This window comes from Culex quinquefasciatus, chromosome 1 (genome assembly GCF_015732765.1).
Source record: "Culex quinquefasciatus strain JHB chromosome 1, VPISU_Cqui_1.0_pri_paternal, whole genome shotgun sequence".
In the NCBI taxonomy this organism is placed as follows: domain Eukaryota; kingdom Metazoa; phylum Arthropoda; class Insecta; order Diptera; family Culicidae; genus Culex; species Culex quinquefasciatus.
Window position 1 is genome coordinate 33724013 of NC_051861.1, and position 70830 is coordinate 33794842.

General features: G+C 41.2%; 6 protein-coding genes and 1 long non-coding RNA gene across 9 annotated transcripts; 3 read left to right on the plus strand and 4 right to left on the minus strand.

The window, feature by feature from the left end:
• The first annotated feature begins 9204 nt into the window (after positions 1-9204).
• LOC6039606 (kelch-like ECH-associated protein 1B) lies at positions 9205-33930 on the plus strand. The gene is given in 6 exon segments (XM_038256076.1): positions 9205-9275; positions 30766-31390; positions 31459-31911; positions 31913-32142; positions 32204-32607; positions 32610-33930. Coding segments are annotated over 6 exon segments (2586 nt in total). The 5' UTR covers positions 9205-9219; the 3' UTR covers positions 33428-33930.
• LOC119767464 lies at positions 13622-19791 on the minus strand. Of its 3 annotated transcripts, none has more exons than XR_005277536.1 (4): positions 19533-19791; positions 19031-19450; positions 14466-14644; positions 13622-14411 (listed from the first exon to the last, which is right to left on the minus strand). It is a non-coding gene; the product is annotated as an uncharacterized LOC119767464 (long non-coding RNA). The 3 variants fall into 3 exon arrangements; XR_005277530.1 differs by having other exon boundaries at positions 19485-19549; XR_005277533.1 differs by lacking the exon at positions 13622-14411 and having other exon boundaries at positions 14463-14644; positions 19485-19549.
• A 47-nt stretch (positions 33931-33977) lies between the features above and the next one.
• On the minus strand, positions 33978-35556 carry LOC6039608 (28S ribosomal protein S11, mitochondrial). Its single transcript, XM_001849130.2, has 3 exons — positions 35226-35556; positions 34933-35164; positions 33978-34202 (listed from the first exon to the last, which is right to left on the minus strand). Exons 1-3 carry the CDS (start codon positions 35423-35425, stop codon positions 34029-34031), a joined length of 606 nt encoding a protein of 201 aa, XP_001849182.1. The 5' UTR covers positions 35426-35556; the 3' UTR covers positions 33978-34028.
• A 353-nt stretch (positions 35557-35909) lies between these two features.
• LOC6039609 (DNA-directed RNA polymerase II subunit RPB2) lies at positions 35910-39989 on the plus strand. Its single transcript, XM_001849131.2, has 4 exons — positions 35910-36073; positions 36231-36457; positions 36525-39719; positions 39782-39989. The coding sequence occupies exons 1-4, from the start codon at positions 36055-36057 to the stop codon at positions 39869-39871; spliced, it is 3531 nt and encodes a 1176-aa protein (XP_001849183.1). The 5' UTR covers positions 35910-36054; the 3' UTR covers positions 39872-39989.
• A 1360-nt stretch (positions 39990-41349) lies between these two features.
• LOC6039610 (BTB/POZ domain-containing protein KCTD3) lies at positions 41350-50276 on the minus strand. Its single transcript, XM_038266940.1, has 7 exons — positions 49982-50276; positions 47537-47626; positions 47233-47468; positions 46181-47164; positions 45990-46109; positions 42337-42605; positions 41350-42274 (listed from the first exon to the last, which is right to left on the minus strand). Exons 1-7 carry the CDS (start codon positions 50035-50037, stop codon positions 41681-41683), a joined length of 2349 nt encoding a protein of 782 aa, XP_038122868.1. The 5' UTR covers positions 50038-50276; the 3' UTR covers positions 41350-41680.
• A 229-nt stretch (positions 50277-50505) lies between these two features.
• Positions 50506-52226, plus strand: LOC6039611. The gene is made up of 4 exons (XM_001849133.2): positions 50506-50746; positions 50811-51417; positions 51480-51944; positions 52009-52226. The coding sequence occupies exons 1-4, from the start codon at positions 50594-50596 to the stop codon at positions 52077-52079; spliced, it is 1296 nt and encodes a 431-aa protein (XP_001849185.1). The 5' UTR covers positions 50506-50593; the 3' UTR covers positions 52080-52226.
• Positions 52227-61381: 9155 nt separating this feature from the next.
• On the minus strand, positions 61382-68516 carry LOC6039612 (Werner syndrome ATP-dependent helicase). Its single transcript, XM_001849134.2, is given in 4 exon segments — positions 61382-62216; positions 62218-62867; positions 66741-68382; positions 68442-68516. Coding segments are annotated over 3 exon segments (3006 nt in total). The 5' UTR covers position 68382; positions 68442-68516; the 3' UTR covers positions 61382-61501.
• Positions 68517-70830: the final 2314 nt, after the last annotated feature.

The following is a 70830-nucleotide window of genomic DNA, read 5'->3' on the forward strand; positions in this document are numbered from 1 at the left end:
TCATATTTGGGATTCGGGCTCAGTGCACCTAGGAGATCATGCCCTGAAATGCCCGCAAAATTGATCCGTTTTGTTACATCCGAATGGCAATGGGTTTTTCTCATAGCTTTCCGTTTTTTCTAAAACAAACTTTTTTCATAAAATTCGGAATCCTTGGCAAATTCCACGAAATTTTGGAGTTGTAAACCACAATTTCATAACTGGCATTTCCAGGCCAATTTTCATAACTAATATAAAAAAAAAACATGAATATTATTACGCACATAATGCCCAGCAGGGTTGTTAAAATATCAAAATATCAGCACTAAGCAACTACAATTATCCCGCCTGAATAATCATGCCTCAAAAACAACTCTGGAGTTTTTTTGAAAAGGTCCTATAAACCAAATTTTCATTTTTTGCTTTTTGGGTGTTTTTGAATACCCTTGACTCAAGGCGGTTCTAAAAACACCCAAAAAGCAAAAATTGAAAATTTGGTTTATAGGACCTTTTAAAAAAAACTCCAGAACTGCTCTTCTCTCCTCATTGAAACTCTCAGCGCCGAACATAGCCGAACGCGTTTTCGTGTTTACCCACTCGCGATTGAAATTTTCCTTTTCTCTCTCTTTCTCACTTCCACGATCATCCTACCGCAACAGCGTTTAACCACCAAAGCCGCCACAAAACCAATTTTGCAAACGCAGTTTAACGGGACGTCATGCGTGGTCGGCTCCTAATCGCCATCTCGCGTTCTTTCATTGCAGGTTTCGGAGAGATTGAGAGACTCCGACTTCAACCCATATAACCATTTTTATGGTTGTAGTAGGGGAAATATGCCCATTTTAATCACTCTAAGTCGTTCGACCAATTCTCATCACTTTTGCCATTTCCGCCATAAAATCAACATTTTCAGATGTATCAACAATGGAGAGTTGCTTGCTCACTTTTGTTTAAGCTATTTATAGCTTTGGAACAGTCAAAAACACTTTATGAAAGCTGTAATTCATGATCAAAGTGCTGATAGGCCGATAATAGAAATAGGCTGAGAAAGGGTCCCATACCTGAACTCAAAAAATCGTATGAAAAGTGGGATTTGGAACACAAAAAATCATGATTTTTGGTAAGGGTGTACATCGCTGGGAATCACGAGACACAAGAAGAGATCTCACAAGCTATAAGGCTTTCTAGTCAGAAATTTACCAACACATTCAAAGTATGTTTACTAGAGTGTAACAAAAATGACTTTTTGGCGGGCATTCAGGGGTTTGTTCAGGTGATTGGACGTAAAAGGAGCTGGCGCTCCGCCCTTCAATTTTAAATGGGATTTAACCCGTAAAAAAAGATTTTTTCGAAAATGTCACTTTTTGAGGCATATTGGCCACCAATGTGTAGGCCAGATCCTTGCGCATCTTTTGGTATATCGAGAAATTAAAAGTGAGAGTGTGTGCAACATGGAGTTAAACTTTCTGTGAAGTTGCTGTGAAGGATACCATGGCACTTTGAAAAGTTTAACTCCATGTTGCACGCCCACACTCTCACATTTAATTGCTCGATATAACATTGAAGTTTGGAGCATCCTGGAGCTCGGTACAGACCTTCAAAGTTTGGCATTTTTTCGAAAAATCGGCCCCGACAAAAAAGATACACTGAAAGAAAGACACATAGCAATATCACATGTTTCACACGTGATTCTGCCCCATACGACTTTACATGGGAATGTCATGTGCAAATCACTTGAACAAAATTCATCGCGCGACGTGGTAGATTCACAGGCAAATCACGTTAACCTCACGTGTCATTGCACATGATTATCACATGAAATGTTTATGGGAATGAAATGGATTGCACATTAATATCAAATGATTTTCTGTTCAGTTTCAAGTGAATATTTTATGTAGCATATTATTAAAATACGTTTCATATGTCTTTGAGTTTTGCCTTTTATTTTTAAAATATAAATAACACTTAACAAACTTTTAAACGTATACACAAACTTAACTTTTTCGAGAAATTTAACTTTAACAATTCACACTTAAAAATAAGATGTACGCACATTCTGGACGATCAGCGATCCGTGACTCCTTGGCCAAACACCGGAGCTCTCACCTCACGGAGGTCCTGGAAAAATCTCTTCCATGGAAATCCCTAAGTTTCGCTGGAAATTAGCCTATCCGTGATTTCCTGGAAAATGGCATAAAATTGTCTACTTAGTATTCAACTTTGCAAAAAAAATATAAGAAAATACTTACCACATAATCCTAAAATACTTAAAATATAAAAACCTCTTTTTCCGGGAGCAAATTAAAATTAAAAGTGCGAGCTCCAACTCGTACCCATTGAAAATTGCCATCTTGCTTTAGGATTAATTTTCATCATCGATAGCATTTGAAACTAACGTGAATTTCACTTGGAAATCAATGGACAAGTCGATTAGGGCAAATCAGAATGAAATTCATTTGAATCTCACGTGACTTCCACTTCAAAACCAAAGGACAAGCCGATTGGGGCAAATCAAAGTGAAATTCATTTGAATCCCGCGTGAACATCATGCAACAGATGAGTGAATGTTTTTTTCCTAATGATCAGCTGGAGCTGAATGATTTTCACATTCATTTGAAATGAAAAGCATGTCAGAGTCAAAGGAAAATCACGTGAAGTTATCGTGTTGGTTTTTGGAGTAGCTCACGTGAAAAAACATTTGATTTTGCTATGTTGGGTTTTTTCAGTGTATGCGTCGCACCTCGCGACGCCCGAGACGCCATTTGATTTTGCTGGGACCGATTTTTCGAAAATATGCCAAACTTTGAAGGTCTGTACCGAGCACCAGGATGCTCAACTTCAATGTTATACATACCAGAAGATGTGCATGGATCTGGCCTATACGCCAGTGATGTTTTTGGTAAACGCATTGGTGGCCAAAATGCCTCAAAAAGTGACTTTTTTGAAAAAATCTTTTTTTACGGGTTAAATCCCATTTAAAATTGAAGGGCGGAGCGCCAGCTCCTGTTACGTCCAATCAAGCTCATATTTGGGATTTAGGCTCAGTATGCCCACCGGAACAAACCCCTGAATGCCCGCCAAAAAGTCATTTTTAGGTCTATTCCCGTACTTGCAGAATTGCAGAATTTCTGCAGCTTCTGCAGAATTCTGCAGCCAGAATAAGTCACTTTTTTGCAGCACGTTCCCGTACTTTTCAGTTCGCTCTCTTCATCTCTCTCTTTTGCAGAAGTTCTGCAAGGAGAGAAACCGCAAAACTTTTGCCTGGGTAGCGCGTTCCAGTACTTTTTCTGCAATATTGTACACAGTTGAGTGGATTTACTCAAATTGGGTATTAAAGTTTTTTAATTACTTCAAAGTATTGAAAAAAATGGTTCTAATCTAATCTAATCTAATCTAATCTAACACAAACGCAGCCAGTCCGATGAAAGCATGCTGGAAAGTCTTGTGATTAGATTACGCCCCAAGCACTTTTCTTGTCATTATTAATAATTGCAGTACATCCGAGAACACCCGAAAATGCATTGCAAAAATTAAAGCGGCCAGCCCTACTACGTTGTGTTTACCGCAGAGAGGATTCTGAGAACGGATCACATTTCACAGAATCTACAGGGGAGGAAGGATGCGTGGACATACCGTACCAAACGCTCCTGTTTACAGTTTCATATGTGTTTTGTATAATGTGTTAAGTGTAAAATATAGTGTGGTTATATAATTGATTAAATATAATAATGCAATATAATGATCATTTAATAAAATCCCATCACCTATATATAATAACATAAACCCAAGCACACAAAAAGCGACACAAAAGAAATGAAAATGGGCATGCAAAAACAAGACAACGCGTCCCCGTGGTCAGAGCACTAATCCAAAGTATTGAAAAAAATGGTTCACAAAAAAAGTAATTGAAAGAAGTTTACCTCTATAACGGGGATATTATTTTTTATGCAGTAAAACGTTTTCTTTTAAAAATCAAGGATGTATTATTTATTAAGTAACTAGAAATTAACTATGCTTAGGTAGAAATTAATATTAGAAACAACTCAAATTTTGTACATTAGGTAATCAAAATACAAATTAGAGTGGCAGGTACGTTTAATAAACATGATTTGAAAAAAAGACAAACATAAGTTTTATATAGAAGGGACCAAAAACACATGCTTTAATTGCAGAATGTTTGAAAGATTATTCATAATAACATAAATAAATTATGACTGGATGTCACATGAAAGAACAACGGTGACGCAGCAATATTGACAAATTTGAAAAAAAAAAAACTAATCAAAAACTCAAAATTTTTGAAATACTTAAATTAAAATATCTGGAAATTAAGAAATCCATAGTTAAAAATATGAAAACGAAACTATTGGCACTACGCCCCCCGGGGCATGGCCTTCCTCTAACGTGGGATTTCTGCTCCAGCGCCTCTGACGAGACAGGAGAAACCGGGACCGACGTTTTACTTCACCATCCGATAGAAGCTCAGTGGATAAGGCGGGAATCGAACCCGCGTCTCATAGCATCATAACTAATATTTTCAAATTGAGAAACTTTCAAAAAACATAAATCAGATATTTGAGAAATTTAAAAATGCAAATAATTATATCAGAAAAATATAAAAAGAGCAATAAATCACAAATTCAAAGCATAAAAATTCAAATAATTGTAAACTAAATATTTCAAAATGTTTAAAATTTCAAAAGAATCTTAATTTTGAAAAAAAATAAAGGTTGAAAAAAAAATCGAAATAAAAAACTAAAGTTTGAATATTTATGAGTTTAGAACACCAAACATTCAACAGCAACAGTGAAAAATAATAAGAATGAAAATTAAAAAAAAAAATATTTCAAAAATAAGTAAAACTAAAAAATTCTGTAAACTAAAAATTATAAAACTCAAACATAAATAAAATAGATACAGTCCAAATTTCCAATCTCTAGATCCTCTAAATTTAAGTTTCTAACCTAAAATATGACTCCAAAATATGTGTGTTTTTTATGATTCAAGATTGCGAAGAATTTGAGAATTTAGGAATCTAAGAATTTAAGAATTCAAGAATTTCAGAGTTTCAGAGTTTTAGTTTTGACAAAATTACATCATTTTTTTTTCATATAAGAATACAAATTGGTAGCACCGTTAAAGGTACAATTTATTATTTGCCAATTAAATTTACCTATATTATTTTAACACTACTAAATATATGGGTAATTCTCTACCAACTCACACGAAATCGGGAAAAGTTGCCCCGACCCCTCTTAGATTTGCGTGAAACTTTGTCCTAAGGGGTAACTTTTGTCCCTGATCACGAATCCGAGGTCCGTTTTTTGATATCTCGTGACGGAGGGGCGGTACGACCCCTTCCATTTTTGAACATGTGAAAAAAGAGGTGTTTTTCAACAATTTGCAGCCTGAAACGGTGATGAGATAGAAATTTGGTGTCAAAGGGACATTTATGTAAAATTAGACGCCCGATTTGATGGCGTACTCAGAATTCCGAAAAAACGTATTTTCATCGAAAAAACACTAAAAAGTTTTAAAAATTCTCCCATTTTCCGTTACTCGACTGTAAAAATTTTGGAACATGTCATTTTATGGGAAATTTAATGTACTTTTGAATCTACATTGTCCCAGAAGGGTCATTTTTCATTTAGAACAAAATTTTTCATTTTAAAATTTCGTGTTTTTCTAACTTTGCAGGGTTATTTTTTAGAGTGTAACAATGTTCTACAAAGTTGTAGAGCAGACAATTACAAAAATTTTGATATTTAGACATAAGGGGTTTGCTTGTAAACATCACGAGTTATCGCGATTTTACGAAAAAAAGTTTTGAAAAAGTTACTTTTTGCGTTTCTCTTTGTTTCGTCGTCCGTGTCTGTCGCGGGTGACCATGAATGGCCATGATCGATGACGACCAACTTTTTCAAAACTTTTTTTCGTAAAATCGCGATAACTCGTGATGTTCATAAGCAAACCCCTTATTTCTATATATCAAAATTTTTGTAATTGTCTGCTCTACAACTTTGTAGAACATTGTTACACTCTAAAAAATAACCCTGCAAAGTTAGAAAAAACACGAAATTTTAAAATGAAAAATGTTGTTCTAAATGAAAAAATGACCCTTCTGGGACAATGTAGATTCGAAAAGTACATTAAATTTCCCATAAAATGACATGTTCCAAAATTTTTTACAGTCGAGTAACGGGAAATGGGAGAATTTTTAAAACTTTTTTAGTGTTTTTTTTGATGAAAAATACGTTTATTCGGAATTCTGAGTACGCCATCAAATCGGGCGTCTAATTTTACATAAAAGTCCCTTTGACACCAAATTTCTATCTCATCACCGTTTCAGGCTGCAAATTGTTGAAAAACACCTCTTTTTCACATGTTCAAAATGGAAGGGTCGTACCGCCCTCCGTCACGAGATATCAAAAAATGGACCTCGGATTCGTGATCAGGGACAAAAGTTACCCCTTAGGACAAAGTTTCACGCAAATCGAAGAGGGGTCGGGGCAACTGCTGTGTGAGTTGGCGGAGAATTACCCATATACTAAATTCAAAATCAATTTAAGATCAATAGTTATTCCTAAACAAATATTTATTTGAAATTATTAAACTCTAAAAAAATGTTTCTTTTAAAAGTTTTTAAAATAATTTATTTTTATAGTACATTTTGTTTTGTTGAAGTACTAGCCGTTTTTATCAGGTAAAAAAACATAAAAAATCGCTTTATCATTAACATGAATGAACTAAGCCTGAAATCGTAAACATAAAAAAATCGTTTTCAATAAAAACAGACGTAAAAAAACTACCCCTAAATTATTTATTATAACAACTAATAATAAAATGCTCGATTTCACCCAACTTGCAAATTTTATGTAAGCGTGTACTCAAAATCCATCACACCAAATTGCAGTGACTTTTCAACAAGAAAGAGAAGAGAGAGCTTGCAGAAAAGTACGGGAACGGTTTCGCTGCAACTTCTACCTCTCTCACTGCAGAAGTTCTGCCTGAGAGAAAAGTTACTTTTGTTGCAGAAAAGTACGGGAACGCTCTGCTGCCGTTTTTGTGCAGAATTGCAGAATTCTGCAGTACGGGAATAGACCTTTTGTTACATCCTAATGTTTACATGACAGCTGGACGTTTGTTTGCATCAAGTTTCCTATCTCTTTCTAGCAAAACATTTTTGTCAGGCGACTTCTAGCTGGGTTTTTTGACTGACTGCACGATATGTCAGCCAACATACTTCGCAGGGCTGTGACAGCTACAGCTCGATCTTTTGGTACGTTCGTTTGAGGGCTAGTTCCACACTGAGTGCCGCACTCAGAGCTGTCAAAGTGTTTGTTTGAAGAAACTCGCGCTAGTTCCGCACGAGTTTCGCCGCCATCTTGGAACTGAAACTCTAGTGCCGCACTCGATGTTTTTTCAGTTTCATGCGAGTTCCATGCACACTGAAAAAGAATGTTCGTTTGAACCAAAACTGGCACCGACGAGTGTGGCACTCAGTGCCGCACTGGCTGTTCAAACGAACGTACCATTTGTTTGCATCAGGACACTGTGACGAGGAGTTCGTCATTTTTGAGTAAAATTATATTTTTTTCACTGGGCCTAGAAAGCCTTATACACTGTAACTGAAAATCTCAACTTGCTGAGTTCGTTTTCGCACTTTTTCATACGTTTTTTTCAGTTCGACTGCGATTACACAAAAAAGTGTAATCGCAGTCGAACTGAAAAAATCGTATGAAAAAGTGCGAAAACGAACTCAGCAAAGTGCGATTTTCAGTTACAGTGTAGAGTTATCTACGTGCGCATGTATTGCGTGTACGTACACGAAACAGATTGAGGTTAAATTTTGTACCGCTCAGCAAAACAAATGGTGTGCTAGTGTGCGTGAGCTCGGTCTTAGATAACTCTATAGAGCTATCTAAGCCTCATCTCACGCACACTAGCTTACCATTTGTTTTTGCTGTCGGGTACAAATTTTAACCTAAAAACCCTTCGTGTACAAACACGCAATACATGCGCACGTAGATAACTCTATAGTGACGACCGCTATACTCTCGGATATTTTTGGTGCAGAGATAATCTATTGATAGCTTTTCTTTCAGTCATTTGCAACACTGATGCCCAGTGTAAAGAGTGATAAACTAAAAGTGACCCCGTTCGTTTGACATCAATTGGTGTCAAACCATCGGGGTTGCAGTGTACTCATAATGCCAAAACTCGCATGGTTCGGAAAAATGTCCTCCAAACGGATCATCTCTGAGGGCACCGACCACTCCAGGTTGTGGCCAATTTCTGTGGTCGTAGTCGAGGCTCCCAGTAATCCCGGCTGGCCTGTCTCGGCTTGAGCTGCTTCTTGCTCCAGGCTATCTGCTGGTCGGCCATGCAACAGTCAAATACGGAAAGGAAACTTCAAGTATCAAAATGGGAGTCGTCACTTAACGCGCAACCTCGCGCGCAACACTTTTCGTTTTTCTGGATTGACACCGCATCAGAAATAGAGCTCATCTGGAGTTTTTTTTGAAAAGGTCCAATAAACCAAATTTTCAGTTTTTGCATTTTGGGTGTTTTTCAATACCCCTGACTCAAGGCGTTTCCAAAAACACCCAAAAAGCAAAAACTGGAAATTTGGTTTATTGGACCTTTTCAAAAAAACTCCAGATATGATAGAGGTCTTTGTCAAAATTCCTTTTTCTGCAATTTGTTGAATAAACCTCTATTTCGATCACCCTAAACCCATCTAGCGCGCTACCCAGCACTGACAGCTGTCACCGCCAGCTAGCTGTCAACCGTTCGGGATTCTTCGCCGTCGTTGTCTTCGCTGTGCTCTTGCTCTTCTTTCGCGACGACGCCGTCGACCGACGAAGGCATCGATGAGAAAGATGCGTGGCTATCTCGCTCAGTTCGATACTTACGGTGTTGCGAAAAAGTTGTAAACAGAAAAGCGCGCCGCGTCGATTTTCGTGTGTTTTTGTTGTTGTTGTTGGTGCTGTAGCTGTGGCTGGGCAGGATAGCTGAGCTGAGCTGAGCCGTCCAACAAACCATCATTCTTCTCGCTGCTTGATCCGAGTCAGTAAGTAGCTCCACGGGTTGCGGCATGAGGATTTTGTTTTTTTTTTGTTTGCTGTAGCGAAAAATCGGCAGTCTGGACTGGGTCTGCGGATATTTTCCCCGAGTTGGACTTTGGAATGGTGTCAAACATTTGTGTTTTTAGTCAGTCAGTCTACGCTCGAGACCAAGATGGACGGAAGAGTTAGAAAGAGTCGTCGCGAGTTAGATCCGTTCACCAGCTTGAGTTATGTAAAAATAGCGAGAAGGGGCCTTGAGGACTAGGGAACTTTGATTATGTTCGTCGGGGTTGGAATTGTGCCCCGTGGCCAGCAGTGACGACGTCGGTGCAGGGTGCCCCGTGGCACCAGCAGCTATTCTTCACGTACATTCGCACATGACTCGGCAACTTCTACGGAATAAGTCGTGCACCGTGTGTGAACGGTGGAGAGTTGCGGGCAAAGTTCGTTCTACGCTGCGCGAGTTTGGCAAATTATTTCATCATCCGAATTTGAATTTTGCATGGAATGTGAAACCTTAAAAAGTTGTCATGTTAAAGTCAAGAAGTGGTCCAAGCTGAGCCGCGAGTGACGCACTTACAAGCACTTCCTGATTCATTCAACATGCAGGGTGGGCGGAGGGTGTTGCAACACACCATGCAGCTGACGATGACGACGAGGGTGATGGTAGCACAGCGCAATGTTTACATTTTACTGTAATTAATCTGCATTCGGGTTTGTCTTTCAGACCTGACTGAAGCCATACAATTGGTTGAAAGTTACCATCTCATGCTCATTCAGGGAATTTTGTTCGTATTGACATTTCTTTTTACCTTGTTTTTTTTTTACAACCCGTACAATGTATCGTACGCGATTGTATTCTCAAGGTAGCACCGTCGATGGGGGTGAAGTAGAGAATCTCTGATCTGATCATCTAGGGAACTCTAATATATTAGGTTTTACGCCGACTCGATTTGGAAATTAGAAAAGAGTGCACTGTTTACATGGACATGGACAAGACCATGTAAACAGTGCACACGAGCTGTCAAATGACGTCACGGTGTAAAACCTAATAGCCGTTTCAGAGATAAATGGCATTGTATAAAGCACATTAGCGCGGTAAATTCATGTCGTATGACAGGAGTCGGTTTTGACAGCTGAACGAAAGCGGTTGTTTTTTCTGCTGTTTTCGTTGCGCGGCATTAGATTTTACAGCGTGACGTCACGAGCGCACACGCACACACATTTTTACTGAGACACACGGGCAAAAAATGTAAACAGTGCAGCCAAGCTGTCAAATTTCTAACCTAGAAACCGAGTCGGCGTAAAACCTAATACACTGAAAGAAAGGCGCATAGCAAAATCACATGTTTTACACGTGAATCTGCCCCATACGGCTTTGCTTGTGATTGCCACGTGCAAATCACTTCGAAAATTCTGAACGCGTGACGCGGTAAATTCAACAGCAAAACACGTTAACCTCATGTGACGATGCACATGAATACGCAATGCTTGTCTCATTAATGTTGAATGGTTTTGTAGTGTAAATCGAATAGTTTTCCATTGGTTTTCAAATGAGTAAAATAATGAGAGGGGTTTTCTTATCATGTATTTATTTTTTGTTACGGTTTCAATTATAAATAGCTTTTTTGCAATTCCGCTGTGAAACTGTCAACTTTTCCTGTCCTTCTGAAGAAATGAAACGGCCTACTTTTTCATACCAAAAATAACAGAATCGAATAGCAACACTTTTCAAAATAAATGCTGAAAAGTTCTACTTTTCAGCACTGAAAAGAGTGCTGAAAAGTTGAACTTTTCAGCACTTGTTTCGAAAAGTAAAACTTTTCAACATTTTTTTTATTGAAACGATTTATTGGAAAAATACATGAAAATCTTACTTAAAATTTCACTCAATGGGTGTTTTTCGGAATTGCAAAAAATATTGTATGGAACTCGTTGCAAAACTTGATTTTTTCAACACTCGTCGTATTTATCTAACTCGGTGAACCTCGTTGGATAAATGTACGACTCGTGCTGAAAAAAATCTCTTTTTGCAACTTGTTGCATAAACTACTATTATTTAATTTTTTTATGTAAATTACATAAGTCACACATTTCACTTCACTGACTGGCGTTGTGTTGATCTATCGGGAAGTTCGTGCACCGAGGCACTCAAGAAGTACGTCCTGCCGAACCGGAGAATCACCAAGATCAGGTCGTTCGGAATCGGGTTAAAGCTGGCCGAGCAAAATGGCACCAAGACAATCATTTTGTTCTTCTCGATCCAATAGCTCGCAGATCCGTAGCCGCCCCTGTTGTTCATGATAAATCTAAAGAAACACCGGCACCTATTGCAATCTGTAGTCCGGGCTAACAGATTCGGATCAGGAGCTGATTCCGAAGAGGACCTCTAGCCGGATCTTCTGGAAAAATAATAAGCATTAATTTCAAACAGCTCTATTGTTTCTTTTGCTTTTACCTGTAAGAAATGCACAATTATTCAAAAATAATCTCAGGAAACTTAATTTTTGGCCATCTTAATAATGGAAAGTTTTTCGCCACATTTCAATTTGACGTGTTTTTCACTATAAAATCAAAGGAAATGTCGAATGGGGCAAATCGATATGAAATTCATTTGAATCTAAAGTGAAATGCAGGTGAAACAAGAATGAATGAATACGCTTATGATCAGCTGGTTTCAAATGGTTTTCAAGTCCATTTGACATGTAAAACATGTGCGGTTCAAAGGAAAAGCACATGATTTTATTGTGTAGATTTTTGGAGACTCTCACGTGGAAAATCACTTGAGATTGCTATGTTGGTTTCTTTCAGTGTAGTGCTTACACATGGAGGCGGAAGAGTCCTCCGATGGGGACGAGTTTCGTTCCTTAAATGAAACGAGGAAGCGGGAGAAGACCAGCGGCGGAGTCGTTGTCTTCTCAGCAACAACAAGTTAAGCCCGCTGGTGGAGAACAACAATGGTAACCCAGCCGGGAAAGAAGGCGTCCCACCTGTTCCAGTGGCCAAGAAACCAACGCCTCTGGTAGTAAAGGATACGAGCTACGCCAAGCTTAAGATTGAAATGTTGTCGTACACAACCAGACCAAGTTACAAGCTGACTTGCGTTTGGGATCAAAATGCTTTGTATCTCCGAGGACCGTTTTGAAACCGCGCGGGCCCACTTGATTGCGAACAAAGTGGAGTTCTGTACCGAAGAGAAACGAGGCGAGCGGCAGCTCCGCGTGGTTGTCAGAGGACTTCCATCGGCTTAACCTGAATACGTCAAGAAGTACCTCAAGGAATCGCACAACCTGGATACTGCAACCCCGTACGGGCCACAGCTGCCCCAAAGCGTGCGGATTTCATCCGGCGGCGGCATCAGGTTAAGGCAGCTTGTTTTATGCATTCTTGGTGCTTGGCCTTTTTTATTTTTTTTTGTAGCTTTAATTGTTGCGATATTCAAACTATTTTTTCCAATGCATAGAGCGTTTAAAATTTTACATGCATTTCTGGAGCAACATTTGAAAGGGGCGGTACGACATTGCTCTTGCGGCCTTTCATTACACGCGTTTGACTTCGACTACTACAAAACCTACAGTTAGTCGATAAACTAAAGAAATAAACTGAATTGAATTTTCTGCCACTTCCGGAACCCCTACGACCCTAATGGAATCCTGTTGTAATAACCATTTGCATGTGTCTGATTTTTCATACAATCAAAAATTAAATCTATGATCAGTGATAGGGGATTTGGAAGACGGGAAATGTTGATGCTCATCTTTTTTTCTAGGGATAAGGAAAATTCTTCACTGTTTTTTTCATGTTTCTAGTTTTGCTTGGAGTTGGATGATTTTTGGGAGGGCGAACGGTAACGACAAGCAGCTAAAAATTAACAATATCGGTAACGGGCAAATTTGCTACCCATAGCGGGTCGTAATTTGTGGATGACGCCTGTTATGATCTCAACCTAGGTAAATTTCGCATTAAAGAGGCACTAAAATTAACACCCCTTGCAGAACAAGAAAAAAAAATCCGCAGATTGTAGCCATAAATGATGACAACATTCGCGTCCATCTTGAACGTCCATGCTTTAAAACAAGCATTTTAACGTAGGTCTAAATAAGTCTGAACGCGTATGAGATAAGTAGTATATGCAAGCCCGAGCTAAGCTTAGTACAACACTGCTCCTCACGCACACGTGTTTACGTCCGCCGGTACTTGAAACACATCTAGCCGTTTTGCTCTGTGAATGTAATTGTGTTAAAACCAACTCCACCGCGCGATTAGTCTGGACATAAGTCGCAGTTGCGTCCAGCTGTTGGTCAATGTTTTGTTTGCTTCCATTTGAACGTTTGTATGGGTGTCCAATAGCCGGACGGGCTGAACGCGATACGCGAACGTCATCAACTTGTTAGTCTGAGGCCCCTCCGCAGCCTGAACGAAACGGAATTGTTTTCAAACTTGCTGATTCATTCATTAAACCCTCCGCTGCCCAAATACGAACGAGTTTCGAACTGTTGGTTGGTGCTAATCGTCTCCAAACAGGTTTAGCATTTCTCCCATGGCCCTTTATTGTTGTCTAACGTGGGCGACCACATCGCATGGTGATTAGAACAAAATATAGGCGTTTTAGATTTAGTAAACTTGAACTGTATTTTTCATGTTTTAATAATAATTTTCCATTTCAATTCAATTTTTATTGGTGAGATAAGATCTTTGTAGCACATTACTGAGTTTAAGAGTCCCTTTCAGCTGCGTGTTACATATTAAACCATTTTGGAACAATAGGGTCTTAAAGCCATATGTTAATTTTTATCATTTTTTTTTATTGTATCGAAAAATTATATTGAATAAAAATATATTGAAAAATGACAAGACAACATTTATCAATGGTCCCTTTGGAACGAGCTGTCAATTATCTTGCTTTATGTCAAGAAGGGCCGCGAAGTTATTTTGTTTAAATTGAACATAATCTTGTGGTTAATAATATCACCAATTAAGGCTTAATTTTAGTATCAAATTGGTTTTAATTAAGGAAGTATCGAAATTAAGAGAAAACTTACTTAAATTACAAGGGAAAGGAGATAGCAATAGATAAAGCTCATAATTAGATCACAGTAGTCTATCCTCTGTAGATGTGTTTAATCATCAGCTCCCCGAGGGCCAGGAATTGATCTGCCTTGTTACGACAGGTCCGAAACCGTGTCATCATCTTCCCTGGTGACTTTTTGCTGGACCGCATTGCCGCTACACGCTGATCGCCCCGTGCACTGCACCCACGATAGTTGCTGGTATGGCTAGCTTCACAGTTGGCGCACTTGATGCGCGCTTTGGTTTGCTCTGCATTGTCTCCCAAGTCCGCTTTTTGGGGCAATGCACACGCCTCTGAGTGATGCGTTTATTAATATTTTTGTGAAGAAAGATATTGCTTGCTTTTACTTGAAACAATGACACTCCTTTATATTTCATTCATTTGTAACATTAATTCGCTGCATACGTTTCTTTTTACGCCTGAGAACTAAAGGTAAAACGGTTATTTTTTTAAATAAACTAGTTTACACGTAATGTTTACTTACCATGTATGTTATACTTTTATACTTCTTTTGGACCCTGGCCGTCTGAAACCATTTGTTTTAAATAATGTTTTATTTTAATGCAGATGTTTTCAGTTTAGATATCTTAAGGTTGTTGAATTTGAAAAATTATTCTTGAGCATATTAAACCTCTATTCTATCTCCAGGGTTGTTGCGGACGGCGCGGATCGCGCGGATGGCGCGGATCTGGCGCGGATTTACTGGCTAATTTTGCTCAGGCGCGGATTTCGCGTGGATAGCAATTTTGATAAACAAAATAATTGAGAACGATAGAATTTCTTTCAAATCACAAAGGAAAATATTATTAGGAATTAAATGAATTCATTCTTTTTCGTTGAGTGCAAAAACATCAATTTCTAAGAAGTTGTAAATGAAGAAAATTTTCTTCTAATAATTATTGATTTTTGTTATACAAATTTAACATAACATTAAAACTCATTATTTTTAAAACATCTACTGAACAATTCATATAAATGACAATTTTATTAAAATCAAAATAACAAAATTCGAAAAATTACAGAATTTCAAAAATTTGAAGCTATGAAGTTTTTTCAATATAAAAATTGAAATTTTTAAATTTTTGATTTATTGAAAAATGAAAAATTCTGTTGCCACTCTGATTCAGGTAGAATTGATTCTACTCCCAATTATCACAACATGACGAAATCCACTTATCAATCTGCTAAAATCTCCGTCTAAAAGCGAAATGTAATGTTAAAATTAAAAAAAAAACTGGAATTCAACAATTTGAAATTTCAGAATTAGCATATTCAAATAATAAAAAAGAATAGAATTCATAATTTGAAATCGCCAAAACTAACAGAATCAAAAAACGTAAAAAAGTACGAATTATTAAATTGAAAAATTACAAAAATATTACAATAGATTTTTGTTATTTTTGATTTTTTAAGAATGTTTTTAAGTTAACAAATTATATTATTATTAAATTATTAAATTACAAAATTACTTAATTATTAATCTATATATATAAAAAATTTCAACGGTTTTGTTCGAACGCAAATCAGTTCAATACGTCAATCGAGGTGCTCTTTGTTGCATTTGGTTACGTCGGATCGAGGTGCTCTTTGTTGCATTTGGTTCGTATAAGCCCAAGGAAGTTTCTTACGCCAAAAGTGGCAACTTTGGCCACTCTGGAACCGATTCCGGAAAATCTGCAGATTGTATGGAAAAAGTTGCGTAAAATCAAATTTTGATCATAGGAGGCTGAACAAGGAAAAAGCTAAAAACGTCAACAAGCGAAAACAGGAAAAGACGAATTTTTTCGGGCAAGGCTTGTTTCAATATAAAAATTGAAATTTTTAAATTTTTGACTTAGGCCGATGCAAATATTTAAAAAAGTTTTTGTCCCTCGGCCCTGGCCGAGGTCAAGGGGGGGGCAAAAAAATAAAAAAAATATAAAAATTTAAATAACAAGCCATAGTCTTCACATTTAAATGAAAAAAGTGTTTTAAAATACATTTTACACTAGTTCAGTTGTTTTGCAATCTCTAGTTTTCAAAAAATCTAAGATCTGACAAAAATAAAAATTGTATCGAAAAAAAAGATTTTGCATCGAAAATTTTCAAAAAAATTTAAGATTTTTTAATAAACCCAAACATGCTAAAAATGATTTTAAACGCAGAAGAATGTATTTTAATTTGATTTCAGCTGGTTGCACTTGAGTTTTCATTGAAATTTTGAAGTTTATTGTAAAAATATTTTTTTTGCCCCCTGATTTTTCGGGCCAATTTTGAAGGGGGGGGGGGGGGGGGTGACAAAAACTTTTGAAAATATTTGTACCAGCCTTATTGAAAAAATGAAAAATTCTGTTGCCACTCTGATTCAGGTAGAATTGATTCTACTCCCAATTATCACAACATGACGAAATCCACTTATCAATCTGTTAAAATCTCCGTCTAAAAGCAAAATGTAATGTTAAAATTAAAAAAACTGGAATTCAACAATTTTTAATTTCTGAATTTGCATATTCAAATATTCAAATAATAAAAAAATAGAATTCATAATTTGAAATTGCCAAAACTAACAGATTCAAAAAACGTAAAAAAGTACGAAGTATTAAATTGAAAAATTACGAAAATATTACTATTGATTTGATTTTTTTATTTTTTAAGAATGTTCTTAAGTTAACAAATTTCATAATTATTAAATTACTTAATTATAAAATTATTAAATCATCAAATTATTAAACTATTAAATTATTAAATTATTCAGTCATTAAATTATCAAATTATTAAATTATTACATTATTAAATTATTAAAATATTAAGCTATTAAATTATGAAATTACTAAATTATTAAATTATTAAATTATTAATAATTATTAAATTATTAAATTATTTAATTATTTAATTATTTAATTATTAAATTATTAAATTATTAAACTACTAAATTATTAAATTATTAATTTATTAAATTATTAAATTATCACTAGATTTTATAATTTGGTGATTTATTTTATATTTAAATTATTTTTAAATTTTTGAATTTAATTTTTTTTCCTGAGTTTGTTTTCAAAGCAACGATATTCAAAGTGTTACAAAAAATGCTAATTTTGTTTCAGAAATGGTAAAAAAGGTTGGGTTATGAATCAACAACTGATCAACGGTACTAATCCAAATGCTTTCTGTATTATTCTTTTTTCGTTTGAAATTCTGCCCAAAAAAATCCCGACAAGTTTGCAACTTATTAAAATGTATCTGAAATTTTTATATTCAATTTTATTAACACATTCTGCTATCACCTTTCTTGACAATCCTTTTTTTCAGTTTTTTAGATGTCTGTATCCACTTTTAATAATTCATTTCATCATTGGAAAAACATTGAGGCTTCCGACAATTATTGTCAGAGTTATTGCCATTTTAGAGTGTGACGTCTTATTTTTACCTTATTTTCTCTTATCAAATAGGGGATATTCTCGTTTTTTTGGCAGATAAGACACTCGCTCCTCACCCCATCCAATAAGCCGATTTTTACTATTTGAACAACATATTTTGTAAAAGTGATGGTAGAAAATTGCTTGCTTACTTCCTGTTGAGCTAAATATGTATCACTCGATTACAGTTGAAAACGCTTTTATGAGCTGCAATCGAACGTCAAAGTGCTGATATGGCAACATAAGAGACACTACCATGGATATAGATGCTGTTCCCCTACTGAACATCAAATTCAAAGTCCCGGCTCGTGCTCGCTTGGTAGATCGACAAGTCGTCAAGTCGAACATCAAACACCAGTGCATTTACGCTTGCGCGTGAAAGTTTGTGAAGCATTTTACATATTCTGATATTTTTTTTTCATTTCAATTTACTTGTTCTGGACACTGAATGCTATACCATCATTAGTCATTGCCTAAAATGTGAAGGACACTATCTACGACCTTAACGGTACACATCAACCAGAGCTTTTGCACCAAGATTTTTGGCCCAGTGCATTCTTGTCAGATTAGAAAGGAGCGGCCGGAGATTAGAAAGGAGCGGCGGAAAGTATAGGAAATATAAATCTTGAAACTCTGAACATGAACGAAAAATCAAAGTCAGGGTTCGATCCCCCGTCCTTTGGATTGGTAAGCAAAAATGCTAAACACTATGCCTTCGCGACTTGGTGAGCTATGACTGTAATTAGGAATACTGTTACTATCAACTATATACGCGCTGGGTCCTTGTCCATAGGGGGATGGCGTCGCTATTTTTAGACCACGTTTTCCACTTTTTCTCCATCGAAACCGACTACTTTATCGACTTCATTTTGCTGGGCGAGATAGGACGCCGTCTATTTTAGACGATGACTCAGCATTTTTCCACTCTTGCACTTACAAAAACCAGATGGCAGCACGATGTAACGCCACGTCCCTATTTGACAAGGGTTCGGAAGTTCTAAATAACGTTTGAATCCGATTGGTCCAAACGTTCTTCAGGGCGGTGCTTGTCGATAAAGCTGAAGTACCTCGCGCTCGGCTAGCCAGCGTAGAAATGGGTTACCGAAGCCACTACAAGTGTTGCCTAGCTTTTGTGGTTCTATAGCTGTCAGAATAGAATACCAGGTTCGAGTGGTAGAAATGACAGTTCTTCCATAGTAAATACATTGTAGCAAAATCTGCTAGAATGGAAGTTTTCCAGTTTCGGGTTTTGATCTCCAGCTGACCTTTCTTAAACATGCATGCACACTTCACATGATCTTCCAGATTGTCAAAGACGTGCCAATTTCGTCGTAATCGTAATGTTATATTGCCAAAATACAACGTTTTTTTTAATTAACTTTGTGTGCCCAGAACGAGTTGGTAACTTTTTTTTCCGTCGCAGTCGCAAATTCCTTTCACGATATCGGCGTTTGGCCGGCCCCGGCCTTAAGCCGTATCGCAACCGTGAGCATGACTTGCAAAACCTTCCCACACACCTCTATCCCCGCCGCACGCTTCTCCTCCTCTACACCTCGAGCGCGTTGGCAGTTTCTCTGCGCGTCTTTCTTCCGTCTGTTTAGCTACACCTTCATCGGCTGTTGTTGTTGTTTTTGGTGGATGATCATGGTGGCGTTGATGACTACGCTGTGACGAAGCCATTCCCCGTAATCCACTTCTGCACTACAACGATCGATCATCGTGCTAATCTTTCTCTCCCTTTCTGATCTCATGCTCTCTACCTCGTGGTCAATCAACGGTACGTAGTCAACGGCACATGGTCTTTTCTCTGGTGTACGTGACCGCATCAGGGTCGTTTCAGCCAAATCTCGATCATTCGCCAGCGGTTTGCAACTCTGGATGACTTTGGGGTTCTTCTGCTCTTCTACCTTCACTGGAACCCGCCGGAGAAACTGAAACTGAGGACAGAGAGAGAGAGGGTGGGGCAGTAACCACCGGAACGATTCGGCCCAAAAATCTGTACGCGCGCTGCCAACCTACCGGTACAAAGTACACAACCAAACTGTAACAACATCGTTGTTGTCAGCATGAGTCGATACTTTTCGGTTCCTTCCAAACACCTTCCCAACCTGCTGCTGGGGTATCCATCCAAGGAGGCGGCGGTGGCGACGCCGACGACGTCATCGATTAGAGCGTTTCTTCGCTTGTGACCTGAGGTGCTAGCGAGCGCCGCTTGCTTGGATCTACCCAACAACTACATTCTGCAGTCTTGGAGCTTGGAGCTCTATGAACTAGGGGCGTCACATCGCGTGACTAGTGTGCGTGCCAGTCGGCGCGCGATCTCCCATTGCAGACGCGCGTCCGAAACGCAAAAAGTCTTATGACGTCAGTCAAAGTCACAAAGCCGGCGCAGCAGCAGCGTCTTGATACACAGATAAGCGGATGTGTTGGTATCAAACTGCTGTGGAAATGAAAAATTTGTCTGTATGATTAGTTAAAAAATACAGATCGCAAAACAATTTCAAATTTAAAACACCAATCAACAATCGCGCCCTTATTAGTTATTCATATGTGCGTACAGTGAGTCAAATATTTGTCCGTACCCCCCCGTACGGGAAATGTTTGTGATATAAAAGTACATAAAATTCGACTAAAGTGCCATGTTTTATACATCAATCGACGCGGCAGAATGTCCTCTTTAAGACACTGTCATTGGATTTGCAAAAAACTTTTTCTTGAAAAATACAAAAATTGTTTACTGAAAAAGTCAAAAAGAGGTCAAATAATTGTCCCCCTAGTAAAAGTACAAAATCTGATCGATTTAAGTGAATTCATTTATGAAATGTTGTTTCAGTGTCAAATACTAGTACCTTTAGCCAGTTTGTGACAACTTTGAACTTCTGATAAGTTTGTTTAGTTAATTTATATTAAAATTGATTAAATTTAGTTTTTAAAGTAAAACTTATCAAAACATTAGTTTATAAACAACTATTTTTATAAAATTGCTATTTTGTGTTGTAAGAGTCTCTATTGAACAAGTTTCAACAATATTTGTTCGAAATATACATTGTTTTCATCTTTTATTGACATTTTCGACCAAAATACTGTTTCGGAACAATACCGTTAAACAATCCGGATTGTCCCGGAACCGGTTTTCGGTTTTGTGGTGAGGAGGACAAACCCACCTCTTGCAATTTAAAGCATCCAATTTCGTCCACTACAGATTACGAGTCCCTAGTCTGAAATTTGAAATTTTCAAATTCCCCAAGCAAAACATTCTGACCCAGAACGGTACAGAAATTCTCAGCACGGAAAGTGAAAATTTCAAATATTCAGACTAGGGACTCGTAATCGGGCTGTAGTGGACGAAATTGATGCTTCAAATTGCAAGAGGTGGGTTTTTGTCCTCTATCTGATCACCACAAAATTTCCTCCGAGGGTTGAACCGGTTCCGGGACAATCCGGATTGTTTAACGGTATTGTTCCGAAACAGTATTTTTGGTCGAAAAATGTCAATAAAAAGATGAAAACAATGTATATTTTGAACAAATATTGTTGAAACTTGTTCAATAGAGACTCTTACAACACAAAATAGCAATTTTATAAAAATAGTTGTTTATAAACTAATGTTTTGATAAGTTTTACTTTAAAAACTAAATTTAATCCAATTTTAATATAAATTAACTAAACAAACTTATCAGAAGTTCAAAGTTGTCACAAACTGGCTAAAGGTACTAGTATTTGACACTGAAACAACATTTCATAAATGAATTCACTTAAATCGATCAGATTTTGTACTTTTACTAGGGGTACGGACAATTATTTGACCTCTTTTTTTTACTTTTTTCAGTAAACAATTTTTGTATTTTTCAAGAAAAAGTTTTTTGCAAATCCAATGACAATGTCTTAAAGAGGACATTTTGCCGCGTCGATTGATGTATAAAACATGGCACTTTAGTCGAATTTTATGTACTTTTATATCACAAACATTTCCCGTACGGGGGGGTACGGACAAATATTTGACTCACTGTATGTGGTCCAATCCAATTCCCGATGGCCGGCAGTGAAATGATGGGGAAGTATAGTTTGTATCAGACTTTGATTATGTTGATGCAGCTTATCTCAGTCGCCCTGCTTTCAGTTACACGTTTCAGAATGGCAGACAATCTGGCGTTGTCCGGCCCCGCCTAAAAAATATACTGGGACCGGATATGTCCTCGATCTATTTTAAAACTAGTGGTAAATAATGACATTTTTGTTTTTTTTGTTTTTAGCTTGATCTCACTGAGAGATACGATGTTCTTATGAAGACCAGCTTGAGAGTCACCAGACAGAACACTCGCAGAACTAGCATTTAATTCCTATTGTTTAGGAATTTTGCAACAAATGTTTTCAAACGTTACTTAATCCACCTTTAGGTGGTTGGTGCCTTCCGCTCATTTATAGAGTTATCCAACCCCTTCCCTAACGTGATCGCAGCACCCAAGAGGTCCTAATAAAAATAAGTTATGACTATAAAAAAACAAACAAGCTACATAAAGACTATTTGTCTAGAACATACAGATACCGCGTTTTAAGAAAATGGCATCCCTTTAAACGGCTTTTTCATGGTGATCAGACCCGGCTTTGAGGTTATGTTGAAAATCATCCTTTTTTGTAGTCGTCTAAAAAGATTTTTTTTGTCATTACTTTGCAACGACAAAATGAAACTGTACAATGTTCAATACCAAGCTGCAGGACCTGAAAGTGAACCGAAAGTGGACCACATCCGGACAAAACTCGTTCAGCCATAGCCGAGAAAATCAAGTGCATATTTTTGATCAACATCCCCACACACGCACAGACATTTGTCCAGAATTTGATTCTGAGTCGATAAGCATAAATGAAGGTGAGTCTAGGTGGTCAATATATTAGTTACAAATTTAGCAACGAGTTCCATTCAACGTTTTTTGCATTTCCGAAAACATGTGATTTGGCATGGGGTTTTCAGTTATGGTTAATTTTGAGCACATAGGTACGTTGCAAACTTGTTTTCTGATTTGATTTGATTTTTCTTACGAAACACCAATTTCAAAAATGCCAAACATCTGCACGTCCTTCAAATTTAAAAGAAATGATTCAACTTAAATAAAAAAAATAAAAAAAGGTGTCAAAGCTCACGGTAATTTTTCGGAAAATGAAACTGTTTTTGAGCGTCAACAAAATTGGGTTTGATACTCAGATAACGTTTTCTCAGAAAAAATTAAGTACTAAGACCCTACCTCGAATTAGTTTTCAAAAAGCCGTAAGAGCCATTGGTAAACAAAGTCCTTTTTGCATCGGTATTCGACCTACTTTAGAAAAACCAATATCAAAAATGCTTCAGATTGTTCAACTACACGTCCTCCAAGTGCCCCAAACTTAAAATAAATTAAATTTTGTATCATTTTCGAGAAAAACGAAAATTAGTGTCAGAGGTCACGATGGCTCTTACGGCTTTTTGAAAACTCACCCGAGCTATGTAAATTTTTATGTACAACGGTAAAAAACAAGCTTAAAAACCATTTCTGATCAAATTGACAAGACAACATTTTTTTTGATGGATCAACTATGGTCCCCTTGGAACGAACTGTCAAGCAGGACCTTTTCTGTCAAGAAGGGCCGTGAAGAAAAAATTTCAAAATTGAATTAAAAATCCATTTTAAATTCTTTGCGGTTGATTAAATGGTCATTGTGCTCAAAAAATAAGCTCTATCGCTGTAATCAATAATATCAGCAATCTTAGCTTCATTTTAGGACCCAATTGAAGCTATTTTCAATGGTAAAAAAAAGTTTATTCAAATTCGACTTAGAAACAAGAAATTTTGGAAACCTTTTCGAAAAAATGCCAATCAATTAATAAAATTGGTTTCAGGCTAAATAGTTGTTTTACAGTCAAACACGGTTGGTGGGGAAATTACATTTTAAATGAGAGTAATCATTAAAAATATTTGAACTAGATTTGTCGAACTCAAGTAACTTTACGAAAAAAAAAACAAGTTTTAACGGTGATTGGCGATAGTTTCCCCATTTCAATCCGCCCAACTTACCAGATAATTCGAGGCTAATTCCAAGCCCAACTCTCCAAAATTGTGCCAGATCATGACTATCGAGCATTTTCGTGGCTGTTTTTGGCATTACGCAACCCAACTAAAAACTACGTGACCACGGACAAGTGTGTTTTGCGTTGTTCTAAATTTCGCCTCTTCCCAACGCTGCCCCTTACCGCTGACGCGCGCAGGATTATCCAAGCAAAAGAGTCAATTAGTTTAGTTTAGATTAGTTATAGTTCCAGAGCCCCCACCCCACGTGCTGCGTCCGCTTGTCTGGGCCGCGTGACGATAAAAGCTCTTCGCAATTTTTGCCGACTCACGCTGATTTTATGGAGGTGTTCGGCGGCTTTGGGTTTGGCTGCATGACCGCTTCTTTAGCCACCTTTTGTGGGGCTCTGGAGTTTGCAGCAGCAGCAGCAGTTGGCTGGCATTTTATTCTGCACTGTTGGCCGGACACAAGGCCGACAACCGTCGACTTGCATGTGAAATGTTTTCAATAGAAATGGGCGCAAATGTTTTGGTACGTACTCGGTCAATGAGCCAAGGCTAGGATCGGTACTGTGATTCAACTGTATCATCAATAGTATGTAATTATCTGAATGGCTTTTTTTATAAACTCCGAACATATTTATTCCCACGATCGTTAGGGATTCAAACTTTTGTCATGTTTAGAATTGTCCAAACTTTAAAACACTCACTTCAGTTGTAGGAAACGATCGTCAATATATGCGGTTGGTCTGACGCCGGCTTTAAAATGTCAAAAACTCACACTTTTTTCGTATTTGACGGTTTGTCAAACTCGCAAGCAACTCAAAATGTATACAGGCCAACGTTTTTACAAACAAATGTAGGCAAACAAACCGACAAAGCAGGCAAATTACCAAACTGTCAAAATATGCAAGTTTGTTTGTTTGTTTGACATAGTCTAATACCCACTTGACGTAACGCTGTAAGACCTAATTGGGTCCTAAAATGAAGCTTGGATTGCTGATATTATTGTTTACAGCGATAAAGCTTATTATTTTGAGTACAATGACCCTTTGTACGACCACAAAGAGTTTAAAATAGATTTTTAAATCAATTTTGAAAAATTAACCTCGCGGTCCTTCTTGACAGAAAAGCTCCTACTTGACAGCTAGTTCCAAGGGGACCATAGTTGATCCATCGAAAAAATGTTGTCTTGTCAAAAAAAAAATTGCATTAAAATGGAAAAAAGTGATCAGAAATGGTTTTTAATCGTGTTTTTTACCGTTGTAGATTATAATTGACATAGGGCTTTAGTACCCAATTGCTCGAATACTGAAAAACGCTGCAATTCTCGCAAATATGCATGCTTTGATAAAAAAAAACATCACAATGAAACTTTTCTTCCTTTAGCTACAGACTGATATCCTCGACATCATAATGAATGTTGCCCTTTTGCTTGTGAATCGTACACAAATTCCGTTTCAAACGGATTGAGTTAACTAGGTTGTCGGGCCGATACAAAACGCCGCAAAAACAGCGTAACTCCACGTTGAAGTCTTATCGCTGATTTGTTTATTTCGGCGAACACACGAAAGCTTTTCGGGAAACTTTATTGGGTGTATTTTACGAATATTATCATGTATTTTAAACGAGCAATATCAAGAAGATGCTGAATAATGTTTAGAAATGTTTTTTGAAACAGAATTTATGTATTTTCTGTCATGTTTTTTTGCACCCAATCTTCACAAAAGAGTCCCATATTTTTGCATGTAAGACTCTTTACCGATCATGTACAGCATGAGTTTTGTTTTGATTTGACTGGAGCCAGCATTGCAGGCCAAGGATTGATACCTAAGAGCATGCAATGGCACTGACCTTGTTGCGTGCTCTTCGGTTGACGTCCACGTAAGGAACATCCTGGAAGGAGCGTAACTAACTACATCCGTAGTTCTGTTAGATCATCCGAATTATCTTGATCAGAACAGTATAGCTCTGGTTCCTTGCGAGTGTCCTATTTTCTTACCTCCACGTTGGCTTGGTTTTCATGATGACCTAGCTGGTGGCCTGTGGAAACGGATCGTAAACCTTTGACCACCGCGGGTCAGAGTCGAGACGGCTAAAAGAAAGGGGCGCAACAATGTGGAAAAGGGAAGTAATTTGTGATTGTAGACGGTATTGTTTTGATTCGCAGTATGTTGAGTCAACTGCTGTGGATGTACCTGAAACATCGCACAACGGGGTTTCTCTTCTTTCCGTTTTTATCTACCATTAGAGAGCCTGGAGCTTATTGGAGAACGGACATCTCAAGCCTGAAGTGCCGATCGAGGCACGGAGCTGTCAGACGGAGGTGCCTATCGAGCAAAATCCTTTGTCTTTTGCTCGATTGGTACCTCCGTTTGACAGTTCTCGTGCTTCGATTGGTGCTTTGGTTTGGGATGTCCGTTCTCTAATAGGATCCAGCCTCTCTATCTACCATCTATATTCTGTTATTTTCTTGATTCTCTTATTTCTCAACGTTTTTCCACTCTATTTACTCATTGATGCTGCTGTAACAAACTGTCTGTTTTCCCTTAATTTGGCAGCGATTTATTTTGTTGTTAATTTCTTTATCTACTTCATCAATTACTATCTTTCTTTTACTATTGATTCTTCAAATAGTTTATTTCTTTCACGGTCCATTGGTTTCAATCTTCAACCTTTTCTTCAAACAAATGAGGTTCGAGCCCTTACTCAATTTTTGGAATGATCAAAGAATAAACACAAATATTACTATTGTACTTTTGAAAAACTTTTATAAAATGCTTAGGACCAAAATATTGTAACAAAACACCGCGACAGAAGAAATAGCAACAGATAAACACGACTCAACAATAGGGAAGATTTCAGGAGAAAACAATACACAGTAAATCACAATAAGTTTTTGAATTCAAACTAAAAATAAAACAGTTTTTGCTTTAATGAAAGTTGATAGGCACACTATAAATGGTTAGGCGCTTATACTTACATCAAACCCTACTTAATGTACCACCCCCCGGCCGAGTTAAAATGCGTAACCGGAAAAGAAGGTGTGCATGCCTGGCACGAACACTCAAAGCGTGTTCTAGCGTGCTGCTCGTACTGACTCAGAGCAAGGGTGAGATGTAGGTGTAAGGGCAGTGCGTGTTCGTCGGGAACCTAGTGCATAAGATCGGTCAAGGCCCGTTCTTACACTGAAAATTGCGAATTGCGAATTGCGATTTGACTGGAGCCAGCATTGTCAAGTCTTATCGCGCGCTCGAAATCGCCTTATCACCACTAAATCGTAAACGGCCAACAATGTTTTCAGCACATGTGGTTGTGTTCCAAGAAAAAAAAAGAACACAAACTGTAGTGTAGTACTTGTGTAATAAACACGCTGTACTTTCCTTCACCTCTGATTTCACGTTATCACTCATTTTCGACCACAGACACAGGCGATCGGATTGCGTGCGCATGTTTATTATGCTGGCATTATGTTATCTCTGTTTTAATATTTTTAATGAGAGCTTTCGTCTCTAAAAATAAGACTGAACCTCCCCAGCAAATAGTGCCAGATGAACCCGAATCGTGGCAAAGTTTATAAATGATGCACTCGCGCAGAAACCCCCACCTCCAAAATCGCTTATCTTATCAGGGTTTTGGGAAAAATTTGCTTTGTCATTTTGACGAAATCTCAATCTTTTGGGGCGCGACGCATTTTCGCCTTTCGCTCAACTGTTCTGGGAAACATTTTTGTTTATTACCTACTTTGAAACCTTGCAGGTTTGACTTTGATCGTTTGACAAATAAACGGGGTAGCTTTTGCCTTCCCCACTGTGGAAGTTGGTTACAAAATTTTGAATGGTCACATTTCGGTTAAAGTCACCTTTATTTAATAAACAACAACACTAAGGAAAGGCTAGAAAATTGGTCTTGATCCATTTAAATATCATGGTTACTCCTAGACTAAGCTTTTGTGATAAATCGACATTTTTTTGTGACAGTTGACTGAGCTCTTCTTTTGTTTTCGCTACGTCCGTCTAACATTGATACCGTGCTCTCGCTCACACACATCTTCTGAACGAATGCAATGTCACTGACACTGACACTGTTGATTGACTCTCACAATCTCTTTCATTCGCGCAGGGCTCTTTTGTTTGATTTTTACCGAAATTCCGATCAACTTCCTCGACTTCCTCATGATTTTCAATGTTCAAATATGAAAAATTTGTGATATTTTGCGATCTTTCCGAAAAAAGAATTTGCGACCAATATTTTGATTTTTTGAAAAAAAATAGTGTTGATTCGAAAGTTTATCGAGGTGATTATTGCATTCGATCGTAATTTCTCGTCTTACGATCGAGAATTCCAAATTGTTTTGAAATTTTTGCAATTTTTAAAATTTTCAAGATCTTTAAAATCTTTAAAATCTTTAAATTTTTTTAAAATTTTTGAAATTTTTGAAATTTTTGAAATTTTTGAAATTTTAAAATTTTTAAAATTTTTGAATTTTTGAAATTTTTGAATTTTTTAAATTTTTTGAATTGTTTGTTTTTTTTTGAAATTTTTGAAATTTTTGAAATTTTTTTTAAATTTTTTAAATTTTTGAAATTTTTGAAAATTTTAAAATTTTTAAAATTTTTAGCCGGGACCGTGGTGTAGGGGTAAGCGTGATTGCCTCTCACCCAGTCGGCCTGGGTTCGATCCCAGAAGGTCCCGGTGGCAAATTTTGAGACGAGATTTGTCTAATCACGCCTTCCGTCGGACGGGAAGTAAATGTTGGCCCCGGACTAACCTAAAAAGGTTAGGTCGTTAGCTCAGTCCAGGTGTAGGGGTCGTCTCCCTGGGTCCTGTCCTGGTGGAGTCGCTGGTAGGCAGTTGGACTCACAATCCAAAGGTCGTCAGTTCGAATCCCGGGGTGGATGGAAGCTAAGGTGTAAAAAGAGGCTTGCAATTGCCTCAACAATCAAGCCTTCGGACACCTGGTTTCGAGTAGGAATCTCGCAATCGAGAACGCCAAGGCAAAGCTGTAGAGCGAATAATTTAATTTATTTTTAATTTTTTTTAAATTTTTAAGATTTTTGAAATCTTTAAAATTTTTGAAATTTTTGAAATTCTTGAAATTTTTGAAATTTTTAAAATTTTTGAAATTTTTGAAATTTTTGAAATTTTTGAAATTTTTGAAATTTTTGAAATTTTTGAAATTTTTGAAATTTTTGAAATTTTTGAAATTTTTGAAATTTTTGAATTTTTTGAATTTTTTGAATTTTTTGAATTTTTTGAATTTTTTGAAATTCTTGAAATTTTAAAATTTTTGAAATTTCTGAAATTTTTGAAATTTTGAAATTTTAAAATTTTGAAATTTTGAAATTTTGAAATTTTGAAATTTTAAAAAAATTGAAATTTTGAAATTTTGAAATTTTGAAATTTTGAAATTTTGAATTTTAAAATTTTGAAATTTTGAAATTTTGAAATTTTGAAATTTTGAAATTTTGAAATTTTGAAATTTTGAAATTTTGAAATTTTTAAATTTTGAAATTTTGAAATTTTGAAATTTTGAAATTTTGAAATTTTGAAATTTTGAAATTTTAAAATTTTAAAATTTTGAAATTTTGAAATTTTGAAATTTTGAAATTTTGAAATTTTGAAATTTTGAAATTTTGAAATTTTGAAATTTTGAAATCTTTAAAATTTTGAAATTTTGAAATTTTGAAATTTTGAAATTTTAAAATTTTGAAATTTTTGAAATTTTAAAATTTTGAAATTCTAAAATTTTTAAATTTTAAAATCTTTAAAATTTTTAAAATTTTTGAAAATTTTTTTTTTTTGAAATTTTTAAAAATTTTGAAATTTTTGCATTTTTTTAAATTTTTAAAAACTTTATTTTTTGAAAATTTGAATTTTTTTTAAATTTTTAAAATTTTTGAAACTTTTAAAATTTTTAAAATTTTTGAAACTTTTAAAATTTTTAAAATTTTTGAAATTTTTGTTTTTTTTTTTTAATTTTTGATTTTTTTTTAAAATTTTTGAAATTCTTTTATTTTGAATTTTTTGAAATCTTTAAAATCTTTTAATTTTTTGAAATTTTTGAATACTTGAATTTTTCAAAACATGTATCGAGATTTTCTCGATCGTTAGTCGTAAATTTTCAATGGTAGATCGAGAAATTACGATCGAATGATCTCAATCTTCTATCGACAAATTACGACTTACCATCGACAAATTACAATCGTAATATTACGATCGAGAAATCTCGATCGTGAGTCGAAATATTACCATCGAAAGCAATAATCACCACGATAACTCGGTTAAAGTTTTTTTGCAAAACCTGGAAATTTCTGAAAAGTTGGCATTTTATGTCCCCTAAAACATATCAAAAAATAAAAAAGATTAAAAATAGTGTTTTTTGCAAATCAAGATTTAGTGACAAAAAGTTTAATTAAAAATCACCAAAAAAATTTACTGTGTATCATTTTTTTCAGTGTAGTCCTTATCCATACCTACAACTTTGCCGAAGACACCAAATCGATCAAAAAATTCCTTCTAGAGATACAGGTTTTTGAATTTTTGATCATTTTTGTATGGACAGCTGCCAAATTTGTATGGAAAATTATATGGACAAACTGATTATGCAAAATGGCTTCTTTGGGCATACCGAAGGCACCAAATAAGTTTCAGCCGGATTTAAAAATTCAAAAATTAAAATTCAAAAAAAAGATCGATTTCGTAGAGAACTGCTTATGTAAGGTACGCACATCGGAAGGAACCGGTCAAGAAAAAATTCAAATGGGCAGCATCGGTAGCGAAAGCAAGCCAGAGAGGGTGAAGAAAAGCCCCAAGAAAACGTTCCCTCTCATTTTTCTGCCGTTCGTTAAAGCTGTTTCTTGACCCCCTTTCTATTGAAGAGCATACCGGCCTTTAACATGGGCTGTCACAAACTTCAGACACACCGCCACCCCCCTATTCATGGGCGTAATTTTTGAACGAACCCTTCGGAGCGTTTGTTACGGTATGTCCACGCATGCTTCCCCCCCTGTTGATTCTGTGAAATGTGGTCCGCACACAGAATCTGTCTGCATTCGGAAATCGTTGTCGATGTCGCTCAGTTTCAGTCACTGACCGTTCCCCGTCCAAGCTCTGTTGATTTACCTCGTATTTATCCAACTCGTCAAGAATCGAAGGACTGTTTTTGTTACAGAAATCTACAATATTTCGTATTTTCTCTCTTCCGCCAACAGAGTTCGGTGCCAGAGCCTCTCGTTGGCAATGGAGACCGCAGCGGATTTCATCGACCACCTGAGCGACGCGGATGGCATAGCGTTCGGGGACGGCATCGGTTCGCACGGCCGGAGCGGCGGCGCAACCGGTGGCGGCGATGAAGAGCTCGGCGACATGACCTTCTTCATGTCCAACTATGCAAAGGAGGCACTCAAGATGATGTTCATGATGCGGTCGCACCACATGCTGACGGACGTGACGCTCGAGGTGGAACAGGAGACGTTCCAGGCGCACAAGGTTGTCCTGTCGGCGGCCAGTCCGTACTTCAAGGCGATGTTCACCGGTGGGCTGAAGGAGTGCGAAATGTCCCGGGTGAAGCTGCAGGGCGTGTGTCCGACGGCGATGGCGCGCATCCTGTTCTTCATGTACACCGGCCACATCCGGGTGACGGAGGTGACGGTGTGTCAGCTGCTGCCGGCGGCCACCATGTTCCAGGTGCCGAACGTGATCGAGGCGTGCTGCGCGTTCCTGGAGCGGCAGCTCGATCCGACGAACGCCATCGGGATTGCGAACTTTGCCGAGCAGCACGGCTGCGAAACGCTCAAGCAGAAGGCGAACCAGTTTATTGAGCGGAACTTTACCAAAGTGAGTTTGTTGCGACGTTGCGGCTTGCGGAATTGGTTGTAATTGACGCTTTTCTTTTCCTTTTTTAGATCTGCCACGAGGATGAATTCCTGGAACTATCTGTGATTCAGCTAATAAGTTTAATTAGGAAAGACGAACTGAACGTGCAGGCCGAGCGGGACGTGTACGACGCGGTGCTCAAGTGGGTCAAACATGACGAGGACAACCGGTACCCCAAGATGGAGCACATCCTGTACGCCGTGCGGTGTCAACTGCTGACGCCGAGCTTCCTCAAGGAGCAGATGAAGACGTGCAACGTGCTGCGAAGGGCGCCCGCCTGTCGCGAGTATCTGGCCAAGATCTTCGAGGACCTGACGCTGCACAAGCGACCGGCCGTGAAGGAGCGCAAACCCAACACCACGCGGATGATCTTCGTGGCCGGCGGCTACTTTCGACATTCCCTGGACATGCTCGAAGGGTACAACGTGGACGACAAGGTGTGGATCACGCTGCCCAAGCTGACGGTGCCCCGGTCGGGGCTGGGGGGCGGCCTTCCTCAAGGGGACGTTTTACGCGGTCGGCGGACGGAATAATTCGCCCGGCTCGTCGTACGACTCCGACTGGGTTGACCGGTACAACCCGATATCGGAGACGTGGGGACCGTGCTCGCCCATGTCGGTGCCGCGGAATCGCGTCGGGGTGGCCGTCATGGATGAGCTGCTGTACGCAGTTGGAGGGTCCGCCGGTTCGGAGTACCACAATACCGTTGAATAGTGAGTCGTGCTTAAGAACTTGGAATCAAGACATATTCTAACGGCTCTTCTCACCTTTCAGTTATGACCCCGAACTGGATCGCTGGACGCTCGTCCAACCGATGCACTCGAAGCGACTGGGCGTGGGCGTTGCCGTCGTGAACCGACTGCTGTACGCCATCGGTGGCTTCGACGGCCGGGAACGGCTCGCTTCGGTCGAGTGTTACCACCCGGAGAATAACGAGTGGACGGCGGTGCCTTCGATGCAGCACGGTCGATCGGGGGCGGGCGTTGCCGCGCTTCACCAGCACATCTACGTCGTGGGCGGTTTCGACGGAACGCGCCAGCTGGAGACGGTTGAGCGGTACGACACGGAGCTGCAAAGCTGGGAAATGGTTGCGCCGGTACGGATAGCTCGAAGTGCGCTCTCGTTGACCGTGCTGGACGGGCGGTTGTACGCAATGGGCGGGTACGACGGGCAGAACTTTTGGCGATTGTAGAGGTGTACGATCCGGCGACGAACGTGTGGACCGAGGGAACGCCGCTGACCTCTGGGAGGAGTGGGCACGCCTCGGCTGTGATATACACGCCGTCCTGCATCTCAAGCTACATGGAAAGTCTGAACATTAGCGAAGACGCCAAGAACGGAAAGAAGGGTGAACGGAGAACGGGAGGAGGTTCGGACGATGGTCCGACGAATCGGCAAGCGATGGAATGCGTGTCGTCTTCATCGTCGAACTCGCGGGGAGCCGGCCCTGGTGGACGGAGTTGCGCCGACAACATCCCAATCAACGTGCACGACGACTCCGAGCTAATGAACGCGCTGTGCACTCATGTCGAGGGCACCTGTCTCAAGATGCCGTACGTGATGACCCCGCCGGAAACGGTCAAGGAAGCGCCCAGCAGCGAGAGTGACTATGCCATGGAAACCGATTCTAGTCTGTGTGAGGAAGAAAGTGACGACCCGGAGTCGGCGGAGACGATCCCACTCGAGGGCGTTCCACCGCCGGAAGTCCCGCCCGTCAACGACTGCCAGCAACGATCGGTGCCTCGCAAGTCCAAGTGCTTAATCAAGCGGAAAGCGTCCGCCGTTTGGAACGACGAGCACTGCCCGCTGGTGCGACTGAAGCGACAAATCACCTGCTTCGTGTCTTCGATTGTGTCCCCGCCCTCGTCCTCGTCTGGTTGTTGTAACGGGTCAACAGCACAAGCAAAGGAACCGACGTCAGATCCCTCCACTGACTCATCCTCAAACGAAGCGACGCTTCGATCGCAAAAAGACCGCACGAAGGACACGTTCTCCTGACCATCAATCTGCACATTTCCACTCAAAATCAAACACATCCAGCCACAACAGACTGTGCGGACGACGTCGATCCATCTGCGGACCACATTCGCCTGATACAAATCCAACCAAGTTCAAATTGCAAAAACAAAATGAAAATCATCAACCAACATGTGCATTCCTCCCACACACACACACACTCGGTAAGCTCAATTCTTCGTTGCCGTTAGGCACTGTTGTAACTGCACCTTTCCAGCTAATATTTAAACGAAAAAAAAAATCAAATGGGAAAAATTTAATCGTTTTTCCCGAGCGTCGAATTAGTATGTAAGCCACCTTCGGAGAGTTGTGCCGCCCCGCGGGTCATTCCCATACTGTGTATGGGACTGGCGTAGCGCAAACTCACAAACACTTTATAAATGGGTCCAACACAGTCTTGTTTTATTCTTCGCGTTGGTGTCATAACCCTCTACCTGTAAATACCGCAACTCCGTGTAAATAAAACTGTTTCATACTATTTTAAACAGTCGGGCCTTTCGAATATTGAAAGAAACAACCCTCAATTTGACAAAAAAAAAAATCTTTCTCTATTCCAAATCCAACAAAAGTCTCCCACCCAAGTTTACAGCTTGCGCTGCTTGCGGGGGCGCGGCGGGTTCCAGGAGACGCGCGTGCTGTCCGTGATGGACACGATGTTCATGCCGGCCATCTCGAGGCCCTTGATAGCGGACATGCGGCCGGGGCCGAGGCCGCGCACCGTCACCCGGACCGTCTTGTAGCCGCGCTCGATCGCTTTCTGGAAAATGGAGAAGGACGCGGGGTAAAGTATTGTTAGAGAATGCTATATTGCCACCCCTGATGATGGTATCTGGAAATTCGTGTCAAAATGCGTTTTTTGTAATTTTTTTTTCTAATTTGGTTGATTTTACATTTTTTTAAAATCAAGGTTGATTTATCGAGTTGTAAGTATTTAAAAAAAAGTTAATTAAGTTAATTTGGCACCGCGATTACCCAGAGGACTTAAACCGTCAGCGTGCCTTTCGATCAACGATAATATAGAAAGGAGTTTTTCACAGTAATTTTACATTCAACACTTAAACATCATTTGATATTTTTATACAATATTTAACACGACGTTGTGCCTCGCGATCAACGATGATACAGGAATTTAAAAATTTAATTATACTAAAAAATAGCACAACACTTTTTTTTTCTTTTTCACGCACAATGCCTGTCACCAACCGCTTGCTACCACTGCACAATTTGAACTCACTAATCATTGTCACTTCCCCCAACCGACTCAGTTTGCAAAATTTGCCAACTTGTTTGCAACAATCCTCGCAAACAAAGCCAAAAAGTGTCAAATAGTTTGTCTGTTTGCCATAATCTAATAGCTCCTTAAACCTGCCAGACATATAAGAATTTCTCCTATGCGAAATGCATTTAAATTCATAACTTTTGAACTACGTATCAAAGCTACAAACAATTCAATAGTGTAGAATTCGTAGAAATTCGAAAAATCTCACCGTGCAAATACTGATGGCCGTCGCCTGCGCCGCAATGTTCGTCCCCTTCCGGGTGTTCTTGAAGCCCTCGATTCCGCACGACCGGATAAACTGCGGCGCGCCCTTGGCGTCGCAAATCGTGATGATCGTGTTGTTCGGCGAAACCCGGATGTTGCAGATGGGAATCTCGTTGAAGGGCACCCCACCGAAAAGGGTGGTCGGCGTGTCCGCATCCGGGAAGAAGCGGTCCTTTCTGAAAGTAATAAAACTCAAAGTTACATTCTTTGAAAATCTAATCACGACGGTTAATTTACTTAAGGATCATGGAATCGATGTCGATGGACCGCTCGCCGATGGTGCCCTCGTCCTTGCCGGGCAGCGAGGCCAGCATGGCCTTGCGATCTTCCACCTTGAACAGGGGGGCACTTTGGTGGAGTGTCCTCGCCGGGACTGCCGCCGCGGTCCGTCGCAGCACGTTGGCCAACGTGGCAGTGAAGGTTTTCAGCAGCACCATGGTTCTTGGTTTGAACGCGCGGGACAGGAACTTTGTTGAAAAATCACGAAATTCCGGCGATCCGGTCGCCGACGGACACCGCCGATGTGTTTACGCAACGAGTTGAAAACTTCAGCTGAAAATTGTAAACAACGTGCTTGGGATCACAGTCATCACTCGATTAACAGGACACTTTTTGCTGCAGCAATTCCAAGACTCAGTGTACAAACGTCTTAGCAAAACAAAAAAATCTTCGTAAAATTTTAAAAATTTATGTAACTTTTCATCGTAAAGATATTTAAGTGGACAATTTTGAAAATAATTAGTTGTCAAGACATTAGAGATGTTTGAAAACCATGATCAAAACATTTTATAACACAATTTACAACAAAAAAAAAAAACAAAATAAAAACTACTACAGATTTTTAATGTTTATACAGATTTCTCCGATATCGCCGCGGTCGCCGACCACCCTAATCCACAAACGTCAAAAGTTCAGGCCGCCAAAACGTCACAATCCGCCATCGTCGCTCAAGCCGCACGGACGGAGCAACGACGCATCATTTTCTGGTGGTGAAACTTTTTCGTAAAATAATCCGGAAAAAAGTGTTTGTTTCTCGTTGAAAATACCGTAAATCTCCACTCTCAGGATGTACGAAAACGAGGATGGTAAGTTTGTGCGGGAAATTTGCGAATTCGGAACAGATATCGACGATTCCAATTTGGGCATTGAATTTCGCAAACAACGAAGAAGAAGAAGAATCTCTTTTTTTGGGTGGCGGAGGACCGTCACTACTACTGCTGACGAATTAAAAATTTCTTCCAGGTGATCACTTTGAGGAGGAGGATCCGGAGGAGATCTCCCACGAGCTGTGGCAGGAGGCCTGCTGGATCGTCATCAACGCCTACTTCGACGAGAAGGGTTTGGTGCGGCAGCAGCTGGACAGTTTCGACGAGTTTATCCAGATGTCGGTGCAGCGCATCGTGGAGGACTCGCCGGCCATCGAGTTGACGGCCGAGGCGCAGCACACCACCGGGGACATTGAGACGCCGGTATGAAAGGGGGGAAGGCGCGTTTGTTGGGGTATTCTTGACCTTACGATTTGTTACGTTCTTTCAGACCCGCTACGTGTTAAAATTCGATCAGATTTATCTTTCGAAGCCGACCCACTGGGAGAAGGATGGTTCTCCGTCGCCCATGATGCCGAACGAGGCACGACTGCGGAACTTGACCTACTCGGCGCCGCTGTACGTGGACATTACCAAAACGAAGATCGTCGAGGGTCAGGATCCGGTTGAGACGCAGCACCAGAAGACGTTCATCGGCAAGATCCCGATTATGTTGCGTTCTACGTACTGTCTACTTTCGCAGCTAACGGATCGTGATTTGACGGAGTTGAATGAGTGTCCCCTCGATCCGGGCGGTTACTTCATCATCAACGGTTCGGAGAAGGTGCTGATCGCCCAGGAGAAGATGGCCACCAACACGGTGTACGTGTTCAGCATGAAGGACGGCAAGTACGCGTACAAGTCGGAAATCCGATCCTGCCTGGAGCACAGCTCGCGACCCACCTCGACGCTGTGGTGCAACATGATGGCACGCGGAGGTCAAAGTATCAAAAAATCCGCCATCGGTCAGCGGGTGATCGCCATTCTGCCGTACGTCAAGCAGGAGATTCCGATCATGATCGTGTTCCGAGCACTTGGGTTCGTCGCCGATCGTGACATCCTCGAGCACATCATCTACGATTTTGACGATCCGGAAATGATGGAAATGGTCAAGCCCTCGCTGGATGAGGCGTTCGTCGTGCAAGAACAGAACGTGGCGTTGAACTTTATCGGTGCGCGTGGTGCTCGGCCCGGTGTCACCAAGGACAAGCGTATTAAGTACGCGAAGGAAATCCTCCAGAAGGAAATGTTGCCCCACGTGGGTGTGTCGGACTTTTGCGAAACCAAGAAGGCGTACTTCCTCGGATACATGGTCCATCGACTGCTGCTGGCTGCCCTGGGCCGTCGTGAACTGGACGATCGTGATCACTACGGTAACAAGCGGTTGGATCTGGCCGGACCCCTTCTAGCTTTCCTGTTCCGAGGTCTGTTCAAAAACCTTTTGAAAGAGGTTCGCATGTACGCCCAGAAGTTTATCGATCGTGGAAAGGACTTCAACCTGGAGTTGGCGATCAAAACCAAGATCATTACCGACGGTCTGCGCTACTCGCTGGCCACAGGTAACTGGGGTGACCAGAAGAAGGCCCATCAGGCCCGTGCCGGAGTGTCTCAGGTGTTGAACCGACTGACGTTCGCCTCAACCCTGTCCCATTTGCGTCGCGTCAACTCACCGATCGGTCGTGACGGCAAGCTGGCCAAGCCACGTCAGCTGCACAATACCCTGTGGGGTATGATCTGTCCGGCCGAAACGCCCGAGGGAGCCGCTGTCGGTCTGGTAAAGAACCTCGCCCTGATGGCCTACATCTCGGTCGGATCGCAACCGTCGCCCATTCTGGAGTTCTTGGAGGAGTGGTCCATGGAAAATCTGGAAGAAATTGCCCCCTCGGCGATCGCGGACGCAACCAAGATCTTCGTCAACGGGTGCTGGGTCGGAATCCATCGTGACCCCGAGCAGCTGATGGCCACCCTGAGGAAGCTGCGTCGTCAGATGGACATCATCGTGTCCGAGGTGTCTATGATTCGGGACATTCGTGATCGTGAAATTCGAATCTACACCGACGCCGGTCGCATCTGTCGACCACTGTTGATCGTCGAGAACGGAAGTCTGTTGCTGCGCAAGAACCACGTTGACATGCTGAAGGAGCGTGACTACAATAACTACGGTTGGCAGGTGCTGGTCGCTTCCGGGGTGGTCGAGTACATCGATACGCTCGAGGAGGAAACGGTCATGATCGCCATGACCCCGTACGATCTGAAACAGGACAAGGAGTACGCGTACTGTACGACCTACACCCACTGCGAGATTCACCCGGCGATGATCCTCGGTGTTTGCGCGTCCATTATTCCATTCCCCGATCACAACCAGAGTCCGCGTAACACCTATCAAAGCGCTATGGGTAAGCAAGCTATGGGCGTGTACATCACCAACTTCCACGTCCGGATGGACACCCTAGCCCACGTACTCTACTACCCGATGAAACCACTCGTCACGACTCGCTCCATGGAATACCTTCGGTTCCGAGAGCTCCCCGCCGGCATCAACTCGATCGTCGCCATCTTGTGCTACACCGGATACAACCAGGAAGATTCTGTCATCTTGAACGCCTCCGCCGTCGAGCGTGGCTTCTTCCGATCGGTGTTCTACCGTTCGTACAAGGACTCGGAAAGCAAGAAGATCGGCGATCAGGAAGAGCAGTTCGAAAAGCCGAACCGCCAAACCTGCCAAGGCATGCGAAACGCCCTGTACGACAAGCTGGATGACGACGGTATCATCGCGCCAGGACTTCGTGTCTCGGGTGACGACGTGGTCATCGGTAAAACCATCACCCTCCCCGAAACCGACGACGATCTGGACGGAACAACCAAGCGGTACAGCAAGCGAGACGGCTCCACCTTCCTGCGTAACTCCGAAACCGGAATCGTCGACCAGGTCATGCTGACGCTCAACAGCGAAGGCTACAAGTTCTGCAAGATCCGTGTCCGCTCGGTGCGTATCCCCCAAATCGGCGACAAGTTCGCCTCCCGTCACGGTCAGAAGGGTACCTGCGGAATCCAGTACCGCCAGGAGGACATGCCGTTCACCTGCGAAGGACTCACCCCGGACATCATCATCAACCCGCACGCCATCCCCTCCCGTATGACAATTGGCCATTTGATTGAGTGCATCCAGGGCAAACTGGGTTCAAACAAGGGCGAAATCGGTGACGCCACCCCCTTCAACGATGCCGTCAACGTGCAGAAGATTTCCACCTTCCTGCAGGAGTACGGCTACCAGCTGCGTGGCAACGAGGTCATGTACAACGGACACACCGGCCGCAAGATCAACGCCCAGGTCTTCCTGGGGCCCACCTACTATCAGCGTCTCAAGCACATGGTGGACGACAAAATTCACTCCCGTGCCCGCGGCCCCGTCCAGATTCTCGTGCGCCAACCCATGGAGGGTCGTGCCCGTGACGGTGGGCTGCGTTTCGGCGAGATGGAGCGCGATTGCCAGATCTCGCACGGTGCCGCCCAGTTTCTGCGCGAGCGCCTGTTTGAGGTGTCCGACCCGTACCGGATACACGTGTGCAACTTTTGCGGGCTGATCGCGATCGCCAACATGCGCAACAACACGTTCGAGTGCAAGGGCTGCAAGAACAAGACACAGGTAAGCGGTCGCCGCAGGCAACTTGAAATCAAATACTAACGTCACACTTTGTCGCTTTTCAGATATCGCAGGTCAAGCTGCCGTACGCGGCCAAGCTGCTGTTCCAGGAGCTGATGTCGATGAACATTGCGCCGCGGCTGATGGTGCTGTAAGGAGGACGACGATATTGCTGCGACACACAATTTACACAGTTTTATTACTATCTACCAAGTAAGAACCTACAATTATTATTGGCTATAAACGTTGTCCGGACAGGACGGATTGTGACAAGTTCCGCGCGTGGTCATTTGGTTGAGAAAGTTCCCTGGTGTAACTGGCTTTTCGGTTTACGAGTTTCGTGACCGCGAGTACATGAAGTGTTCAAAACACGACGTCAAGATTGTCATCGGCGCTCAAGCTAGGCAGAAGGCGGAGTTTAGACCGGTTACTGTTAGGTTAGACGCTCTCGATTTCGCTAATGCGTGAAACATGGCCTTACGTAGAACCAGCACAGCCTCCTGTCCAAACGACACGGAGACGCAAAACGGAAATCATCGATGGTCGGCACTTCTCGGACATAATCGACGTCAGAACCTACCGTGGCACGGCCCTCGACTCGGACCACTTGGAGGTGGCTGCTGCCTAACACCCTTGAGAACAAGGAGTCGTACAAACATTGACATTGGCGGGGACGAGGAAGGAAGCATCCAAGATGAGGGAAGTTAAGGATGCCACCAAGAAGCTGGAGAACAACAAAGCAGTGGGTAAGCATGGTATCGGTACGGAACTCATCAAGATGGGCTTGGACAAGTTGGTGACCTGTCTACACCAGCTAATAGTTAAGATCTGAGCTACAGAACAGCTACCGGAGGAGTGCCCGATATAATAATTCTAATAATTCTCAACGCGGCCTACAAAGTTTTTCTGCTGTCTGTCGGAGTGTCACATGCGGGGCACGATCATCAACCGGTCCAGCCAGTTAACCTGCTATGCCGAAGACATGGACATTGTCGGCAGAACGTTCAAGGAGGTAGCTAGGAGGTACACCGAATTGAAGCGAGAAGCGGAGAAGGTTGGATTGAGGGTGAATGTGGTGAAGACAGGGACAGGACAGAGCGTGTTGATCGATGGGGACGAGTTCGAGTTTGTGTCATCACCTGCTATCGACTCTACAAGACCCTGAGGTTTGGTGACCTTTCCTGGCGTACAAAGTGCACCATGTCACATCTACGGGCACGAGACGTGAACGATGCTTGAGGGGGCCTTGTAAGCGCAATGCATGGAGAACCTGAATTTGGAGCAACTCTATGGCAAGCCAAACATTTGGAAAGTGGTCGGACACGTCGCAAGAATGCCGGATAGACCGAAAGCACGCCATCCATGTACATCAATCCGGTGAAGTTGATGTTTAGTTCAGTGCCGGCTAGATTGCGGCGGAGGCGGGCGCAACGTGCAAGGTGGTTGAACCAAGTGGATGAAGATCTGGAAACTGTGGGAGTTCCGAGTTGGAATTGGAGAGAAGCAACCCAGAACCGAGTTTGATGGTGGCGCAAACCGTTGTCGTCTTGGATGAACCGACATCATGTCATTCACGAACAAGTCAGTCAGTCAGTCAGGCTTGAGATATGTTCAAAAAAGTCCAACTAGAACATCACTTTCAAAGATTTTTATTAAAAATATAATTCCTTTCTACATATTTGGATTTGGATAACTATTAATAATAATAGAGTACGCGACTGCGCCCTTTCTCGTAGTACTGTCTAAATTCGTAATGAAGTCATGCTCACAACGCCTGGAGAAGAGTTTGAAAAAGACGTCAAACGACTGCTAAATAGTGTCCGTTACAAGGATAAAATCACAATGACAGATTACATAGATACGTGTTTTGCTATTTCTTGGGAGGACGTCTCGCGTTTCAAAGCCTACAGCTGAAGATAGCAGCATATCCACTTTCAAATTCCTCTTCGCCGTCTCAGCATCAATCAGTTCGGTTGGTCCGGATTTTGGACAGCGCCGTTCCCACCAGGACCTAACCCGGCTGCCGCCGCCGCCGCCGACTGGTTCAGAAACGCAACGTTGAACGGCTTCAGTCGTGCCCCGGTTACCGTTCCGCCACCGACCGAGAGTGCCGACGGACACGGTGACATACATGGCGTCGAACAGTGACTGTTGCTGAGGTCACACTGGTCCAGCAGCCGGATCAGCTCGTCCGCCGTCGGACCTCCAATCAGCTTCTTGGTCTGATCTTTCTTCTTGAAGATTTCCAACGCTGTCGTGAGGTCCCACATCTGGATGGCTCCGTTGCAGTGGCCGGACAGGATAAACCGCCGCGGGCGCGATCCCATCCGCGATGATCCCTCGCATTCGTGCACGCAAAAGGACGTGACGGTGGTTCCGTCAACGGATCGCACCAGACAGACGCGATCGCCGTTCGACGCCAGCCGCACGTACAGCTGGTCCGTGTCGGGGACGACCTTCTGCACGAAGATCTGCTCGTCGTCCTGCTCACCAAACGGTCCAAAGTCATTGCCCGCCGAGTAGCTCAACGACGAGTCGACCGCTTCCAGCGATACAATCTAGAACGAAACCAACTCAACTTGTACAAAAGTTCAAACAAACCACCCCCAACACAACCAACCTTGAACGATGCTTCCGGCGTCGAGCCGGGCTGGGTGGAGATCATGCCGCGGAAGCGCGTCACCTGCCACGTCCGCACGTGGTTGTACTCCGAGCACACCGAGATGAGAAACTTCTCCGACAGCGTGACCTTCGTCACCGGGCTCTGGTGCACGGTGAAGGTCTGGAACAGCTGCGGGCCGTGACCCACAGTTTCCGGGTGCTGCACGATCACGCGCACCGAGCCGGACTTGGTGCCGTACGCGATCTCGATCCAGTTGCCGGAGAGACCTGCGCGGAAAGAGAACCGTTCAGTGCCAGAAACAGTGAAGATCACGTGATCATGCAACGAAGCTACGCGAACAGAAAACTCAAAAGACACACGCACATGCCAGCACCACTACTTGAACTTCTAGATTCAAAGGAGTTTTGTTGGTGTTGTCTGCTCCACCCTGGAGATCGTAAACTGTTGTAACGGGAAGCCGAAATGTGTTAACCAATGATTGAATATCGAGAAACGAGAAATGTTAGCAACATAAACAATAGAAACTAAACCTCAGTTGTTGAACGGGTTTAGACCCTCTCAAGCCTTTGAATGTCACAAAGTAAATCTTCTGATCAAAAGAAAAAAAAAGAAGCTTTTAGCGTTAAAAAGAAGAGTCGAAGAAATTTCGAATTGAAAATTGTTCAAATAAAAAAAAAGGACAGAAACGGATTACCTTGTTTAGATCCCGGTGCTAACATGTTCAAATAATAGCAATAGTCATGGAGTTAAAAAGAAAGAAAGGAAAAATAAGGAAAGGAGCTTTTTGATGAAAACTGTTGATTTGGAAATATTTTCGAAAAGTCCTTACTTGGGATGAACGGAAACAATACACAAGTAGTGGTGTTGGTGGTGGTGGGGTGTGTGTGTGCTTCTGAGTGCTGATTACGTGCAATGAATGCTGAAAAGGAGCTTTGGTTGGTGTATCACAATGAAAAAATTATTGGTTTGCGTTTTGAAAAGAATTGAGTTATTTAAAAAAAATCGTAAGACAGTTCTCCGGATTTGCATTTTGTCGATATAGTTCTAAGGGAAGTTGATTCAAAATGTATAAATCTGGAGTTTTTTTAAAGGTCCAAATCGAGTCGGCGTAAAACCTAATTAGGTTTTACGCTGACTCGTTTTTTAAGGTTAGAAATTTGACAGCTTGGCTGCACTGTTTACATTTTTTGCACCTGTGTCTCAGTTAAAATGTGTGGGCGTGTGCGCATGTAACGTCACGGTGTAAAACCTAATAGAGATATCCACTCGCGAGAGTGTGTTAGTTTGTAACAAAATTTACACTGTTTAATCGTGGATCGAGAAATTACGATCGTAATTTGTAATACCATTTTTTAAATATTTTTGTATTTAAACGGAATTTTAATTTCAAAAAATTCGAAAAATCCAAGAAAATCAAAAATTTCATTTTTTTTTAAATTCAACAATTTTAAATTTTTTAAAAATTGCAAAAAATTCAAGAAATTTAAAAATTTCAAAAAAATTAAAAATTTTAAGAGCGAGTCCACGAGCAAAGCATACCCATCTCGCATCGCTCGGAAAAAAAAATCAAAAATTTTTAAAAAAATTAAAATTTTCAAAAATTTAAAAAAATTAAAAATTTTTAAAAAATTAAAAATATTTAAAAGTTGAAAATATTGAAAAAAATTAAAAATTTTAGACATTTCAAAAATTTCAATTGTTTTTTTTAAAAAAATCAATTTTTTTAAAGGTTTCAAAAAATTCAACAATTTCAAAAAAATTAAAGATTTCAAAATTTATAAAAAAAAATTAATAAAATCCAATTCAATAACTTTTTAAAACTTCATATCATCAGGCTTGATAAGGGCGTCTGAAAGGGTGTTTATAAAACATTAGCAAAAGAAACAGAACACTTAAAATAAAGATAGGTACTAACAGTCCACACTCGATTATCCAAAGGCCTCGCAAAAATTTCACTTCGGATAATTGAATCACGAACAAACAATTTTTTCGTTGTTCAATTTTTGATTGTCGAGCTAAAGTGATTTAAATTTTTCTAATGCAAAGATGGCGGCCAATATGGCGGTAACGTAATATTGAAAAAATGCTTTTTAATATTTAATAGGCTATTACTATTCAAATTTGATTAAAGCCGGGGTCGCAGAACTCGAATTTGAAGTTTAAAAGTTCTTGATTCTAATATCCGAATTTTCATACAAACCTTCAAATAATCGAACTTCGGAAAATCCAAATTTTGGAATTAATTTTATTTTTCTGATTTTTTGGAAATTTTTGAATTTGTCATTTGTTTAAATAATTTAAAAGTTAATTTTTTTTAACTTTTTGAAATAAAAAAAAATAAATCTAAATGTTTAAAATTTTTAAATTTCTGATTTTTTTTTATTTTTTAGATGTTTTAAAAAAATTTTAAATAAAAAAAAAAATGATTTTTTTTTAAATATTTGAGTTTTTTAAAATTTTTGAAATTAAAAAAAAAATATTTTTTTTTGAATTTATTATTTTTTTGTAAAATTTTTGAAATTTTTAAGAATTTTGAAATTTTATAAATTTTTAAGAATTTTGAAATTTTATAAATTTTTGTGATTTTTTTGAAATTTTTGATGTTTTTGAATACCTGAAATTTTTAAAACACATTTCGAGATTTTCTCGATCGTCAGTCGTAATTTGTGGATGGTAGGTCGAGAAATTACGATCGAATGATCTCAATCTACTATCGACAAATTACGATCGAGAAATCTCGATCGTGAGTCGAGAAATAACGATCGAATGCAATAATCACCACGAATACTTTAAATACAAATACTAATGCAGGATCATGGTGTCCGTGAGAGAAACCGTGGAGATCTCTATTAGGTTTTACGCCGACTCGATTTGGAGGTTAGAAATTTGACAGCTTGGCTGCACTGTTTACATTTTTTGCACGTGTGTCTCTGTAAAAATGTGTGTGCGTGTGCGCTCGTGACGTCACGCTGGTAAACCTAATAGGGTTTTACTAGCACAAACAGCGATGGAAGAATCACCAGCAAAAGAAAATTTGATGATGCTCATCAAGAGAAACAATCCGCAGGGGGGCATGGTTCTCCTTTCTCGGGCACGAAAGATCAGTTAAAGGAATTTAAAAAAAAAAAACTTCTTGATTTTCCGGCGAAACATCACACGCCAAAAAATGACCTGTCACTTTTTGTAGATGGGCATTGTGTGTAAACAAAAGAAATAAATAATTTTAGGTGGTGCTAACAAGGAAATTTACGAAAAATCTTCAACAGATTGATTTCTTTTTGAAAAATTTGAGTTATTTTTTTTTTTTTGTTATTATTCCATCCCTGACCACAAATAATTTTCACTATCTGGGGAGTTAGTTGTTAGGCACTCTGATTTATTAGGAAAGTCCTTAGAATCAAGGAACAACCCATATTTGTATGCACAATTTTGTAGAACCGACTTTTTAAAAAAATGAAATATCCAGAGAATCCAGAGAACTGCTGTGCGTGAACAAAGTGAGAATGTGCGTTTCAGTGTACAAAAGTGAATTCTACAAAAGAGTTTCCGAAAAACTCTCTACTAGTCGACGGGCAATGCTACGAGATAGAAACAGATAGAGGTAGCAAACGACATTTCTTCGCAGGCTACCAAGCACCCGTGCTACTCACTTGTGGTCTTGGGCGTCAAGTACACCGAGATGGCCGTGATGGAATCGTTCGAGGGGTCCTTGTACAGCTCGGTCACGAGCAGATCGTTGTCCTTCATGCGCAGCGGAAACTTTTGCATGTCTGAAACGAAAGGTCGGTTGGGGGTTTTGATTGTGATTGTGTCTAACCGGTCGTCAAAGCGCTGTAAGTACCGATGTAGTAGATTGATCCGTTGTTACAACCGAGCAGAAGAAACGAACCAGCCGTGTCGAAGGCGAGAATCGGTACCAGATCTTGAATCTGCCAGTGCTGGGTCATGGCGTGCCAGACGCCAATCTTGCCGGAGGAAGAGAGCGCCACCAGTTGGCTTCCGATGAAGAAGAGGTACTCAACGCGTACGTTCAGGTTGAAAATGCCCACCTCCGACTTGCTGCCGTCTTCCGAGATTCCCCACAGCCGGATCTGGCTGCCGTACGAGATTGCTACCATTTTGCTGTGCGACTGTTCGCCGGCGGAGGTCATCTTGGCGTTGATCGCTATCCGCTCGATCGGGGCTTCGACGTACGGCGAAACGAAGATCTGCTGCCAGCCGCAGTAGTCCTTGAGCCGGTAGCAGGTCACAAAGTGGGCGTACGCCACCGAGATCCAGTTGTGATGCGCCTTGATGATTTGGACGCGCATCGGGTCCGACCAGCCGGACGATTGGCCAGGTCCAAACACAAGCCCCACATCGTTGCGGATGTACTTGTTCAGATCGACCGAAGAGTTTCGAGAGTGGTGCCGCATCATGTCCAGCGATGCGGTTCGCGAGTGGCCCGGTGCCCACTGGGAGTTGCGCCCGTTGCCGCTGTACGACACGCGCAGATCCCACGACGAGTTCCTCGAGTGACCGGCGTGGCGCGATCCGCTTGCACCACCGGCGCTACTTCCGGACGAGCCAGAACTCTGCGAAAACTCCGGCACGCGGACCATCGAGCCGGGCCGGGGATTCGACGTCGACGAGGCAGCGTGACACGGGCCAACACCTTGCTGTACAGTACCCGGCTGAATCGCCGTCGACGGAAGTGGTTCGTTGTGCGGTTGACCCTTGGACTGACCGGACGCCGTCGAACCGTTCGAAGAACTATTCGCAACGGTCACACCACTCACCGAGCTGGTTGACGAGGACGGCAGCGTCACCTCCTGGATTGGAATGTCTGCAATTGCAAGATCGTAAGAAAACTAACCCAACTCCCGCTCCCAAAAACAACCCCATTGAACTCACTTGGGGCCGGCAGATAGCCGTAGAACAGCACGTCCCCGCAGCTGCTCTGGTCCATCTCCTCGCACAGCATCAGCCGCTTGATCAGCGGCGATATGTTGTAGAACTCCGCTTCGTGGCGCAGTACGCGGATGTCACAGGACCGGATGTCGATCTCCTTGGTGCGCAGGTAGTTCAGGATGATCGAGAACAGCTTAGGGTCGCGGTCGATGAAGATGGCGTCGGTTTCGTCGCGCAAGCTGAAGTCGAATGAGAGTCGAGAATGGTGTGAGTTGGAACTTGGTAATGGGATGTGGTAGAAGCGTACCTTGATATGCGCCCATTTCGTTCCGAGTTGAGCAGTGATGTGAAGAACGTGTCCGGGACCCATGTCAGTGTTTGGCGCGAGGTGGAAAATCTAAATAAATGAGAAATATTTTTTTTAATGTCGTACTATGTAGTACTAGTAGTACTATAATATAGATTTTTTATCTGTTAGTTTAAAATATATCTGGAACTGAATAAAGAATAGAACAAAACTTCAAGAAAATATCTAAAATGTTGCAAGTCAAAACAATACCAGCTGTGCAGTTGCAGGGCTGTAAAAATATCAAACTGACAGTTTTCAGCAATATCTCATCTCCCAAATATCACTGCGCTTCTTTCCGTCGCGAAATTCTCAGCAAAAACAGTTGTCCCGCATTCACAGTCATTCCCCCCTCTACAGAGCGTAGCCAAAAAAGCCGCCTCAGAACAAAATTTTCCAACTCAATTTACGGGACGTAGTGCTTGGAATGTTCCCATCTCGCGTTCTTTCATAGCGGTTTTCAGAGAAAACAAAATAATCTTCGGCGAGTGTTCGTAAACGAGGGAAGAGAAGAGATGACAGTTTTCGTCTGACAGCGGAAGACAGCGGTTGTTTTTTTTTGTTGTTTTCGTGGGGCGGCAAAGTGCTTACGGATGGAGGTGGAAGAATCCTCCAGCGGGGATGAGTTTCGTTCCGTAAACGGAACGCGGAAGCACAAGAAGACCAGCGACGGAGCCGTTGTCGGGAATGGCCAAGAGGAGAATCTTCTCAACAACAACAAGATCAGCCCGCTGGCGGAGAAAAACAACAATAACAATGGTAACCCAGCCGGGAAAGTAAGCGACCTACTGTACTGTCGTCGTGCACAACCAAGCCAACTTACAAGCTGACTCCGTTTGGGATTAAATTGTTGTGTATCTCACAGGACCGTTTTGAAAACGCGCAGGCCCACGAGAAACGAAGCGAGCGGCAGCCAGGATAGTGTGGAGGTGCACGCCATCAAGAGAAAAGCAGAGTTTGCCTCCACGGAGGAAATTCCGTACATTGTTGCCATCCCCAAGGGGTACACCAACCTGAATCAGCTGAGTGAAAACAAGCGCTTGAGAAGATTTCACATCCGGTGGGAGGCCTCCCGGAACAAGCGACCGAACGTGACTCAGTGCAGGAACTGCTTGCAGCTGGGTCATGGAACCAGGAACTGCCACCTCAAGGGGAGGTGCAACAACTGTGGGGGTCGCCACAAGACGGACGAGTGCAAAGTGCAAGAAGCCGAGCCAAAGCGGTGTGCCAACTGCTCTGGAGCCCACGAAATTGGAAATTCGTCACTTGCGTGCTATCTTGTGACACGTCTACTGTAACAAGATAGGACGTGTCACAAGACAATACAGAAGTGACGAAATACCAAAAATGATGAAAAAGGGGAAAAATCAACATTCTCGCTTAAACTGAACTAAAATTTAAGCGATAACCTATAATTTTTTAGGGACTACCTTTTTGTAAAAAAACTAAACTTTTGGTCGTCCAAGAAAGCAAACATCGGGCAAAATGGCGCGAAGCTATGGTTTTTTTTAAATGAAAAATGTGTTTTTTTTTTTTGCGAAAATTGACGAAACTGGCATTTTTTTCGACCACTCTAACACGCATGGGTGAAGGCATTTTGCATACTGTTTGTCCATCCAAGTCTCCATACAATTTCGGCTGTCTATACAAAATATGTATGTAAATATTCGAAAATCAGTATCTTGGAAAAAGATTTTCTGATCGGTTGAATGTCTTCGGCAAAGTTGTAAGTGGTCTGGACAATTAAAAAAATACAATCTTGAAAAAATAACTCATTTTATCTTTTGTTTTGCAATAAAATAAGTTCCTAAAACAAAATTTTTTAGCGTTTTTTTTAATTTATGTTTTTTAATATTTAAAATGCACTCGGATTTTTTCTCTAATATCATTTGTAGAGTTCCTATAAACATATACAAAATAATAGTTTATAGGACCTGATTGAAAAAACTCTAGATTTGTACCGTCGTTAGAGGTTTCAAAATGAGTGGAAATCGTGTATTTTATCCGGGACCTGATGTTGGTTTACGAGCACTTTGAAAAATGTGTACCAAATGTTACCAAGGATTATTTCAAAGAAATAGTTTGTTTAGATAGACATGTCTAATCGGATTAACTTAAACCGGACAGAGTACGTGCTTTTTGTCTAATATGGATTTTACTGAAATTAAAATCAGAATATTTCAAAATTAAGTACTGCAAACTTTTCAATATTTTGTTTATTTTGAGTCGCAAAAAACGCAAATATCGATCCGTTTTCCTGTCCTGCCCTGATGATGATCTCCCTAATAGACTTGACCCCTTTTGCGTTACGTGGCAGATTGAGGCCATTCGACGACACTAACTCCACAAACTTGCCAGCCGACATTCCGGGGGCCTAGGTAACCATCGCACCACTTTCACACTCACCTCGTTCCACCGACGTTCAGATTTACGATATCGCTGATGTGGCTGGAAAAGGCCATCTTTTGCACCTCCAAGTAGCAACAACAAAATTCTTTTCAGAAATTTTAATTCGGGCCTCGCTTCGTGGGGGGAAGGTGACTAGGCCACCGGATTTCCAGCTAGTTTTTTCGAGGGTCGGTGTTCCTGAACGCGTAGCGCACCATCAGCAAACGATGGCCATCGTTTTCGGGGTTGAGTTCACCGAGAAATTCGCGAAAGGGTTTGAAATTTTGGAAAAGACGACCGAACGCAAAACTTTTCACATGCGAGATGGACCAACTATGGTCTCAGCAGTCGTATGACAGAAACAAAAAAAAAACTTTTCACAACAAAGACTAATGAACTTTTGACATGTTGACAATCGCGATTCGACGGCTCGACCCAGTGTAAAAGAAATTGCTTAAAGTACGCAGCCACCACCTTCAAACTCACTGGGCACCAAACTCGAAGAGGCCTTTTCAAATTGCGCCAGCGCAACTGTCACCGCGATTAAATTTTGTTGTTGTTCTGCATCAGCGTCTTGCACTATAGCGCGCGTGTCCTCGTAATTCCGTTTCATCCAGAACCGCTCTTACGATGGGTGCCATAGCCGAACCGGCGGAAGCCGGCCGATACCTCGCTGAAGACATGTACGACTACCCGTTGTGCTTTCACTGCGTGCGGTGGAGTCCGTTCATGGTCTACCTGGAGGACAACAAGCAGGCCCACAAATTTCGGCCCTTTGAGAAGGTTGGTTGTGTTTGTTGGCTATTTTTGTAGGGTTGTTGGGACTTGAATGTTTTTTTTTGTTCAGGGGATGCAACTCTACTGCGCGGCCTGTGTCCCGAAGCAGGCGGATTTTGAGCGGAAGTATCCGGGGGAGAAGCTGTACCGTGAAGAAAGCATTTTAAACGACCAGCAGCTGATGGCGCTGCTTGGCCGGTTCCAGTACGAACACCCCAACAAGGACGGATTCGCCGAGCTGGACCGAGTGATCATCACGGAGAACGCAAAGCTGCAGCCGTACAAAAAGTTGGCAAAGAAGCCACTCCCTCTGAGATGCAAGGCGGCCTTGCTGACGGACCTCTTCCCGGCGATGCACCGGATGGAAAACAGGAAGTTCCCCAGTTACCGTGCGATGCGCTCGGCGGTACGTGCCAAGGCCACCGCAATCGCCGAGGGATACATGAACCTGACGGAAACCGAGCAAAGCCAGCTGCAGGACAACTTTGACGTGCTCGTCGATCGGACGCCGATGCACGCGAAGATCTCGAGCCAGCAGCAGCGTTCGCTGATGCCTCCTCCGGTGACTCCGTTCCGACCTGTGACGCCAGAACAGGCAGCTCACGAGACGATGTCCAGCCTGGGCGACGTGTCAAATATGAGCTCGGAATCACGCGTTGATGCTCTTCGAATGGATCGTAAGTCATACACTCTGGTCCTCTTTTCAGTCCCCTCATTAAATCCCCCTCCCTCTCTACAGTCAACTCCGATGACGAATCAAACGCGTCCTCGCTCGAGGGCAGCTTGGCCCGTTCCTCGCAAGAACCGTCGTCTCACGCAGCAAACGCGCCCCGACCGCCGCCCTCCACCCAAAGTGACCTCGGCCTTTCGTCGCAGGACGTTTCCATCCCCGGGAACGGGATCATTCCCGGCGGTGATTCGCAACGCGTTGCCGGAACGCAGCAAACGTCCTCCGAAAGTATACACCTGTCCTCGCAGGACATCTCCGACGAGCCGAACCTCAGAGTTGCGCTGCCAGCTCCCAGAATCACCCGGGTCAACACTAGTGACTCGGACTCGAGCACCGCCTCCGTAATGTCGACAAGGTCGCGCAAACGCTCGTCGTCCGCCTCGGATCGATCGGAGTCCCCGGTGGCCGTGCCACCCACGCCAAACGACGGCCAGCAGGCCGGCCCGAGCAGCAAGCGGGCGCGCAACGACATTCGTGAGTGCTCCAAAGTACTAACAAAGAAAAATTCAAAGCAAATCTTCTTCTTTTTGTTTTGCAGCGACAAATCCAACTCCGGCTCAGTTTGTGCGGAATCCCGTAGGCCGGATGCCGCGGCTGAAGGGCGCGTAACCGAACAACGGAGCTGCTGCTGAGAGCGCAATCGCTTTGTTCATTTATGTATTGTAACTGTATTTAATAGGGTTAGTTTTTTTTTGCTGAAAGCCATGACTGATTTTGCCAGTGCGTAATTATATGTTTCAATTTTGTAATTAACAACTTCACATTTATTGAACAAGCCCTGAAATTCGAAATCGCTCCTCAAAATCGCACGGACATAAAAGCTCTGAAAGGCATCACTCCCGATCAGCGGGGTAGAATGGGCCACTTTAGAAAACAAGCCATTTTGTCTAATAAAACGTTGAAGGAGATAAGAAATGACTTAAGGGACCTTTCTAACATAGTTCCCATGAAGTAAGACCACTTTTATGAAAATAGTCACTTACCAAAACAAACATTTTTGAAAATAGTTTTTTTTACTGTGACATTTTTTTTTTACTATGAACAGACACGGACCACTGCGACACTTGCGTATCTATTGTAGTATGATCTGATCTCAGGTTTTCTGTTTTGCTGCTGTTTACAGCCTTCCGAACGATCGTCTTCCGTAGCGCTATTGTTTGAGCGAGACAGTTATTGACAAATTATTCGAGCAAATTATTCGAGCAGTTATCTCCCGAGGACGTGGAGATAAGCGAGATTGAGGGGAAATCTCGTTTATTTTTGACCCATCTAGAGATCGTTACCGATCATATAGCCCAATCTTCAGCTCGAATTTTTCCTGAGACCCTGAGAGCATGTGACCGAGTCGAAAGTAGCATTTGAAGCCCTTCTCTGCATATTGTTGCAGAGTTCTTCAAGAATCTATGACATTTCCCCGAAACCCACATTCCCGAAGAGACATTTCCCCGAATGCCACATCTCCGAAAAGACACTTTCCCGAAATGTCATTTACCCGAAAATCATTTCCCCGAACAATCCATTTCCCCGAACGGCCACATCCCCGAGTGGCGACTTCCCTAAAAACCATTTTCCCGAATGGCCACTTTCCCTAATATTCCACATCCCTGAAAATCATTTTCCCGAATGACCATATTCCCGAACGGCCATTTCCCCGAACGCCACTTCCCCGAACCCGGTCAGGCGGGTATGGCCGTTGCCCAGAACCGCGCGCGCGGTTCTGGGCAACGGCCATACCCGCCTGACCGGGTTCGGGGAAGTAGCGATCAATGAAGTATCATGTCCACAATTGAACGTTCAAAAAATTCCGAGCTTCACTTGAATTTTGAATATTCAAATTGATGTAAGTGCGACAACTGGCCAAAGGGATTTCAGGTCAGAACATGTTTGCACACGTTCAGGCCCGACTACCGCAAAAAATTGTAATTGTTACTCGGGACCTTAGCAACCAAAATCAGCTGTCGAGCTTAAGTATAGCCCCTAAACTACTTTAAATTGATTTAGTAATATTGAATCTAAAATGGCGGTTATGAAATATTCAAAAAATGTATTTTGTAATTTAATAATCAACTATTTAGATAAGATTAAAAGGGTTGATTGCAGAACTCGAATTGAAAGTAAAAAAAAAAAAAAAAAATCCAACCAAAATTGATAAAGAAAAATCAGTTCAGTCAAACAAAATCTAGAACAAACAAAATCCTGCGCATCGAATCGTCGCATAAAGCTATCGTTGCTGTTCTATCCTTACCACGTAGATACCGTTTTGGAAAATTGTCCTTTCTGAAAATGGCCGCTACAAAAAAAAATCTTTTTTATGGAACGTGGATGATCTCAATACCCAGCACTCTTGAAGTGTCCGCGTGGTTTATTAATGGCCTGCTACGGTTATTTGTTTTTTTTAGTCTTACAAAACACATAATTTATTATTAACGCCATACTTTTATAAAAAAAATCCCTAAATAACAATTTAGTTTATAACTAGGTTATCATTCGGGAAATTTGATTTTTTGGTGAGGTAACCATTCGGGTAAATGTAAATTCGGGAAAACGACAGTTCGGTAAAATGGCCATTCAGGTAAATGACATTCGGGGATATGGAATTTTCGGGAAAATGATTTTCGGGGATGTGGAATTTTCGGGAAAATGATTTTCGGGGAAGTGGCACTTTCGGGGAAATGATTTTCGGGGATGTGGAATTTTCGGGGAAATGATTTTCGGGGATATGGGATTCGGGAAAGTGGGATTCGGGGATAAGGGATAAAACCGTTCTTCAACACTCAGACTCAGTCGCCAACAGATCGTCCGAGAGATTGGATGGGATGGGTTTTGTGGAGGCTTGGGACTTGACAAATCAATTCCCGAAGCAGCCGAATTCCCCTCTCGACCGCCACCTACCGCTTTTGCCTCGCCAGATGGGTTTCAAGCCATTGACCTTCCGCTTACAAAGCGAAACCCGTACCACTAGACCACGGGAGCTGGGCCAGGAGCGACATAATCCATTAACCAAACCCTATCGTGATACATTTTTCATCATTTCAAATTACTATTTCTGGACCCTGAATTCAGGGGTCTCCTACGAAAGGCAGAATCTCAAAAGGCCGAATCCCGAAAGGCAGAAATTCAAAAGGCCGAATTACTCGAAAGGCAGAATTCTCATAAGGCCGAATCCCAAAAGGCCGAATGTTCAAAAGGCCGAATCTCATAAGGCAAACCGCGCCGGAAAAGGCGGAAACGCATTCCAAACTTCGTTTGGAATGCGTTTCCGCCTTTTCGGGCGCGGTTTGCTATTATTATTTTTATAAACCATAAATAGTAATGTAACAAAAAATGGTTTATAAATAAAGAAGGCATAACTTTCGAGCACTGCTACTAACTAAATTTATAATGTTTCTATTTATTTGGCGCAAAACGAGGGGCAGGACACACCTAATCAATTATTGTAACGCTAATCAACTAGCGTAATTTTCTGTCAATTAGCTAATCAATTAGCGCTGAACTGACACGTCATTCCCACCCTGATTTAAACTATCTTGTCATATCGAGAAGAGTCATTTTGACAGCAGCAAACGTGTTTTGTTTCCAATGTTTTTGGAAGGATTCTAAAACCCCGATTCGGAATTTTGTGAAAATTGCTCCTTCCAGGACGACATTTATCGTTATTCCTGTGGTCCAAGCGAAAGAGGTGGACTGCGGCACCAATCCTAGTCATTATTTTCGGAGATTTATTTTTTATTTTGAGTGAAACGTATGGTTTTGAAGCACAAATAAAGGTTCAATCTTTGGTGTCCCCAGTGGAACTTCCCGGAGATCGAGCTTTTGTTGGATGGTCCTGGAGTTTCTCCGCATCAGATACCGGCGGATGATGCTTCCACCGAGTCGTTTTTATCGTTGGGGGGTCTGTATGAAGTTTTTGTTTTTGACACGGATTTCTTTAGATGCTGCCAACTCAGCAAAACTCCTTTTTTCCGATGGCACGATTTTTGGTTCTGCTACCGCTTACTGCTATTGTGGCAGTAACGATCTAAAAACGTGGCCCAGATAGGTTGGGCTGGCCGTAACCGGAAGGTTTGCTTTTTTTACAGACAGATAACCGGAAACAAGGAAGCAAGCACGGTTCTAATAATTCAGACCATTCGAATCAAACTTCTTCCGGGGGAATTTTAAGGCGCTTCGAAGTTGCGGACCTCCATGGAAATTGCGGATAATTTAATGTTTGACGAGTTAGAAGAGGAAAAGAACAGTTTACGATGTCCAGAATGTTGTTGCCTGGGTAATATGATCACTATTTCCATTGTGATTCCGGCAGTGCTAATTACCAAAAGATCATCATTGACGTGGGCCAGTTCTTGAGCTGTACTTTCATTCGAAAGAAATTCCCCCACCCTCATTTGTAAAAACCAAAGTTTATTTCACACGCAATCTCCAGATTAGAATGATAATCCGGATATCCCCAATTGAGCACTCGTGTTACAAATGATAGCCTTTTCGAGACACGAGATCTGCTCAACACCAACAATGTTTAGTAGTCCAGGAATGTACTCTTTAGCGAATCCTTCCGAGTGCGGTCCATCCGGGCAATCACGTCCAGGTGTCGTGTTGTTCCCCTAGTTCCAACTGTAAATGTTCACGCTGCCGTCCTTTAGCAGGTGGAAAAGCGCCCGATCTCCGTCGTACTTCAACTCGCACTTGAATCCTTCCCGTCGAATCGCTCCAACACTTCCTGAACGCCCTTGGTCGGATGCGCCAACATGAACTTCTACGGTGTTCCCGGCATCATCGAACACTTGTCCACCAGGTAAACCACCCCGTCCTCCAGCAGCAACTGTACAATCTGGTTGACGGACTCCGTCTTCAGCACCAACGCAATGTCCTCCACCTTCACCTTCGAAAGCTTTCTCACACTTGCTCAATGCGTTCGCCACCGGTTCATTAAAACCGTCATGGTTCGGCGGCGTCATCGCACAAGCTTGCGCCAACGCTTACAGCAGCGACTGCTCCACCAAACTAAACCGTGCCGACCCGCCCAAACATCGACTGAATCTTGTCCATCATCCGTCCCCGTCATCTTGTTAATCTTCCTCAACTTCCCAAACACGGCCTTGACTGAATGCGGAGCCGGCCGGAACATCATCCGTAGCTACTCTTGCTCTGCTCCGTCACCAGGCCCAAATCCCTCGTCGTCTGTGCGTCCATCAAAATTTGCGCCAAACTTCGGCCCGTGCTCTGCCTAATCGCATCATCAACGAGTACTCCCCGTCATGTCCAACTCGACGCCCGCGTACGCCGGTGCCAAGTAAGCTGGTTCAAGCTTAAGTACACACTCGCCAGCAGATCGTCCGGACTCAGAATCAGAACCACCGAGCAGAAGTAGTTGGCCAGAATCTCGATCATCCGCAGCCGCTCGATGATCTGTAACGTTCGCGCCAAGCACGTCACCGTTTCGCCCTTTCGCCAGAACTTTCTCCCGTATTGTACTCCGTCCCGTAGTTCTTGGAGGCGGCCAGAATCGCCGCAACCGCCTTCTCTTTGCGCTCGTGGAGAAACTCATCATGTTGTTCTTATTGTTCACCTCCTTTTCGGTGATTCCGACGGTTCGCGCTTCACTTCCGGTTGCTCCTTCTTTACAACGGTAAAAGTCTTCTTTTCAGCCGACTTGAACGATCCATGGACTCTGTCTGGATCTGACCTTTCTATACATTTTTCTCCTCCTCCTGGAATGCTGTCGCGCGGGGATTTCTTGACCGATGAGGGGCTGTGAAAAATAGTCGTTTTAGCCAGCTCCATAACAGTGAATCGGTTATAATCTACCTACCTGGCCTTCCCGACGTTTCCTTCACTGAACGACATAATTCGCCTCCATTTCGTCGAATTACGTCCCGGCCGCCGGCTCTTCGGTGGAGGAAGCCTCCAGTTTGGGTTTCTTGCCGGCGCTGCAGACCACGGACGTGACGAAAAAAGAAAAACAAACGACCTTCCATAATGAACAGCTGCTTGTTCTACTGCTGTCGGATTACACCGTGTTGGAGCTGGGACTTCTTTCACATCCGGCGAACGGAAATGACCTCGTCGTTTGCAGTGGCACCAGCAGCAACCGGGTCCCGACGGAATTTTGGTGGCTTCTGCGGAAAAACATTGTTTTTGTTTTGTGTTTTTGACATTTCTTCATCAGACCAAGATAATGATAGAAGGTGGGAACCGTTAGTTGATTAGCGTCATACTAATTGATTAACTGATAATTTCTAATCAATTAGCCGATTATTTTAGTTGATTAGAGCATGTGTCCTGCCCCTCGGCGCAAAAAATAGTTTTTATAATTTGAATTCATTAAAGTACAAGATTGAAACACTTTTGAAATGCTTTAACTCATTTTATTCTACTCATTTGTATGCATGGTAACAATATTATCGGTAAAGATAAACAGAATGTACTCAATATGTACTTATTTCGCTTAAAATTACAAAAAAGAACACAGTTTGTTAGTTTAGCCGGGACCGTGGTGTAGGGGTAAGCGTGATTGCCTCTCACCCAGTCGGCCTGGGTTCGATCCCAGAAGGTCCCGGTGGCAAATTTTGAGACGAGATTTGTCTGATCACGCCTTTCGTCGGATGGGGAAGTAAATGTTGGCCCCGGTCTAACCTAGAGGTTAGGTCGATAGCTCAGTCCAGGTGTAGGAGTCGTCTCCCTGGGTCCTGTCCCGGTGGAGTCGCTGGTAGGCAGTTGGACTCTCAATCCAAAGGTCGTCAGTTCGAATCCCGGGGTGGATGGAAGCTTAGGTGTAAAAAGAGGTTTGCAATTGCCTCAACAATCAAGCCTTCGGACACCTATTTTCGAGTAGGAATCCCGTAATCGGGAACGCCAAGGCAATGCTGTAGAGCGAATAATTTGATTTTTTTTTGTTAGTTTACTGTATTTTTGAACATCATAATCAATGAAAATCGTGAAAATATGAACAAAATTCTGAATTCCATAATCATTCTGCCTTTCGAGACATTCGGCCTTTTGAGACGTTTTGCCTTCTGAGTAAAAGACAAAATTCTGCCTTTTGAATTTCGGCCTTCCGAGATTCTGCCTTTTGAGTTTCGGCCTTTTGAGGCAATCTCGAATTCAGAACCATCATTGACAGTAATTGCTCCAAGAGTGAAAGACACCTTCTCCGACCATAAACAGACGTAGCAGCTAGAACAAAATAATTTGAAAATCGTGTGTTAAAACATGGCGGGAGATACACTAACGCCATCTCGCAGTCTATTGCCACTTGCAAGAATAAGCCTGAATGTAGACCACAGTTTTTGCAGGAGCCGTATTCTTATTTTCACCAACTAGATTTGATGATGCAATTTTTTTTTTAAATTTATTTAATAAACTATTTTTTTTGCCCTGAAATTAACTAAAAATTATCCGAAGCGATACTTGGAATAAATCTAGAGTTTTTTTTTGAATAGGTCCTATCAACATCATAAACATATGAAAGACAATAGTTTATAGGACCATTAAAAAACTCTAGAAATACTTTCTCGAGGGGTGAGATACATGTCCTAATCTATTAAGATTATCGCCTAGTTGATTAGAAATTTCAGTTAGTTGATTAGCATTTACGCTAATCAATTAGCGCATTCTCACCATTTTATTTACCTAGGTCTGTCACACAAACGTCAAACAAATCAAAGCAAAACAAAAAATATTTGCGTGCGGCCGCATGGACAATGGAAGTTAATCTGAAATACTGTTAACTGGGGTCAATCGGGACGCATGGGGTGAATTGGGACAGCCTTGGGGACAGCAGTTTTAACCATGTTGGAGCACAATATTTTGATTTTTCTGGTTGGTTTCGGTTAGAACAGACTCAGGCCAACAAAAAGTGTACAACCATTTCCAAATCTAAAAGCTTTAAGTGCTCTAAACACTGCTGTCCCTATTTAGACTGTAGTCCCGATTTGCTCCAGATTACAGTATAATACCAGGGTGGTCACTCAAGTCGGGAAAAAGTCGGGAATTCGCCAAAATCCGCCAAAAATCGGGAAAAAGTCGGGAATTTATGATTTTTTGTCAAAAAGTCGGGAATTCCAAGCATACTTGATTGAACATTATTTTTTAACTCTTGAATAATTTTGTAATATTTTGTAAAATTTTCAAATTGAATTCACTCATTTCTGCTTTACTAACTCACTTTAAATTTAAGGTTCTTTTCACTATTTCAATATATTTGAGTATAGAAAAGCTGTTAAAGGCATTCAAAATCTTAATGAATATTGGAGTCTTTGACACAGATTTTCATAATATTTTTATGAATCAAATGATCGTTTTAATTTTTGTTCATCAAACAAGAGGTAAAGTTGATGAAAAACTAATATAAAAATAGAGCATAATGGCCAGCTTAGAATTATGATTCTATTTCATTTTGTCACATAATTGGATATTTGGTAACAGATTCCAACTTGAGTTTGGCAATGGTTTTTTTTTGGTGAATATTTTTAATTGTTGAACTAAATTCATTTAGTAATTTAAAATATATTTTTTCCAAATGTTGCTCTTGAACTTTTTTTTTGTTAGTATGGGTAAATTACCTACTATAGATAAAGCTTGATTTTCAGTTTTCGGAAAACCAAAATATCGAATAAAATCTAAAATTGTAAAACTTTTTTACGTTTTGGAAACATAAAGAAAATATTGAAATTGCAAAAAAAATAATCCAAGAAATTTTTAGTTATTGCAAAATTGTTTTAAAAAATTGTTTCTTCAATTATTTTGCTTCAAATAAGTAGGAAAACATAAAATCATATCAAACTTGATTTTCATTTAAAAAAAAGTTAAATACTGACATCTAGTTAAATAAAAATTGATTAGAAAATTTAATATAAAAAAATACAAAATTAAAATTAAATTTTATGAATTCCTTGACATTTTTCTAAATCCTTTGAATGAATAATAACAGCAATTACGTTTTAATCATTCTTTGATTTAAAATGATGATGAAGTTTTGAAAAAAATAGGAACGCTATTTTAAGTGCAGTTATCTTTAACTTTTTGTCATTTTCAGTTGAAACGAAGTATCAAAAACTATAGTTATATTTACGTTTCCCAATTTAAAAAAATAACATGGAAATTATAAGTATTGTTGAACTTTCGATTATTTTTTCCAAGACTAATTGTTTGTGTTTCTACTCTGAATCATAATAATGCAATTCCATTTTTGAAGTGTTTTTTATTTATTGTTTAGTTTTTGTATTTATAAAAAATGCCTATATTTGGATTTTTTTTTAAATCATTGTGATTTTCTTTTCGCTGGTATAGAATTTTTTTTGTTTGAAATCATTATTTAGATAAAAAATGCCTATTATTTGAGCATTCTGGAAAAGTCTGGAAAAAAAAGCCGGGAAAAAGTCGGGAATTTGAAAATGGAATTTGAGTGGTCACCCTGGGTATATCAAGTTTGTCCTGGAACCGGCGTCTTAAGAGGCAGTTTTTGTAAATATTGCTCGGTTTGTTCTAGAGGTCGTATCGAGCTCCGATTTGGATGAAACTTTCAGCGTTTGTTTGTCTATACATGAGATGAACTCATGCCAAATATGAACCCTCTACGACAAAGGGAAGTGGGGTAAAACGAGCTTTCAAATTTAAGGTCCAAAAAACATAAAAAATCTTAAAATTGCTCGCGTTTGCCTAGAACTTCATCAATTCCAACTCTCTTAGATGCATTCGAGAGGTCTTTTGAAGCACTTCAAAATGTGCCATAGACATCCAGGATTGGTTTAACTTCTTCTGTGATTGTATGGAGACTTGTATGGGTGAACCAATGACACAAAATAGCTTCTTTGGTGATAGGGACCCCACAAAGCTTGAAAAAATAAAAATAAATTAAAGGGTCGAAATTGAACGATTTCTCTACGATCGTTCAGGAATCAAAACAACGCAGAGTTGATAAAGGAACAGTTTTTATTGTACTCAAAATGGAATAAATCAACTAATAATTTCGAGACGCAAAACAAACATTTCTTCAGCTCTCATGAAACAAGCAGTAAAACAACGTCCCCTCTTCACACTTTAGCCCTTCTCAGCGGAACCAGACTCGTCGCCGCCCTTTTCCGCTCCTCCTCACTGTCCTCATCATCGTCGTCGTACATAATCCGCTTGTTTGGCTTCCTGGTCACCGCAGCCGAGTTGCTGCTGCTCGCGGTTTTAAACCGGAAGATGTTCCCTCCGGTGGTCGTTGCTGCCTGCTCCACTTTGGCCTTCTTCGCCGGACTAGGCTTAATTTCGTCCACTTCCTCTTCTTCATACGCGACCCGCTTCGGTTCCGCCACCACCCCCCTCATCGAAACATCATTGATGACGGCCCGCTCCAGGGCGGCAATCTCGTCCAAATCAAAGTCCCCGTCATCGTCTTCGATGGTCACGGTTGAAATGTCCTGCTTCTGGTGTTGCTGCTCCTCGCAGATGCGGTCAATCTCTGCGAAGCTGCTCTCCGCGACTTCGTCGCCGTCGTCGTCACCCCAGAGATCTTCGGAAGCTGGTTCGGGTTTGGTCGCAACTTGCGCTTTCGGCTTGAACTCCCCGTCCGGGTCATCGAAGGGCACATTCAGCGCACGCAGATGTTGCCGCACGTGCACGTGGTTCAGCACGAGCTTGATCTGATCGAAGGTTACGTTCGGCATGCAGGCGTTCTTCACGTCCGTCAGCTTGACTCCGTCGAGGCATTCCGGCAGGTTCGATTTGATGTGCCCGTACAGGTCCCGATCGATGTCCATTCGCCAGCTGGCGCCAATCGAACGGGAAGCCGTGCTTGATCGCTTCGCACAGATGGCCGGTGAGCGTTCCCTCGGCCAGTCCCCGTACCTTGGCGATGTCCGCCAGCGAGCGACCCTCCTGCCACATGTTCCACGTGGTCTGGAAGGTGGACGAGAACTTGGTCTTGGCCAGCGGATGCTCGAGCAGCGCTCGCTGAAGCGAAGACATCGAAGACGACGACGAACCTCCCGACTCTGCTTCAACCGGCTCCTCCCGAACCTTCCTCCTGACGCAGCTTAACAACTCCCGCCCAAACTTGTGGATCTTAATGTCGGAGAAACCGTCCAGCTTGGCCTGCTTCATCTCTTCGAGGTTCTGCGGCCGCAGCGTAGCCAGCTGCTGCAGGGCCAGGTTGGACGCGATCATGTACGGCATACACTCGTACGTCGAGGCCAGCTCGGTTCGCTTCTTGAGCAGCGTCTTCATTAGCTCTTGCACGGGGTCGTCCTGCTGTTTGGAGGGGGCGCTAAGATCAGGGAGCAGGCGAGAGCTGCTGCTGCTGCTGGGCATGGGAAGAAGTTGCCGGAAGGTGGAGGCGGAGGCGATTTTCGGTTTCGGCTGGAAGTCGCTTGATTGAGTGCCGTTGGTGGTGTCGAACAGGGGTTGGGCGCGAACCTGGAAGAAATGGTTCGTGGTGATTATTGCGCTCGATCGTAATTTCTCGATCCAGGTCGTAATTTTGTAGTTTTGGTTGAAATCATTCGACAGTAATTTTTTAAGGGACCATCCACAAACCACGTGGACACTTTTTTGGAAAGTTAAACACATTTAGAGGGTAATGCTATCCAAAATAGAAACAAAATGGTGGACCTTTCAGTGTTCTATCAACTTGATTTATTATTCATACCATCAGATTGGGTTGTCAGATCTTCATAATTCAGAGCACTAATGTGCTTATAACTTTTGATAGGGTTGTCAGATCTTCAATCTTTCGAACTCATTGCAAAGATCATTTGATGACCTATCCAACGACAGGTCGCATGATAGATCCGGACAACGTTTTGATCGAAATATATGAGATACGGCCTCTTAAAGGTTCATAAATAACACTTCGTTTCGATCTCACTAGGTTTTTTGGCCAAATTTTTCCTAGTTTTTGTTTAATTGCATTTGAAGAACCTTCTGTTACCAAACGGTTATTGAAAAGGAAATAGTTGCAAGGAACACCAAGTCTCTATGAACCAGTTATTCACACAAATTGTAAAATTTTTATTTCGGTAAATAAAATGAATTGAATTGAATTGAATTGAAATAACACTTAAGTGCTTATAACTTTTGATAGGGTCGTCAGATCTTCAATCTTTTAAACTCGTTGGAAAGGTCTTTTCAATACCTTTCTAAAAATGTATAATATGACAGGGTTACTTACAAAAACGACCCTTTCTACAATCTTCCGGACTTATGATAATTTTTTTTAGCATAACTTTTGAAGTACTTTACTGAACTTTACACACTGAAACCAACGAAATACAATGTAGAAAAAAGCAAAAACTGCTCGAATGGAAGTGCTCCATTATGGAACAGGCAATTTGGGGGCAGTGTTTTGCTGCTCTGAACAAAATAGTCTTGAAATTCAGTGTTTGTTTCAAAAGTACTACACTGCCGTTCTACGCATAATTGTCCCATGTTCAAAAAAGTGCAGAAGTGTAACGATGGGACAAACAGACTTGGTGTTGTTTTTAATGAGTTTCCGAACAAAGTACAAGATTTTATGTGTTTTTCTTAAAATATACGACAAACTAAACTTAAAAATGTCAAAAAGTCAAAATCGTCAAAAAATGACATGGGACAATTATGCGTAGAACGGCAGTACAGTCATCCCACATATTCGGAACGGTTTCCAGATCGGCCAATGTTCAAAAAATCTTAGCAAATCGATAATTGAACTTAATGTTTCGCTTTTACCTTTATTTGAAAGCTTTTCTTGCGATCTTTCGAATGCTGTATCGAAACAGGCCATTTGGAGGCAGTGTTTTGCTGTTCTGCACAAAATAGTCTTAGAATGAAGTTTTTTTTGTTCAAAAAGTCCTACTTTTACTAGTGAAATAGCAAGATAATGTCCAAATGAAGGTTCTAAAAATAGTAAGGTCGATAGAAAAGCTACTTTTGGCATGCTATTGACAAATTATCACAAAAGTGTTCCGAATTTGTGGGTGTTCCGAATATGTGGGATGACTGTACCCCTGAATTAAGGGGGTTTCAAAAACACCCAAAAAGCAAAAACTGGAAATTTGGTTTATTTGACCTTTTTAAAAAACAAAACTCAATTTAAAAAGATTTAAAACAATCAAAATTATCTTAATTTTGAAGTTTTAAAATAAAAAAAAAAAATCTAAAATTTCTAAATTTCCAAAAAAGTATGTATTTTTTTTAAATCCCTAAATTTTTAATATTTATAATATTTTTATAGTTTTTAAAATGTTTAAAATATTTCTTTTTCTAAATATGATAAAAAAAAATAAAAAACTTAAAAAGCAAAACATAAAATTTAAAAAATAGAAAAAAAATTAAAATTAATCAGAAGGGATTTAATTTTAAAACATTTGAATTTTACTTTATATTTCATATTAGAAAATAAAGTTTTAAAATGGAGCATCGGATTCGAGTGGTGGAAATGACAGTTCTCCCATAAGGAATACATTGAAGAAAAAAGCAAAAACTGCTGGAATGTAAGCGCTCCATTGAAGAATTTTATTTTTTTCGTAATTTTTTTATTTCTTAAAATCTGTAAAAAAATAAAATCAAGATATTTTTTCATGTTTTTAACATTTTTTTCAATTATTTTTTTCTGAGTAAAAAAAACAAAAAACTAAAAATCAAAACCTTAATTAAAAGTTTAAAAAATGAAAAATCGAAAAATTATCCAGAGAGATTTAATTTTCATACATCTGAATTTTACTTTATATTTAATTTGAGAAAACTAAAATTACAAAATTGAAGAATTTGATTTTTTTTTTCATTTATAATTTTTTTTATAATCTGGTAAAAAATTAATATTAATATTTTTTTTAATGTTTTTAACATTTTTTAATAAAAAGATAAAAAAAACAAAACTTCAATTTTAAATATTTCAAAAATAACTATCAAAAATTGCATAATTACAAATAGTTTGAAGAAATTATTTTTTTTTGTTTCTTTTTAAATGTTTTCAGAAATTTATAAAACTGGTGATTTAAGAGGATTGCAGACTGGATTTCCCCATGTGATGTGATGATTGTCTAATCCCAAGTTGAATAGACGTATCCAGTTTGAAATGGCCGCTAGGTGGCCAATGGTGTTAGAAATGACAGCTTCCATGTATTTGAATATGGGAGCTCAGGAAAACTCAATTTTTACGCAATAAAATGATTATTTATGATAAAAGTATTGATTGATTAGGTGCACAAAATGTGTCTAGAATATTATTGAAATAAAAACTGTTCAAAAAATTTGCAATTGAGATAAGTACACCATTCGATTCAGCAGGAATTTTGGGCACCAAAAATATATAGTTTTATTAAGTGTTTTATTTTAGAAGAAAATTAACAAAAAGTATGAAAATCGAGACATTTAGTATGGGAGCTGTCAAATCTCTCACCATCAAAAAGCAGCGTTGAGCTTTCGCTGGATTTGTCTATAGGAATGGAGCACCCGCAGTCGAGCAGTTTTTGACAGTTCGCTCCATAAGAAATACATGGCAGAAAAAAGCAAAAATTGCTCGGATGGAAGTGCTTCATTGATATTTGGGAATGGCACCAACCGCACCTGTCCAACAGGGACAAGGGTTTTCAGAAATTTCAAAATGTAGAAAAAGATTTAAAAAATGTGAATACAAAGAGACGAGTTGTTCCTTTTAATTCCGCTATATATTTTTAATATCTTGACAGATACGTATTTCGTCTACTACTTGCAGACTTCATCAGTGTTCTGTTCTCGAACACTGATGAAGTCTGCAAGTAGTAGACGAAATACGTATCTGTCAAGATATTAAAAATATATAGCGGAATTAAAAGGAACAACTCGTCTCTTTGTATTCACAGTAATGCATTCTGCTTAAACGCTCAACCAAACCACAATTTTAAAAAATGTTAAAATCGAGTAAATTTAAAAGCTAAAAAATGGGAACTGAAAAAAATATAGTAAATTTGGAAACTAAAAAAATTAGAGCAATAAAACCGGGAACAGAATTTTTAACCCCCTCAGGCCTGGATTTTCAAACACATATTTTTTCATCTAATGACGGGAAAATAATTTTGAGGACCATCATAAAAATTATGACTAATTTTCCTTTTTTCAGTTTTGGGTTATCTTATATATAACCCACTAGGTCTGAAATGGTCAAATATTTTTTTCTTAAATTTTTTAAATGTTAATTTTTTTTAACGTTTGAAATTTTTTGATTTAAATTTTTCAAACTGCTATTACAAATTTTGATCGTAATTTCTCGATGGAAGATCGAAATATGACTACTGAGACTTCTCGACAGTAGGTCGAGAAACCAATTCTTACCAATCGAATCGACTTGAACATCTCCGCCGTCGGTTTCATCTTCAGCTTGCGGTTGGCCGTTTCGAGCCAGCGCTTGGCCGCCGGCGTCATCTGCACCTTGTAGATCACGGCAAACTTGTTGAACGTGTTCGGCACCTTGACCTTGTTCAGGAAGCCTTCCCGTTCGAGCAGCGCTGCCAACGCCTTCCACCACTCTTCGTCGCGGGCCTTCCCAACTCCGTGCAGCGGGTTCCGCAGGTAGCTTTCGTTGAGTTTCTTAGCTTTGGATCCGCGGAGCAGGGCGATGGGAAGGGCAATTCCGGTTCCACCGCCAAACGCGTCGATCGCTTTTAGCAGCTGCTCGGTGTCCTGGGTGAAGTCGTACTGCCCGGACTCGTCGATGCCCTCGTAGCGTTCGCTGTCCTTGACGCCGCTGGAGGTGCGGTCGCAGTTGTCGCAGCAGTTTTTCTGGGAGGTCGTTGGTTTGGCCGAGTCTCCTTCAAAGTAGTTTAGGATGAACTGTCTGCGGCAGTCTCGCGTGTCCAGATATTCGTGCATCTTTTTTGAGAGCGCTTCCAGGTTCTTCTGCTGACCACCCGGAGTGTTCTCGCGGAGAAACTCGTGAGTTTTGAAGTCTGCTCGGTTCCAGAACATGACAACCTTTGACGGTTGCCCGTCACGACCGGCGCGACCTGCCTCCTGGTAGTAACTTTCCAGATCTTTCGATGCGCCGTAGTGAATCACAAGTCTCACGTCCGGCTTGTCGATGCCCATTCCGAAGGCGATCGTCGCCACGATGATCTGCACTCGATCGCGCACGAATCTCTCGTGAACCTCCTTGCGTTGCTTCAATGTCAGACCCGCGTGATACGCCTCGCACTGAACCTTGCAACTCCTCAACGTGTCCACAATCTCATCCGTCTGCTTCCGCGTCAGACAGTAGATTATGATGCTTCCCTCCGTGTTCCGGCTGAGCAGTCCCTTCACGTCCTCCCAGAATCCCAGCGAACTCTTCATCCGCACGTGAAACTGCAAGTTTGGCCGATCAAACCCGGTGCACAGCACCTGCGGCTCGCGCAACCCCAAGCTAGTCACAATGTCCTGCCTCACGTTCGGAGTGGCCGTCGCAGTAACCGCCAGAATCGGCACCCGCGGACAAATCCGACGAACCACACCCAAATTCCTGTAAGCCGGCCGAAAGTCGTGTCCCCACTTGCTCAAACAATGCGCCTCGTCAATAGCAATCAGCACCAACTGATCCAGAACCTGTTCCAGCAAGTACCGACCCGTGTCCCCCGTCAAATACTCCGGCGTAACGTAAACCACCCGAAACTTCCCCTCGCGGATTTCCGGCACCAGGTTTGCCCGCTGCGCCGACCCCAACAGGCACGCCGGGATATTTCCCAAATTCAGCGACAAAACCTGGTCCTCCATCAAGCTGATCAGCGGCGAAACAACCAACGTCAACCGTCCCAGGAACACCGACGGGAACTGGTACGTGAGCGATTTCCCATAACCGGTAGCCATGATGACGCAGTTATCGCGCCGCTCCTCGATGATCGAACGAATTATGCGCCACTGCATCGGCCGGAAGCCCGAGTGGCCAAAGTACGACTCGAGCGCGGACAGGTGCTCCGGCTGCGGAGTGTCGACGGAGGACATGCTGGAAACGCGAAACTCGTCTTAAAGAAATGCAATAAGAGAAATTAACTGGAAACTTACCTGCAAATATCACATTCAATACAGTTTCACAAAATACGCCCAAAATACGCCACCGATTATCGATTATCCACAAAAACGGGTCTACAAAAATTGCGCCACAAACACGAAAATAAAACCCCAGCTGACAGGACGAGACGCGAAAACGATCGATGTAAACAAAAGGCCTTTTTGCGCAAGTGACTGGCCCAACGGTTTTGAGTGGTTGCACTTTGAATTGGGAAAAAGCAAGCTTAGAAAGTACGCAGCCAGATTACTTGTGAAATGATCCCACACTGATAATCAACATTACACACTGTTCAGTTCACTTTTACACACTTGTATGGGATTTTTCAGTTCAAGTATGATTACACGAAAGTGTGTAATCATACTTGAACTGAAAAATCCCATACAAGTGTGTAAAAGTGAACTGAAAAAAGTGTAATGCTGTCAGTGTTGCGATCCTCACGCGCTCACACGCTCGTGAGCGCTCACTTTTCGCTCATGCGTGAGGAGGAGCGCTGCGCGAGCTAGCTCACGTTTGCCCGCGCTCACGTTTGCTCCGATTTTTTCAGCTCGCGTTTGCCCCACGCTCGCGCTCGCGCTCATTTTTCGCTCACGGAGCGCTCACTTTGGAAGCATCGCGAATTGAATCGTTTTTGAGAAAGTTTTTGTTTTTCAATACTAGTTTATTTTTTTGCTTAAGGCGCAGCATGTCAGGGAAAACATCACTTAGGAACTTTTTTTATATATTAATTGGAATAGCTTATTTTAATTAACTATGTTTTTGAATAGTAAATTGGATTCGCAAGGGTCAAATCATTGGAGACCTACAGTCAGAGTTGAAAATGTAAATATTTTCGAATTAATCGGCCTTACCTTAATAATAGTTAAGGCAAGCAGAGACAATTGCCAGGGAAAGGTGTGAGCGCGTAAACAAAAATGACTGAAAACCTTATAAAAACTAACAAAACAATGAATTAATTCAAGAAGATTTATGCTGTGGTAAGTTTGATTCAATGTTATGTGCTTGGTTGATTAAAATATAACATTAAACTGTTTTATGATCCTAAACAGTTTGTTGACTACCTTTCCAGCGTGTGGGTCAGAACGAGCAACAATTAAAAAACGTCATTCCGTTTAATAAATCGTTCAGTGCTTGGAAACGGCTGATCATTTTTTATAAAGTTAATCTTTCTCTTTCTCATTCTAGAAAATAGGGTAAAATTGTTGAAACAGTTCCTTTTTTACAAAAAAAACTTCCAAATTGCTAATGTTTGAAATAACCCATTTGAATTAAATAATATAAATTGTCATTGTTTTGTTTTACCACATAAAGGGAGGCTCTTCTCTCAAGTAAATTATATTTAACACTTCCGCTACCAAGCCTCTGAAAATATTCAATTACAGATTCAATAAATGATTTTTTGAATATGGACATTCTCTAAAATGTTCCGAATATGAGGGATTATTACAACTTTAATAATGCTTACTGCTGGTTTTAACACAAATTTTATTTTTTTACTTTTTTTAGTGTTTTTAAAACCGCTTGAGGTCGGATTCAAAAAACATAAAATAAACATAATTTGTCAATTAATTCAATTTTTTGTACATATCAGTGCATCTCTTCACGTCAATGAATGTTTACATTAAGAATGAGTTAGCTCTTTGTTAGCTCACTCAAGAGTGAATCATTCTTCCCCTTGGCTAATTTTTAATTTAAAATAGAACGTATAATTCGGTTCTCCGACTTAATCCATTTCATTGCTTACTTTTGTTTGTTTGACTACTTTCTTGTTTGTTTTTGCTGCCTGTGCTGAGATAGTTCTAGAAACTTCGTTTCAAGCAGGCAGATGCTTCAACAGGGAAAAACAACTACCTACTTTGGCTCACCAGCTCACGTGAGCGCAAAACGCTCCGGTGAGCGTGAGCGAGCATGAGCTACCTGATAAAAACTCACGCTCCAGCTGGAGCGAGCACTCCTTCCGTGAGCGCTCGCTCATTCGCAACCCTGAATGCTGTTTACCAGTGCATAAGTCAGCGCAATACGGACTCTAAACGAATTCTATTTGAATCGTATACCAATTCCGTTTAAAACGCAAAAACCACGCTAACGCTCCTGATCGAAAATAGTGGGCGAATTTCCTGCGTTTGTCTGGGGCCTTGCACAGCCTAACCCGAGCCACGTAGCCCAGTGGTAACGCTTCCGCCTCGTGGTAGATCGGGGTTCAAATCCCGGCTCGGACCAACACAACTGGTGATCTTTTCCCCTTCTGGAATCGATTGCTTAGTAAAGGGAAGGTAGTGTATCGTCACAAACTGGACCTTATCACGACACCTTAGGGAGGCGACCTATGGAATGTTAACATTAACCTTAACATGTTAACATTAAGTTGAGAATGAAACTGCCACT

Coding starts and splice junctions, on each gene's coding strand:
- LOC6039608 (XM_001849130.2), bottom strand. CDS start 35,425: ATGGTGCTGCTGAAAACCTTCACTGCCACGTTGGCCAACGTGCTGCGA. Junction 35,165..35,225: donor ATCGATTCCATGATCCTTAA/GTAAATTAACCG, acceptor TATTACTTTCAG/AAAGGACCGCTTCTTCCCGG. Junction 34,203..34,932: donor CGGCCATCAGTATTTGCACG/GTGAGATTTTTC, acceptor TCCATTTTCCAG/AAAGCGATCGAGCGCGGCTA.
- LOC6039609 (XM_001849131.2), top strand. Junction 36,458..36,524: donor CCGGGGACATTGAGACGCCG/GTATGAAAGGGG, acceptor ACGTTCTTTCAG/ACCCGCTACGTGTTAAAATT. Junction 39,720..39,781: donor GCTGCAAGAACAAGACACAG/GTAAGCGGTCGC, acceptor GTCGCTTTTCAG/ATATCGCAGGTCAAGCTGCC.
- LOC6039610 (XM_038266940.1), bottom strand. CDS start 50,037: ATGGCCTTTTCCAGCCACATCAGCGATATCGTAAATCTGAACGTCGGT. Junction 47,469..47,536: donor CGAAATGGGCGCATATCAAG/GTACGCTTCTAC, acceptor ATTCGACTTCAG/CTTGCGCGACGAAACCGACG. Junction 47,165..47,232: donor CGGCTATCTGCCGGCCCCAA/GTGAGTTCAATG, acceptor TTGCAATTGCAG/ACATTCCAATCCAGGAGGTG.
- LOC6039611 (XM_001849133.2), top strand. CDS start 50,594: ATGGGTGCCATAGCCGAACCGGCGGAAGCCGGCCGATACCTCGCTGAA. Junction 51,418..51,479: donor TGATGCTCTTCGAATGGATC/GTAAGTCATACA, acceptor CCCTCTCTACAG/TCAACTCCGATGACGAATCA. Junction 51,945..52,008: donor GCGGGCGCGCAACGACATTC/GTGAGTGCTCCA, acceptor TTTGTTTTGCAG/CGACAAATCCAACTCCGGCT.